The sequence below is a fragment of the Cyprinus carpio genome, chromosome A13, assembly GCF_018340385.1.
Source record: "Cyprinus carpio isolate SPL01 chromosome A13, ASM1834038v1, whole genome shotgun sequence".
NCBI classification, from domain to species: Eukaryota; Metazoa; Chordata; class Actinopteri; order Cypriniformes; family Cyprinidae; genus Cyprinus; species Cyprinus carpio.
This window is the reverse complement of record NC_056584.1, coordinates 6,858,940-6,916,588: the sequence shown is the minus strand read 5'-3', so window position 1 is coordinate 6,916,588 and position 57,649 is coordinate 6,858,940. Positions and strand designations below refer to the sequence as shown.

The following is a 57,649-nucleotide window of genomic DNA, read 5'->3' as shown; positions in this document are numbered from 1 at the left end:
GGTGGAGCAGCTGTTTGACATGAATTTCTCCAGTCTCACTACTAGCTGTTTGCCTATCTGTCAGAAAGCTGGTGATCCACTGACAGATAGAGCTAGGAACAGAGAGCTGGGTCAGTTTGGTCTGCAACCCACTTCACACTTTCATGTGTCCCTTCATTATATAAAATGTTACCACGCCCACACGCCGAGCGTGCTATTGATATTACAATTGTCTACGTGAAGTTCACGGCGGGTAACCACCCACTTCACAGCAAACAAAGCAGTGAGACTGTACTTCACGTTTTTTAAATGTTACCGTTTGCTTCGCGCTGAGAGGAATAAGACATAATTCACCTCAATAAGACCACTGAGAGGAATAAGATTTGGATTACCTCAGAAAGAAGAATGAAGTGGCTTGACCCAGCAGAGATCAAAAACATGAGTAAGTCTTTTTTATTATTAATCTACTTGTATAAGTTTTCATATAACTTGTACACATTTTACTAGTTAGACTTAGTCCTGACTAAGTGTATAATCAAGTGAAACATTATGAAGTTTCATTTACATCACCTCAATGTTTCACGATGCCAGGAAAGTTTTTATTTTTATTTTTTATTCATTTTTTTAATGTTCTAATGTATAACATAGACAGAAATATGATATAAAAGTAATATGAGGTATGTGCCAGGTATGTGATGTTCATTTATATATTTCAACATGACACAATACCAGTCAAAACTTTTAAACTTTTTAATGTTTTTGTAAAGATTACTCTTCTGCTAACCAAGCCTGCATTTATTTGATCCAAAATACATAAAGTTGCATTTGCTAAAGCAGTAATATTGTGAAATATTTTTTACTATTTTAATTAACTGCTTCCTATTTTAATATATTTTAAAATTTAATTTATTCCTGTGATCAAAGCTACATTTTCAGCATCATTACTCCAGTCTCACTCCAAGTGTAACAATATACACTGTACCATTCAAAAGCTGGGAGTCAGTATATATAGAAATTAAAACTTTTTAGCACAAAAGTGATGATAAATACAATAATCATGTTACAAACTATGCTGTTCTTTCAATTAATAAAATATATATAATAATAGTAATAATAATAAATGTTTTTTGAGTAGCAAATCAGAATATTATAATGATTTCTGAAGGATTATGTAACTGGAGTAATGATGCTAAAAATTCAGCTTTGATTGTTCCTAACAAACTGTTTAACTGCACTCGCAAGTGAATCTCAAGTTATTTTGTGGGATGATAAAATATATTCTAAATAAACTACAAACATAAAAATATAAAAATGTATTTTGTCCTCACATTCTTTATTTTGTCCTCACATTCTTTATTGTAACTCTTCCCTCTCAGTCACACACCTGGCTGAAAGGCATATTATGCAGCTCATTGTCCGGGCCTTTGTCTTCTCAGGTGTGAATCACAAATATTCACAGTCAATCACGCCTACGGCCCTTTCAAAACAAATAGGGTCTTAGAAAATTTAAATCAATCTATCGTTTTCTGTGAGTGAGTAAACAAGATGATTTTCACATAATTCTGAAGCAAAAATTCTAGGCTACAAGGTCCATGTTTGACGGTCTTGTGAACAAATGTTCTGTATGTGTTTTATGACCTTATTTCAGTGACTTCAAAATTATAGTTTTTCCACTAAAAAAAAAACACAATCATGTACATACATGCTATTTATATATTATTGTAGCCTAGTTTGTACTGATTACAGTGTTATTAGACTTTAGCCATGTATGTTTATAAGCAACTGAAAAAAAGCACAAAAGTCAGGGGATGTCAAAACATCTCCAGGCCTCCAAAACCCCTCAGACCCCAGAGGGTAAATGGAGGTGCCTGAAATTTCACCCGCCCACATCCTAACGGTTTTCCCTGAATCGTTTCCACTCGGAGCTCCTGGGCATGTCAACAGCACAGCAACTGGAAACAACTTAAGAGGCTGTGCGAGATGAAGTTGGCCGAGGAGCCCGAGTCAACCAGGGCTGAAAAAAAAACAGAGCAGTCTGGAGTGAGTAGTTGGACTGACATGGTGGAAAACGTAGAAATCACAGGGTTCCATTGATTAGTACTCACCGTAGGACATGGAGGCTTGACGGGGCAGGCATGGATGGCAAGATCAGGTGAGGCACAATAAAAGCAAAGTCCCGCCGTGAGCCTGCAATTACATTCCTCAGTGGATGGTTGGGTAGAATCCACTTACATGGGCTCTGTTACTGAAGGGCCTCTGGTGGGAGAGCCAGACTGGTGGGCGGCTTCGGCGTTTGGGCAGGCGGCTAGGTGTTGTGAAATGCGATTAGCTTTTATCATGAAGTTCTCTAATCTGATGGAATCCTCGTAGATCACCATTTGAGCACGGATCTGGGGATGAAGACCTTGGCAATAAGTGCTCAAGAGAGCTGCCTCGTTCCATCCACTAGCCGCAATCCAAAATTGGATGGTATATTCACTAGTCGATGTCTCTCCCTGACGCAACCACAGCAGTTAATCGGCGACGGAGATCTCATCCGCAGTGGAGCCGAATACTTCCTTGAAGTGATTGGTGAAAGCTTCATAAGAGTTATTCATGACACTGTTAGCATCCCATATGGCTTTTGCCCATTGCAGGGCGTGCCCAGACAGTAGAGAAATTAAGGCTACCTTTGTACGGTTGGTTGAGAATCTCTGCGGTTGCGCCTTGATGTACAATGAGACTTGTAATAGAAAGCCGCCACATCCAGCTGGTTCCCCCGCATATGAAGCAGGCAGCACCATAGGACTGGCAGATGCAGACTGGGGAGTGGATGTAGACGTGAGTGCTGCATGGAGAAGATTGCCCAGCTCCAGCAGAAGGTCTTTGATCCATAAAGTTGTCTTGATAGGTCCGGTCTTCTGTCACAAACCAGGATGGAGACGGAGGGTTAGTGAAGCAGATGGTTTATTTACAGAATGCAGTATGACAATGATATAGAAAGTCACTGAATGGATGAAGCCCAGAGGTCTGGTGAGTAAGACGGGGGGAGACAGCAATGGAGATTCATTGGAGGATGGCGATGGAGATCTGAGGGCAGAGAAAGAGCAAGTTAGAGAAGATAGGTCTGGCAACTGTTCGGCAACATGAACGGTAGACCAGACACCAGAGTACTGGCGTGATGATGGCTTTATCCAGGTGAGTGATTGCTGGGTGCAGGTGATCAGTACTCCGGCGATTGGGATTGGGAGTGATTAGGATCAGATGCTGGTGATGATTGGGGTGGCTGTGACTGTGAGTTCCTGACACCTGTTTTGTATCTAGTTCTTTACCATTTTTCCCCATCAGATTTTAACATAAATATTAAATAGTTTTACCAATAATGATTCTATTTCTCTGCTTGTTCTGGGGCTCAGAATATTTATAATTACATTATAGAAGTATATGTATATATATACAATTATAGTCTATATATTATTTAAATAATCAAGTTCACTTAAGGTTTGCTTGAATTATTTTTTACACAGACTGTATTTTCAGTGTTTTAATATTATACATTTATTTGTGAACAACGGGGATCACTCAGTGTTATTTACTTCCTAAAACTAAACTTAACTAACTAAAACCATTAAAAGTGTTGTTACTTGAAATAAAATCTTGAGGTCGATCGATTAATCGGCGCCGATAGTTGACTGCTGGAACAATAGGCAAAAATCCATGCTGATAGTTTTTCCAGGTTGCGTCCATTGCTGGAGTGGCTGAGAAGTTCCGCTGTCATTATACAATACAAAAGTGAGAGTGGCCTCTAGAGGCTGAATCACTGACACCACATGCTGTTTGTTTTGACACGTGACACGCTGCACAGAGCTGGACACTTGTGTACACATTATACTATAGTGCATGTTTTCATATTATTACTAGGTAACTAATTTGTTGATTAGATGCTGCATTCGTGGAGAAAATGAGAGCAGTATGTTTGCTATCAAGTCTGAGAGGATGTGAACATTAGCAACACCTCAAATGGTTAAAAAAAGTGACCAAAACATGCTGACTCAAAATGCTTAATGTCATGGTTGTTACCATCTATCTGCATTAGTTTATATCCAGCTGGTTCATTAATGGATTTGTTAGCAATGAAGTTGCAGATTTAAAGCTGTGACATGAGAAAGCAAACTGATATGTTCATACAGCTGAAAGAAATCCTGCTGCGCAGAGAGCCATTCACACAGTTTTACATTAAGGATCATGTGATGTGATTTCAAGTTTTCCTTTCTCTTTGGAGTGTTACAAGCTGTTTGTGAATAGATAAGATCCCTAAAGTTGCAAAGACTAAAGTTATATATATATATATATATATATATATATATATATATATAAATATATATATATATATATATATATATATTTTTTTTTTTTTTTTTTATTTTTTTTGAGCCCAACCGATATGGGTTTTTTATTGGGCTGATACCGATATCTGGGTGTAAAAACAGACCGATACCGGTATATCGGGCAATATTCTTTATTTGTAGGCTATATTATATTACAGTATGGTCAAAAGTTTGGACACTTCCTTAAAAGTGTTTAAAAAAAAAGAATGCATGAAGCTAGATTAAAATGTTTTTGTTTACAAGCAGATACCCTGTTCTTTCTTTGGATGTTTTGTATGTTCAGATATTCATATAACAAAATATATACAAACTAAAACCTAAATAGGGACATAGTAGTATACTTAAAGTTCACTTAAAGAAATCGTATGAGTATACTTGCAGTATAAAACTACTAAACTAGTAGTTTACTAACACTATACTTCAAAGTGTACAAAGTATTTAATTAGTAAACTATCAGTATACCTAAGTTCACTTTTAGTATAATTGCAGTACAAACTACAAACATAGAGGCAAACTAGTTGTGTACTCAAAGTTTGCTACTGTTATACTTAAAGTATACTTTTATATACTAGAAAGTGGGCCAATTTAGTCCCAAGGAGTATTGAAATAGTACACTTACAAGTATACCACTAGAACACTGATATTTGTATACTTCAAATTCCATGAAATTCCACGTTTAGTACAGTCAAAAGGGAATATTACTATTATTCTAAAATCTCTGAACACATAATGCTAACCTCTAACATCATTTGGTGAACATTTAAGTCTCTGTTTTACTTCACTAGACAAGACATTCTCTACCAAAGCTGTATGTGTGTGTTATCGATGATATTCTCTCACCTTTGGATAAATTTGGGTTGTTAAATCTAACTTTGGCTTGCATGATTTTCAGTCTATTGCAAAATGGAGAACACGTTCATCATCTCATGCAACAACACTCCAAGAGTCCAGACATTTTGGAGATGGCGTGAAATTTGTCATAGGTGGGAAGAAACCCCTTATTTCTGTAAGTAATGTATTTTCAGCATTTAGCTATTCTTAAGTGTCACATGATCAGTAATAAGTCACTACATGCTAGTTTCCACACTCCATTAAAAAAAACGCAACCAAACCCCAACAACTCCTAAGTCTATCAACTTGGGCTCCAAAGTGTGTTTTTTTCAACAGGATATTCTCTGGATGAATATTGTTATGAAAAACACTGTGCTCAATACAGTGCTGTACTGCATGTGCAGCCTGACGCATGTTGACCTGACCTGTTGTCTCATTCATTGGAGAATTATTGTTGATGAATTCCCACAAACTCTTGCAGGGATCCGGATACTCCATAATGAGAGTGAATTTTTGGGGGTGCTCAAACCACTTGTGCAGTTGGATGATGTGAGGGCTTATGGGTTCTTGCCTCATAATTAGCAGCAGTGCAACTTCTGTAATGAGAGTTTTGGGATGCCCAGCCTACAGAAAAGACATGACAAAAGGTTGGTTGGTTAAAACACACATCATTTTTAAAAGTGCCATAGAATGCAAAATCACTTTTATAAGGTGTTTGAACATAGTTGTGTGGACGCAGTGTGTGAAATCAACCTGCCTATAATGGTAAAAGTCCACCCACTCATTGTTTTATAATCCCAATAGATCATAAACAGTCTCTCCACACTAGCAGTTCCAGATTTCTCACTATTATGACGTCATAGTCGGGGAAAGTCCCACCCATTTGTGACAGAAAATAACAAAACAAAAATATTCAAACCAAAATAACATAAAAAAAAGCTAAAAAAAAAAAAAAAAAAAAATGTAGGCGCCAGATAGCGATCGCATCCAGAAACGCATGGGTGATAAGACATCTTTATAAAGACGCGATCACCTGTGTTTGCTCTTTTAGAGAATTGCTATGTGCTGAAGCACGCAGGGGAGCTAGCCACTGCACACTTCTGGTGTGGCTGTCTGTCCGGCGATGATATTGTACCTGCCGAATGACCGTGACCACCGCTGCTGTGCCGTAACACCCACACTCATTGGCTCTCTTTACCCACACTCATTGGCTCTCATTTGCTCGTTTAGTTACAACTCGAAGTGGATTGGTCTCTCTGGCAAGATCCCAATTTCATCTGTCATCCGATGTGACGTCGAGAGTGACCGACTGAAAGGGAACTTTGATTTATGTGATCTTTAGGCCCTGTTTACACTAATGTGTTTTTGTTTTAAAACACATAACTTTTGCTATGGTTACACCCATCGTTTATACTACCCCAGTGTTTTCGACCCTCGAAAATGCTGCAGACCCCATTTTGGTTTGAAAACTCTGTCGCATTTCAGTGTAAACAGACCAAAATGGAGACTTTTGAAAATGATGCCGTGGCTGCCCACTTTCACTCTGTGTATCCTTGACGACCGTGTAAACAATACAATCATGCACTATAGCTGTTGCTGCATCCCAATTCGCCTACTTATACTATGCCATAAAAGTATGTACTCTTTTTGTGAAGAAAAAGTACATGTTTTTGAGTATGTAGAAGAATAATAGGCAAGCTTTAGGACATACTACTTTGTCATAGCTGCTTCTTTAACGGATGCTCTGTTGCTTAGTTATGTGCATTCTGTCACTGTTTAAACTGCACTGTCAATCATCTTATCACAGTTAACATCATCCACATTTCGTTTAATTTGATTTTCTACCATATTGGAGAGAAATTAAGAGGTACGTCGATCTGCTAGTCAGGGGTCTATCATGCCGAGAACTCTGCTCATGTGTTTGCATAATGATGCATTTGATGACCAAACGTATCATTATAAAATTCACAGTGTTGCTGCAGATGAAATATAATGTGGATAACATTAAATAATTTTTTTTTAATCAGGTTAGACATTGATTATTTATCACTCAAATCCGGAAGTATCACGTTGCTATGCCAACACATTTATAGTGTTGTTGCGCTCTCATGCTAGTTAAATGTACAATACCAGAGGGTTAAACAAATTAATAATCTCTAGCCTTGCTAGCAAAGTACTATTCTCAGCATTTAAAAAACACTTGTAATCCTGTTTACCACATCTACCAACTGAGGTAATACAATTTAAAAATAACGTTACATCTGCTGGTGCCACCATTTTTTTTTTTTTTTTTTTCAAATAAATGATGGTTGTTTACGGTGACTTTTGAGAATTGTGGGTTATCTGTAGCAGCGAAGGATACACCTCATGCATCCTCCAAATTCTTGTGAAAGAAGGTCGCATTCAGGGTGCAGCTTTTGAAATGAGATACACAGCTATAGTTGTACCTGCATGAATGGTGAATGGTGATGTGACATGCTTTTTCGTATGTCTAGTGTGGACGGAAAATGTTTCTGAAATGCAATGAAAACGCCAGTGTAGATGGGGATCATTTTCATTTTAAAAATCCGTTTTAAAACAAAAATGCACTAGTGTAGGGCCTTAGTCTGCCTTCTAAAAATTGCCATATTTCATAACAAGGTACCTTTCAGTGATACTGTGCAATTTAGAGGAGTGTAGGTTGGTCAGTGGGGTAACAACTGTACCTGCATCAGTATTGTATGTGAATGAGCGAGTTACTCATTTACTGACTGAGCGATGTTATTTTATTTTAGAGATATACTCATGAGCTGGTTTTTAATTGTTATTTTTTTTTTTTTTTTTTTTAAATTAAAACTTTTGTTGAATGTTTTAGAGATTAACTGTTCCTAATTTGAACTCTTAATCTTAATTTTTCATTGATTTACTGATGGACAGTGGGCTATTAAAATCCTAGATGTGATATATAATAAAGAACAGGAATAAAAATAAAGAGCTGAAAGAAGAATGGCATCTTTCAAGACATTTTGCCATTCAAAATCATATATTTTGACTATTTTAGAGCATTACAGATGAGTGTTTCTACTGTACTTGACATGGGTACAATTGGAACAAAAACACTTGTCTTTATGAACTAACTGTGGGAAATATGAACTAGGGTACTACTGATCTATGAAAAGAAATAACACATAAAAAAATATAATAATAATAATGCACATTTTAACTAATTATTCATGTGTGGTACTGTAAAAAGTAAAAAGTCTTCCAACTGCACACGGTCTACCCAAATATAGCACTGAACAGTTTGTGTGATAATTTTATTCAAATAACTGAGAATTGTCAATTCTGATAAAAATCTCTAACAACATTATCCAAATTGAGTACCTTCAGTGTTCTGCTAATGCATTAGAAGACCAAAAGAGCAAAGCAGGATAAAACATTTGAGAGGATTGACTGCATGAGAAAAGATTGCTTGTATAATGCTTTGTACTCTTATGCAACTAAATCATCAGGGCATTTATCATTTTTAAAGTTCATTATTCTCTGAGAGGGCACACAAAGTGGACAGCGAAATAGAGTATAATCTCTCATCTCCTCTTTGCCCTGATATAATTGCTCATTTGGATGATAGTACAGCCAATCACTTGACCAAACACTCTGGCCCACCACATTATTGAAAATATTGAGCATATCTTAAATCTACACTGTAAAAAGATTACTGTGAAATTTACAATTAACAAGAAGTGAGTTGCTGTAATATTTTCCACAGTATGCTGACTGTAAGATAATCACAGTTACTATCAAATACTGTATTTTTTTTTATTACAGTAAAAATCACAGTACCATAATTACAATCAGAGTAATAGAATGCTGTATTTTTTAACACAGCAAATACCATCCTACTGTAATGAGCATTACTGCTTTAATTGTGTACTATAAAAGACACTCATTTTGCCACAAAAATAAAATGTCAACTTTAAAATGTGAAAATACATAAAAATGGCATAAAAATATATTTCAATTTAGTATTTTTCAGTCTGTAAACATTTTTTATTTTGCGTGTTTTACTAAAAAAAAAATATAATTTTTAACTATTAAATCTTTTGTGACCGACTCTGTTCCAGTATAGGGTATATGTCAAACATGACATGACAAACCAGAAAACAGTTCTTATTACTGCCGCTGTTCAGAGAATGTGTTAAAGGCATTAGAAAAACCGAGATAATTTATTTTGAGGTAAAAAGCTAACTTAGCTAAAAGTTAGATTGTTTTTAGTAAATTTCTAACTGCATCTGGCAGTGGTGGGTCCTTGCATGTGCAGCTGCCTAGTGCTGCTTTCTTCTCCTCTTTATACTTAATTTTTAAGCAGTTTCTATAGCATGATATATGACAAATATAGAGCACACATAATGTTACGTGATCCGTGTTATGAGCGAGGACGAATCTCTCCACTCGCAAGCGGATTTCTTTCACTCACACAAAACTGGATGTGTGCTTTTAAATATACATTGCTCTTCTATGAATTGGCTCTGCTCTCGCTCAGATATTGTGTGTACACGCTCAAACGTTGTCTTCATCACTGAAGACCAGAAGAGCTTTTTTTTAAATTCAAGTGAGGAGTAGGCTTATCTCACTAAATGGAAGCAAGCTGATTATAGTCAGCCTTCTCTAGTTATTTTATTAATAGCCTACTTATTTTAGTTACAGTAAGTGCTTAAATTGTAAATATATTTATTCGATTATTTTACTTAGTGCATTTTGTTGATTTTGTATATAGTTTTGCAACTAACAGAAATAATCACTGAGGGTGCTTCTGAAATTAGTGAGGGTGCTCTAGTCTTAATGCACATTTTCACATATTTTGTCCCGTCTATGGTTATCACTATGTAAATCATTGCTACTTTGAGAGTGAACCCTGCATAAATATGCAGACGTCATTCCCGAAACTTTGCAATGTGTGTGTGACCGAAAAACAAAGTTCTACATTTTAAATGGATTATAGACTAGAAAGCTTGCAAAGAGTGCTCATAATCACTAAAAAGCTGTCACTCTTTGTTTAGTGAGTGTATAAACAATATATTATAACATACATTGTGCCGCAAAACTGCAAACCATCACCCCCCATCCCCCTCTTATCTCTTCCTTGTTTTGTGTCCTACTTTAAGCTAAAATCACATTGTATCAGTCATACATTATGGATGTCTGGCCAAAATCTTAAGAGCATCCTGTTAAGATGTTAGTTGATACAAAGCCTTAAAGGCAGGGTGAGGAGTAGCTTCACAAACGATTTCACTTTTGAAAGTACACTTAAGTGTAGTGGCTCAAGGGAGAAATGAAAGGTTTAAGGTCTGTCTGAAAAAGGGGTTTCAGTCTCAGGTTATCTGAGGGCACGAGCCAGTTGTTTTCCATCGAGTCACAGTGGAATATTTCTATTCTTTGAGAACTGCAATGGATGAGCATGCAAGCATGTTTGTCATCATCATGTTGTCATGCTTCAGTTGTGCATTTGCAAATTTGTGTTTTAGACACATGACTGTGGAATATATACTGTTAAATGATCCCTAAGAGAACTACAGGTTTCTTTAGATTATGAGATAACCCCTTAACACTTAAAGGGACTTAATGGGAATGTGGCCCATTTTCCAGGGGCAGTTTTTGTTTTAGGTGTCTCTAGCTCAACCTAGTTTGAGCTTTCCTTAAAAATATCTGTATTTTTACTGCACATTCAAAACATCTCACAAAGAATAACATGCAATGTGTCAGATATGTCATGTGCTTGTTTAAAAAAAATAGTGTCCTTGTATACACAGTGTATAATTACGATTTTGAATCCAACAAGATCACACCTGCTTGGAATTTTCAAGTAATCCTGGAAACCTTGATTAGCTGAATCAGGTGTGTTTGATTAGGGTTGGAGCAAAACTGTGAAGAGCTGTGGACCTCCAGCAATTAAGATTGAGACCACTGGTTTATTTAGGGTGACCAAACTTGCCATTTTCCCAGGACACGTCCTGGCCAGGATTTCTATATTGCCTATAATATCCAGGTTTTGGCTTTGGTTTCCTGTTTTCATACTTAATGAAGGTAATGATCATTTGACCAATAACATGCAGACATCGTATGTAAACGACCAATCGTGGTGTGTGAGAAGGTGGGATCTACAGAGAATGGTCAAAAGCGATGCAAATACATGTACGTATTAGTGTTGGACTTGAAGCAGCACTGAGCAGACCGATCGGTGTATGACATCAAAGTACCGTGAGAGCGATTTAAAAGCACAAGAAGCCGACTGCTCTCTAGAGCTCTCACGGTACTTTGTCATACAACAATTGGTCTGCGCAGCACAAACAAAGCCAAAACGTGGATATATATAGAATATAGAAATCCTGGCCAGGACGTGTCCTGGGAAAATGGCACATTTGGTCACCCTAGTTTATTGTATTAGTAGACTGCAGCCTCTCCCCCAGACAACCAGAGCCATCAGAGGAGACCACCTCTGGTACAAAGCCCAAGAAGGACAGGACTTCTCATTGATCAAAATGAAGTTTTTGCCCTTCACCCACCAAGAGACTGATTCCTAAGATTTGGCCTGTGACCACCAAAAAAAAAAAAAATCCTTATGATTTTCTAATTTACATTAGATATTATATAGCTGATTGCAGTTGATAACAAATAATAGCTTGCGTATTTGTTTGATACATAAGGTTCTTCACCTTATTTGTTTCAGAGTAGCAACAGTTTATCTTACCATAAGATAACATAGCTCTGACATAGCAACACCCAACTGAATCACTTGCATTTTATGCATCTTTATTCCTTTTTCATTTATGGTATTCATTTAGTAGCTGTGATTACTCTTGTCTATCTTTTGTTATAAAACGTATTTTATTACACTTGTGTCTTCCTTGTGTTGATAATACAGTAAGAGGTTCTAAAAGTTAGATATCCCACCAGTCTCATAACCCACCTTAAGTGATACGTGCAGATCCAAAAATCATCACGCCACTGGGGATGTGAGTACCCACTATTTCGCCTCCCTAGGTTGGCGAAAGCAAATTCACTACAGAATTAAGTATGAACAAGAATCAAACAAAATAAAACAATACAAAAATAAAAAAAGAACTCAAAAAATACAAACAAAGCTAATAAAAAAAATATAAAACAAAACTTTATAAGGGAGACATTTCTTATAAAAATAAAAAAAAACACACCACGGAGCAGAAGGTGGTGATGATGCACCTATTACACTGCTTGCCAGCTGCCATTAAAAACCAAGAAGAATTTTTTTTTTTTTTTTTTTTTTGTGGTACAGTATGTAAGAGAATGCGGCTGAGTTAACGTTTTGTGACCATATGTACTTAACATTTTGGTTACGTTTTGGATTGCTTACCAGGTTTGATCTTTTTCAGGTGACTAGAATTCTCTTCAGGTTCATACATATAACTGTATTCTAGATTTTATGTCTAAAGTTGTTGAGAGTACTTCAGTGTGTTTATGTAATTCCACCATTGAAGCAGCACATTCTTGTGGGATGGAAGATGACTGAGTTAGTGGAAGCGCATCTATTTGTGTTCTGTGCAATCTGAGGACTTTTCAGAACATATTCAGCACTCTGCACTTTCAGTTGAGACAGCATCTTGCTCGTGGGCCTAAATGATGGAAGAGGCATTTAAACTAAAGAAGCAGTAGATAAAGGGAAGGGAATGGAAGTAGAGCCTTGTACCTGCAAACAAATAAAGATACTGAGGGGGGAAACTGGAAAACACATTTTCAATCAAAAGAAATGACAGAATGTAAAGAGAAGTAAACTAGGATTTAAGTGGTGTTATAATAGAGTTTGGTTGTATGTTAGTAATTCAGAGCTTTGGTTCTCTCTCCTCTTTCTCCAGCCATTGGTAATGAAAGACAACATTTCAATGTTGACAAGCATTATTTATCCCTCTAACGTCGCTTTAAAGCTGCTAGGGCTCAAATGCCAGCAACCGCCAGCAGTAAATCATATTCCTTGGATATGAAAAGCAGCTAATTCAGCAGTGACAGTTTGAACCAGTACTGAAATTTCACAGAGTTAATGTTGCTAGTCATATTACTGTGGAATACGGAAACCCCCTCACAAGGAACCAACTTATTCTTTTATTCATAAAAAAAGATTACCTCAATGAGGAACAGATTATCGATGATTAGTAGTTATTGTCATATTTATACAGTGTAAACATTAAACAGATCCAGTCATATTAAGCCTTACATTTAAAAGAGTGTCTAGTTTAAAGTCAGGTCATTGCAACTTATTTTGGCAAAGAACCGAAATTTAAAGTCAGTTCATTTAGATGCCATAACTACACCATTTGTTTTCTCCATTGACATCCATTTAAGAGTAGAATTTATTTATTTATTTTTTTTTTTTTTTTTTTTTTATTATTATTATTATTATTATTTTTTTTTTTTTTGGGGGGGGGGGTTTTATTTATTTATTTATTTACTTTTTTTTTTTTTTTTGGGGGGGGGGGGGGGGGGGGGGGGGGGGGGGGGGGGGTCTGTTTTATTTATTTATTTAATTATTTAAAAAAAGTCTATTATGCTAAGGCTGCATTTATTTGATCAAAAACAGTATTATTGTGAAATAATTGCAATTTAAAACATTGTTTTCCATTTGAATATAATTTAAGATGTAGTGTGTTTTCCTGGGACGCAAAGCTGACTTTTCAGCATCATTATTCCAGTGTTCAGTCTTACATGATACTTCAAAAATCATTCATTCATGCTTAAGCAACATTTCTTATTATGTTAAAAACCGTTGTGTTGCTTAATATTTTGTGAGAAATAAGATGCATTTTTGATTAATAGATTTTTTTTATTTTATCTATCTGAATAAAACTTTTTTTGTAAAAGCTTTTACTGCAACTTTTGATACATGTAATGCATCCTTGCTGAATAAAACCATTAATATAATTCCATTTAATGATATCAAACTTTTGAACGGTATATGTCATTAGATTACAAGTGAATGTTTTACCAGCGACAGATTCTTTTTAAAAGGACTCTTAAAACCACTAAATGGACATTTTTGTCACAACTCAGGATAGTTACTAGTGAAGTGTTTGGGACTGTCAGCATGTCATGATATATCTCCCTACAATTGTTAGTCACATAGTCTTTATGGTTTCTTACCTTAGTTCCTATGAACAAAGATGACAGATTTCAAATTTCATATTTGAGGGGTTCTGTGCCTGGGGTATAGGGCTTTCTTAAAATGGGAGTTTCATATTGTATTTTTAATGAACATAAACGGATTATTATTATTATTATAACTGATCTAAAATCAAGGCTAAGGAATCATCCATTTTTAAATTTCCTCCAGGCAGCACAGACATCTTTGACTCACTAAAGCAATGATGTGCACAGGGAGCCCCTGCCCCTTTAATCACCCCATCCTAACCCATCCCCCACCCCAGACCGTGACTGTGCCATCATAATGCCTCTGCTCCTTAAAGCGTTAAAAATAAAGCCAAAAGTATAAATAAAAATGAAGAATGGAGTGAACAAAAAAGAAGCAAAGGGCTATAAGCAGAGTTAATATTTTTGGCAGTCATTCAGGTCAGGTTCACATTTAACCACCTACACAACCTGGCTAGAGACAGGGCAGAGATGAGTAGACACAGCTATGTATAACACTGTCTAATTATTTCGATCTGGAATAAGCTCGTATTGAGATGTAGCTCATTAATGTGTGACATGACCGTGACAAGGATGCACCAGGCATGGTGAAGAGGTAATTAGTGGTATGACGAATCCTCATGGATTTCTGTTATGAGCATAATTAGCGTTCAGGGCACCAGTCTGACTGACCACACGCCACCACTCCAGCTGCCCCTCTCGAGACGGACCCATTGTTATCTAGCGAGGGCCAAACTCTTAACCCCACAGTAACAATCTGTGGAGGATACTGAGAGATGTGATCATGCATGCAAGCTGAGAACTAACAATTACCCAAAAAGTGCCAGAGTCAACTGCTATTTGTTTTGATATAAACCTTGCATAAACTCTTCATAAAAACTATAAAAAAACTATTTTAATATTTAACTTAATTCTTTTTTTTCTGAAGTCTTTTTTTATGCAAGAACAGGCTACTGATTGCTACAGTAAGATGAAGACAAGCTCTCGGCTTTTGAACACAGCGCAGACTTGTAGGAGGTTACACCCCTGTTGGACATGTCAGTGCAACCTGTGCTTTTCTCTCAGTCACAAACGGGATATGGAGAATGTGAGGAAAAAGTCCATTTCAAAAATCAGCATGAATAATTACAGAGTACTTTCATCATGAGAACCCCAGACATATGTGAATAAATGAGGCTGGAATATTAATTATGAAATAGTTTGAATGCTTGCCGAAAGTAATCTACAGGGCCAGTCTGAGCGTGCCAAACTGCTCAAATCTACAGTTACACATGATAATGGTAATTAAGTAATATCAGCATTATTGTAAGATGAAATCAACAAATATTTATGAATAGCATTGGGATGAAAATTATAACAATTTCTTCTGTCTGTGAAATTTGACAACACAGTCAGGTCTTATTTTGTTTTCTGTATTTTTATTTTTTATTAGTTTTATTTATTCATGAAGAACATCCTTGAACAACCTTTCTTTTAAGAACAAACCCTCTAAGCCCTTCTTAAATGCTTAACTAAGAAGGAAATTATAAAAATAAAGGAACAGATAAAAGGACAATTTAGCCAAAAATTTAAAATTCTGTCATCATTTATTCACCCTCTTATTTCTTTTTCCATGCAATTACAGTAAACAAGGATTGAGACACCAAAGCACCATAGAGAAGAGTGATTATTACACATTTATTCGTTTGTATTCCACATATTTGGAATGACATGAAATGAGTAAAAAAAAAAAAATGACAGATTTTTATTGAAATGTTTTTGCTCTCTATCATGACACACCAAGAACAGATCAATGTTCTCTACAGCAAAGATTATTTACCCTTACAGCTCAGTGAACAGTGAAATCATTAGTTCTGCTGTCCAGCTCTGTTTTCATTACATTTCATCTGCGAAAGAGACAAAAATGCAAGGGATTTTCATTAAGAAAGGCTAGTTGATCTTATTTTCTCATATTGTGCACAGTTGCTAAATGATTTTATTGCATACATCTGCGGTAGATCTCTTATAGATCTCTTCAGGACAGATTCAACATTATGAGAGCTTAAAGCATTCCCTCATGCCCTCATGCAGAGCTCCTCAACCCAAGTTGGAGGCATCTGCCAAGGGGCCACGGCTTTGATGCAGCAGTGGGTTACCCTGAGATGAAAATGTCCCAGGCGTCAAGCATGGGATGGGACATGGGCTTTCAGCCAGTAATGAAGGGGCCACATGTTGAGCATTCCAAGAGAATGACAGAGGAGAATGACATGAGGCCGAGCAACCTCTGGAAAGCCCTGAGGGGACATGAAGTCCCTAATTTGAATGATGCCACTAGTCGCTTAACAGTATGGGAGTGTAATCCATGCCTGCATTTGGGCAGAATCGATAACTGTCCCCAGAAAGACCACTCTCTGGCTGGGAGACAAGGAACTCTTGGTTAAATTGTTTCTCAACCCAAGGTGCAACAGGGGGCTGAGCAGCAGCGACCTGTGAGCAATAAGTTCCTGTTCTGATCTGTCTAAAACCTGTCTTAGAGTAGAAAGAGCCGCATATATGCACTTCATAAAAGTGTGTGGGGCCAGGGACAGTCCTGGAATGACTGTGTACTGATAGTAGGAAGTGACGCACTGCCTGTGATGACTTCTGTGCCGCTGTAAACCACTCGGCAAACCCATCCATGGCAGGGCCAAATAGTTCCTTAGGAGAGACTTGCTAGTCTAGGAAGGCAACCTTGTCAGCATCACTGATCACTGTCAAATTCAGCCAAAGGTGGGGTGCTCCAGCACCACCAAATTAGCCACAGCCTTGCCGATCGCCTGTGCATTGGCCTTAGTAGTGTCCAGAACCAAGTCAGTCGTGGTGTGCATCTCTCTAAAGGCATCAGAACTCTGGCCGGACTCGTCCATGGTGCAGAGAAGTTTGGCCTGGAGAACTTGAAGTACCGCCATCATGTGAAGCACTGAGCCAGCCTGGCCAGCCGCTGAATAAGCCCTGTTTGATAGGGGTGATGGTAGTCCTGCAGGGCTTAGATGGCTGTGCATGGGCTTTCAACCCCAGGGACGATGGAGGGCACAGATACGCAGCAACCATCTCTTCCAGAGGGGGGAGCTTGCTATAACCTCTTTCTTCAGTGCCATTAACAGTGGTGAGAGTGGTGGTAGTAGAATACATCCTACAGTACGTCCTGGTGAGTTCCTGGTGAACTGCTGGCAAGAATGGAGAACTATCCCTTCAGGTACCACTAGTTACAATAATAATATTACTTTTTGCAGTAACTAGTAGTGTAACTAATTACCAATAAGATTTCATTAATAATATTACAGTTACCATCCATAAAACAGCTCGTTACTTAGTTACTTTTGATGCCTCGAACCCTATAGTGATTTGAAATCCAATAATTCCTAGATTTTCATAGTTTTCACAACTTGCACAGGCACATGAAGTCATCAGTGTATAACCTGAATGCACTGTAAGCCACTTTCAGCGTCTGCTAAATGCATATTTGTAAATGTAATCTCTAAATTTGCTTGTTTGTTTGTATGTTATTAAAACCACCTATCTTGTTTTCGCCCCAGAGGAATTGTGGCCTTTCTCTTTCAATCTCACTTGCATATTTGGTCCATAAAAAGTTATATTTATCCCCTAGACATCTATATTTTCTTCATTACAGTTTGGCTGATTGAATGAATTTGAAATAACTTTTAAAAATGTATTGTATCTTCATTTTTGTGCCAGACTCTTTTTTATGTACTCAGGAATGAGCTTTTCATAATGTATAAGGTTATGAAAAATAAAAACAATGATATGTTTTGTTGTTGTTGTTGTTGTTTTTGTTTGTTTTTTCCCTGCCTGGGAGCAGCCATTGTTTAAATATTATTTTATTATGTTTGGATGAGGTCCTCATTTAGCACAAGACCATACTAAAACCTTTTTTTTTTTTTTTTTTAATGATCTCTCTACCATTAAATCGCTTTTTAATTAAAGCAGATTTATAATCAGGGCTTTCTATTTGCTATGGGTAATTAAAGCCCATGGCAGGAGCTGTAATTATCAGTCTTTAATCATTGCTTTGAAATTGAATACTGTTCAGCACATAGTTCATATCAAAATAGTGAACTGAATGAGGGATAATATCCCCTATATTCAAGTTCATGCACAGATCTGGGCCAGCAAGTGTAAATGTCACTCACAAATGTAAGCAGGGGACTAACTCAATGAATAAAGAAAAGAGGCGCCCTCTAGCTGTCATCTCTTTTCGTTTTATGTCTATACTTTTACTTTTACTCCAGACTGCATGCTCAAGGTTTGAAGGTCCACATTTTAAGTTACAACAAAACTGTGATCTATCTATCTATCTATCTATCTATCTATCTATCTATCTATCTATCTATCTATCTATCTGTTTGTCTGAGGTAAATCATTTTCTGCTTTTCCAGTGTAGCCTATGTCCCAACAATAGGCATACAAATATGTACAGTATACAACTCTTTAATAAAACAGTGTTACAGAAAAGGTGGCACTTTGGTGACATGTTATCATTGTAATATACCAAACTATCAAAGCTATAAAATCTGAGAGTGTGAAGTGATCTAATTTAAACAATTGCTGGCCACATGATGACTTCTGATTATCAAAATGTGCATCTCTTTAGCAACTGTGGCCATTATGAGAAAGCTAACTTTTAAATATACAAAACAAATGTGATTGTTCGCACAGGGAATTCATAAAGTATATACTAGGAGCTAGGACACTATGAAGTCGATTTTGCAAGATGAATATGTAAAATCTGTTTTTAAATGTAGACTCTCAACGAATGATAAGTGTCTCCTGAAATCTGTGGATAGACAACAGAACATCGAGAGAAGAGACATGAGAGTACTTCAGAAGCTATGTATGTGCGTGCTTGCGTGTGCGCGCACGCATAACATCACTGTTCGCGCCCGGTGCCTCACTCGCAGGTTGGATTCGGTGCATCGCGGAAATCCAAGTGCCCTCATGATGCCGCGTGTGTGGAGTACAGCACAGGTACAAGCGCACCGCGAGCGCGCAAGTTTTATCCAAACCGAGAATGCCCAGAGAGACGGCGTCTTATCCAGCTGCTTCCCTTTCGTGGTGGACACTTGAAGAAGGGTGAACTTTGAAGCTAAATCTGGGAGTATTTGACGCTACCAACTGAACATGACTTTCATCTGCACTCGAGGATTTAAAAGTTCGCGAAAATGAAGTTTGGCAAAAGCGTCTGTATCATTAACGTGGGTGGCACCAAGTACGCTTTTCCGAAGGACGTAATCAAGGATTTCCCTTTGAGGAGAGTGAGTCGTCTCCACAGTTGCGCCTCGGAGAGAGAAGTGCTAGAAGTGTGCGATGATTACGATAGAGAGAGGAACGAGTTCTTCTTTGATAGACATTCAGAAGCGTTCGGTTTCATTATGCTGTACGTGAAGTACGGCAAACTGCGCTTCGTCCCGCATATGTGCGAGCTGTCGTTTTACAACGAGATGATTTACTGGGGTTTGGAAAGCTCTCATTTGGAGTTCTGCTGCCAGCGGAGACTCGACGACCGCATGTCCGACTCCTACACTCACTTCACCGAGGAGCACCACGAAACGGTCAAGGAAATTAGGACTGATGAGTCGAACGGGAAGCGGGACTCGCAGTGGCTGGAGCGAATGCGCAGGACTTTCGAGGAGCCCACCTCCTCTCTGGCCGCGCAAATTTTGGCGTCCGTGTCGGTGATTTTTGTCATTGTGTCCATGGTAATACTTTGCGCAAGCACTCTTCCTGACTGGAAAACTGCCGAGAGCAACATAGTGGAAGAGCACAGGTACACAGACTCTTTAGAGCATCCATCCGGGTATTTATGTTTTCTTTCTTGTATAAACTTCCTAACTTTTTGGTGAGATTTCAGCTGTAAAAGTATCCTCACAGGGGGTCTTTGACACGGGATGCGTTCTTGTGTTAAAATAAATAAATAAAAACAGCTAGACGCCACGCAGCGGAAATGAAACGGCATGCAAAGATGTCTTGACTAGTTTTTAAATGTTGGATATCTTTTAAAGGTGCGCTTGATTTTAACACTTAATAAAATGCTAGACATGATAAAATAAGTTGTATTTTTGACTAAATATGTGATTTACAGTCACATGCAATAACCTACATGGAGAGAGTCTCCTCATGGGGCTGACATGTTGAAATCACATGACTAGCCAAATGCTACTTCAGTTATAAATAAATTTACTACTGAATATTTTCGCTCAATATATATATATATATATATCTATATATATATATCTAATATATATATATATAAAGCAGCTTTTCTGTTTTAATCATGAATGTTGTTCTTGAAATTTCTAAAATCACCTAATTAATTGCAGTTATTTTATTAATTTTATTTTAGGCCTGCACTATTTTTAATTGCCTTAGGCTAAAAAGAAGTTAGATTATGTCTTTGTCCGTTGCGCGGTGTCTCACGCCATTAGCAGTCAAAATCAATTCAAAAACACGTCTCATCAGTTTTAATGCAAGCTGTTTGTCCAGCTGTTTTAATACAAGAACACATTGTGTGTATGTGCCCAATTCCTCATAAAGCAATGCCTATAAATATTAAATACGCATCTGCAGCCACACTTGTCTACAGTCTTCTGTATCATGTGTATATTGTCATGTTGTCCTTTTTCCTAAATGTTTGTCTTTTATCTTTCAGCATGAAAAGAAGTCATAAAGTTTCATAGTCTAGTGAACAAATAGCCTACTCGAGCATCTCGAAGTTAAGAGCTCCACGATTTTCACTGATTGTGAGATTGGTAACATTGTGTGTAGCTAAAAGCCGAAGCGAAGTTGGAAAGCACACTATTTTGAGGAAGCGAGAGCTATCTCTCTCCAAGGTGCTGAATGAAGGTTGAGAGCCAGCTGTAGATCATGTGGAGGAATGATGGACCATTATCTTATAATAAAGTGCCAGATTCTAAACAGCAAAACATGTCAGTTTTTTGATATTATTTAAGCTTGAATGTTTTTCTCTGACCCAATTTAAGGGCATAAAAAAAAAAATAATAATTAAAGAAAAAATGACAATAATATGACAATATATAGTTAGAAACCCGCAAAAAACAATGTTAGAAACAACCACTGACCACTAGTTTATTAGCAATGTCCTTGTTTTTTAATATCCTTTTAACCTCTGTGTTTGTTTCATATTCATAACTGCCACACGGACTGTTCTGAAGGTACTGGTACCTGAGGAGCAAACTTTCATTCTATGTGTGTTTTTTAAAAAAAAAACAACATCTACTATGCTGAAAAAAAATCATTTTTGTTTTTTTAGTATGAGTGTCAGCTGTCATTAGTATGAGTGATTATGTCTTTGGGGACATCTCTCAATGTCTCCATTTTTCCTCTACTATGCTTCTATTCCAGCTCAAAGTTGACTTCTGTCAGAAAAGCACATCTGACACGAAAGCATCAGGCAATTTTTTTGCATATAAACTGGAGTTCCACTCCACTTGATGTAAAATGGGACATTTTACGCATCTATTTTGGGGTTATAAACACAGGTGCAGAAATAGGCCACACCAGTGATTTCGGTGTAACAGATGTTGGTAAAAGCCCAAATCCAAAATTGTTTAAAATGGAAAAACAGTATTTATGTCCAATTTGTCAAATGGTTGTGAACCAACAACTTGTTTCTCTTTTAGAGAACTAACTTTGCTATCAGTTGCCAGATCTCTGTTCCACCGATTCCACCGAGAAATTATAATCTCACCTTCAGAAACAAATTTGAAATTATATTGATTTTGTTTTTAAAATGAAGAGAAAATGGCAGGGCTTTGAACTGGAATGGTTTGCCTTTAATTATTTATTTATTTTAGTTATTTATACAACCCTTTAAGACCCAGCAACCCTTTTAACAAAATGCCAAAACAGATAAAGAAAATGAGCATTGACATTGACATATCACTCAGTCCCTAACAATGATTGACATTCTGTAAATATGCTTCAATCCATTTTCCTGTCTGGCTTTCATCAGACATCATTACTGTCATCATTAGACTCTGAGAGGAATACAAATACTGTGATCAATATTGGCATTACTCCATAAAAAGTGTTGCTAGGCCTTATGGGATTCCAAACAGTTGCATGGATTAAATAGCAGAGTGCATTTCAAAATGCTTCAAGACAGCAATAGTTCTATTTCATGTAAGATATAATGAAAATATACATTTACTGTGCATTTGTTCCAATTAGCAGTTGAATTTTAATTAGTTAATGGTCTGCTGTTCATTTATTTATTGCTAATGTAATTTCATCAGTTTATTAATTCTAAGCCATTATTAAAGCTGTAGGCACAATTTTGCATTCATGAATAGAAGCATAATTCTGAAGGAAGTCGGCCCATTCCTAAAGCCATTGCTAGCTTTTTGACCTTACTACTTTTTGCCTCAGAAAATTTCAGTGTGCTTTTCAAAGGATCTGTGAGCAAGCAGCAGTAGCAATAAGGAAAGCATTCAACAGCTTAGCAAACACGATGATGAGTCTCAGTGAAAGCTTTAAAATGGCTTTGAATTATCACAAAGTGATGTAAGCACTTAGGCACCTTGAACTTAAAATCTGATGTGGTTAATGAGACTACTTTCTATTTTTTTTTTATTATGGATCAACATGTTCCTTTTCCCATTCTTTCTCTCTCAAACTTTCTTTCTGTTCTTTCTCCATCACTGTGCACCTGTCCAGGATCATTGAGGCGGTGTGCATCGGATGGTTCACGGCAGAGTGCATTGTGCGCTTCATTGTGTCCCGAGACAAGTGTGAGTTTGTGCGACGTCCGCTGAACATCATAGACCTGCTGGCCATTACCCCCTATTACATCTCTGTCACCATGACGGTTCTCACTGGAGAAAACTCTCAGCTGCAGAGGGCTGGCGTGACGCTGCGCGTGCTGCGCATGATGCGAATCTTTTGGGTCATCAAGCTAGCACGTCACTTCCTAGGGCTCCAGACTTTGGGGTTAACGTTGAGGCGCTGCTACCGTGAGATGGTCATGCTCCTGGTCTTCATTTGCGTGGCCATGGCCATATTCGGGGCGCTGGCGCAACTACTAGAGCACGGCCTGGATCTGGAGTCCGGGAACGAGGAATACGCTAGCATTCCTGCCGCCTGCTGGTGGGTTATTATCTCCATGACGACTGTCGGCTATGGAGACATGTACCCCATCACTGTGCCAGGACGTGTGCTTGGTGGCCTGTGCGTCGTGAGCGGTATAGTGCTGCTTGCTCTTCCGATCACTTTCATCTACCACAGCTTTGTGCAGTGCTACCACGAACTCAAGTTCCGCTCGGCCCGCTACACCCGAAGCCTGTCTGCCGAGTTCCTCAATTGACTCTGAGTCAAAACCTTCCGGAAGGTTTAACTATCACAATTAACGGGACTCAAACCTCGTCTTTCTACTAGAGAAATCGATGGCTAGTGCAAAGATCTCCCTAGGCATTTCCATCTGCCACATTCATCTCCAGAACAGACTCTCTCAGCGCCGCTGAGCTTCAGTATGTGTTGTATCTGTTACTCAAGGGGCTGGAGGAGGCTACCATGGTGACGGTATCACAGAGGCCAGGTGTCCTTGACAAGGAAGGAAACTTTCAGAGGCCTTGAAAAGACTCGCTCTCGCAGAGATCTGCACTTTACCTTATACATGTGGCATTCCTCCAAAGGATTTAGCTTTTGAATGCCACTTAGGCAGCCCACAGTGTTGGCAAGCAGATATGAGAGAAATAATTTAATCATCTTGTCACCCAGGAACCTTTCTCTTTGATGATGCCTTCGTTTATAAGCAATGAAGTTTTAAAGCAGTACCACTTTTTCCAGTATTTAAAATATTTAGAGCCTCTTTTTACTGACAATGGGTTACAAAAACATGAATTTAAATCACTCTGAATATTCTTTCCAGGCTAAATTGTTGTGTAGACCCAATTCAGTGTGACAGCAAACCTCCAGAGGTAGTGGCATATAATGAGCGGAATAGACTGAGAATTACAAGGATAAAGCGAGAGCTGTGTGGCCAGCTATGCTGAGAGGAACATAACGGGCCATGGAGAGAGAGTGCTGTCATGGAGAGTTGGGTGCTTTGGATGACACCACGCAGAGCATGTAGAGTTCTCCCTGAATCCTCTACCTCTGAATGTCCTCTACTGCCTTGCCGGTTTTCATACGGGAGCGAGATGCCTTGAGGCTCGTACACCTTCTGGGGTTTCACAGAAAGCTCTCTGTAAATCCACGGAAGGTTCTGGAGATCTTTAGTGACACAGCTACCTCATGGCATCTCCTCTCATGGAGTCACCCATGCCACCCACTTCTCCCCGACTCATTGCTGTCTCTAATTTGTTGTGGCTCTTATGTTCCTTAATGCACTTAAAGGAACATTCAGAGAATGTGCTGTTATCTGTCTTTTTGTCTTTACACGTTTCTCCAAGTACATCATGGGAGGACTTCTACTTGAGGAAAAAAGGGCGTAAAATTGTACCAGAACTGTTATTTGATGTTAAATAACATGTAAATAATCATGACCTGTTTAAATTTTAAGAGAATTTTAAAATGGAAGTCAACATTTAAGAAAGTCAACATGAAAATTGACCCTGTGTGTTTTCTTGGTGCACATTCATCTGTGCACATTATTCCAGATTCAGAAAAGTTTGTTTTAGTTTTCTTTAGCTGATGCCACAAATCCCTGTTATGTTTTCAACCCCTTCCCTACAACCACCAGGTTCATTATGGCACATCATATCCACTTTTCAGCATTCAGTCAGTTTCAGATGATTCTGTTACATGTGTTAATATTCAGATCATAGAAGTAAAAAGAGTTTCATGTTCACTTTAAAAGAAAACATACTGCATATTAGAGATCTGCATTATATTTGCAATATACTTTTACAAACTATTTTTTTTTTTTTTACAGTATGGTAAACATATGAATAATTCCAATGTTCATGTATGCATCACATGATACATAACAAAATATGGTACAAGGTTTTTTTTTTAACAGTGCAATAATGATTATTCATGCATTTTTATTATTTTAATATTTCTCTTTTATTTATTTTTTTATTCATTCCCTCATTTATTTCCTTTATATATATATATATATATATATATATATATATATATATATATAATACTTTATTCATGTTTAAAACCACCAACAATAAAAAACCAACAATAATATTAAAATAATTCAGGACACGTATTTGGTTAAAATGTGTTATACTTTATTCATGTTTAAGGGGACCAGCAGGCAAGAACCATCAATAATATTATATTTAGTATGATTTTTAAAGATGTATTTTATATTGTGTACAAAATCTCCCGTCCCAAGGAATTTAGTTAAAACAAAACAAAAAATTGACATCAGATTGACAAAATGCAAACAAGATTGCCAGTTTAAATCTAGACAAACTACCTGTTTAAAGAAGTGAGTAAAAAAACTTTCACCTTTTCTAAGAATAATTCCTCTTGTGCAAGGTGCGGTTCCTCTCTTCTCTGTAATTACCAGATTCTCACTTATCATAGTCATCTCACAGTAGTTTATGGATGGAAACCAGCAGTCACTGACTGCAGCACAGGCCTTTGTGAATTAATAATCAGAAGTCTGTGTGATTGGAAATAGATGCATTCTGTTTTTGGGTTACAGGAAGCATAATGTGTCAGACCAAAATTTGCTAAGATTTCCCTCCTCATTAATTAAACCTCCTGAAGAGATCATGCTGATCTGCTCTCCAGTGTGCCTTCAGATCACTTCAGACACAGACTCCCTTGGCTCACATGTACACACAACACCCAGAAATTAATGTGAAAGTGAAAATAAGTGAAATCCCTGAAATTAGTTGCAGACCACAGGTGTCAGCTGCCACTCATTGGTTCTTAATACACTTTCATCCCACTGCTTCTCTCTATTGTCTGCTTCATTAATAATGGTAGACATAAGGGATCTTTATGTAGCCTACAATGTTGGCCCACTTTTCTGACTCACAGCCTGTAAGTACTTTAACATATTTAAAGAATTTGCCACTGATGATTCAAACGCGAGTTTTGAGCAGTGTAGAGTGGCGCTTGTTGTTTGTCGTTTCTCCGATAACAAATGAAGACATGGTTTTATGTTTACGCAGTGGAATGCAACACAACGCGTAAAAACACAATATAAGTCATTATAATCAGTTATTATGTCCCCACTGGATGCAATAAATGCCTCGTTTATAATGGGTTTTATTGGTTCTGTCTCTGCGCTCCAGGAGACCCCATCACAGTATAGTAAGGGGCGTAACATTTCCGTCGCACACTTGAGGTATTCAGCCAATCACAATGCACTGGACAGCTAGCCAATCAGAGCACACCTCGCTTTTCAGAATGATGAGTTTTGTAAAGATCGATGTGTTTCAGAAAGGCGGGGAATAGAGGAGAAACAATAATGTACAGTATGTGAAAAAAAAAGTTTTTTGAACCTTTAAGCACATAAAAAGTTATTTTTTAGCAACGGCATATGACCCCTTAGCCACGAACATGTGGATAATAACATCTCTTAAACCAGCTGATCTCTCAGTTTGTCAGTAGGATGTGATCTGTTTTCCTGCTAATTCTCACAACAGCAGCAAGACATTTCGTCAAGGAACATGTAACAGTTTTATTTTATCAATTTCATGTTGCACACAGAGAATTCTCATCTGACACTTGCAAAACAGTGTTGCCAAAAGTAGTCTAAATGGACATAAATATGCTTACTGTAATACTTTTTTATGTCATTCTCTGTTGTATTATATTTAACTTAGCAGAAATTAAGCTTCTGATATGCAGCGTTCTGACACAACTTATATATATATATATATATATATATATATATATATATATATATATATATATATATATATATATAATTTTTTTTTTTTTTCATTAATCTTATTTTACTCTATGTACAACAGTTTTGAATTATGATCATATGTTGTGTTGTCACTGATATGATAGCTTGGGCTTATCACACATGGCTTGAGCTTTTTGTAGGGATTTTTATACCCACAATAATGTTTAGTTATAGACTAGTGTTTGAAATCCACCTGTAAAGTCTTAATATACAGTTAGGGTATTTTTTCCCCTCTTTTTTTCTGCATTCACTTGTACTGTAAGCTTTCAATGTCTTTTTTAAATAGAAAGTCTATTTTGAATAAACTAGAATTTGCCTCGGTGTTAGCTAAAGCAGGTCTTGACAAAATTCTTGACAACTTGATTTTAATAAATAGTACAAAATAAATTACTGTTTTGTGTTTTTATTTTTTATTTATTTATTGTAGCGCTTCCAAATAAACACAAAATAATAAGCGTCATATGCTATATTAATCATAATAAGCTCCATATGTTACGTAAACTTTACATTTTTTTATATTTCATTTTTTTTAACAGTATTAAGAGGAGACAAAAAAAATTCTAAATCTAAAATCATATTAAAAAGTCTTATTTGTGTTTCTGAATAATGTTAATCAGACCTTATTATAGTCATAAATCCCAAACAAGAGGAGAAAAAAAAAAAAACAACCTTAAAAACGTTTACATTTCTGAAGAAAGCAAAAATTGATAATTCCTTTTTTTAGTAATAAGTATTAAACTGAACACTTTTTTTGTACAGTAAAACAGTATTATTGCTGGGAAATATTACGATTAACAATTTACTGGCCACAAACGTTTGAGCAGTAGTATAAATGATCGTATTCACAATTTAATAACAGTTTTTGTCTGAACAGAGGCAGGTAGGGTTGAGACTTTTTTAATCGGGCAAGAATCGGGCTGCTAAGTGACGTAATTTCCGACGGGGTCCTCTCACTCTCGGGCACAGAGAGCAGGTGGTGGGACGCGATCCTGTCTGCAGTGTGACACTCAGCATTATCAACGAAAATGTACTATAAGGTCAGCGGAGTCACTGGGAAATTAACGGGAACCACGGCGGCGTCCGCTTACAGCCCGCAGGTACTCAAACCTTCCGATGCTGTTCTGTGAGAAGCGAGAATCTGGAGTGACCTTCACAGACACTCAGTCACTGCGCGAGTCTGTGCTGATATTATAAACACTCACAACTACCCCTGGTTTATTGTTAGTGTTGTCTTAGATTAAAAGTAATGTAGTCAGCGTCTGTCATTAACGTGAATGAATCCGAGTGATTAAAGACCGAGCTGCAATGTCCTCAGCAGGATTTTATAGTTCCTTAAAACACAGTTTCTCTGAGGTCCTGGAAGCCAGCTGCTGAGAGGAAACATAACCGTTTCAGCATGAACAGAAATTATACCAAATAATTATAAAGTTAAGGCGTTTAATGTCAAGAACAGCTGTAGAGTTCAAAAAACATCTTTTGGATCAAAGAACAGCTGCCCTTTCTTTGTTTTCTTATATGCTCTAATTCTTCTATCAAACAGACTTTTTGAACAATCCTCATGCAGCTCTTTTCCCTGCTACAGTTCTTATTCAGTGTATCCATAAAGGTCCAAAGAGGATAAAACCCTTTTATGAGTGTCAGTCATGATGGATGATTAATTGACTAGTTTTTGTATGTGATGTAAGTGTATCCCGGTTTGTAGACTATATGTGACCCTGGACCACAAAACCAGTCATAAGAGTCAATTTCTCGAAACTGAGATGTATACATCACCTGGAAGCTGAATAAACATGCTTTACTTTAATTGTTAGGACAATATTTGGCAGAGATACAACTATTTGACTATCTGGAATCTGAGGGTGCAAAACAAAGTCAAAATACTGAGAAAATCACCTTTAAAGTTGTCCAAATGAAGTTCTTAGCAATGCATATTACTAATCAAAACATAGGTTTTGATATATTTACAGTAGGACATTTACAAAATGTCTTCATGGGACATGATCTTTATTTAATATCCTAATGATTTTTGGCATAAAAGAAAAATCGATAATTTTGACGCATGTAATGTGTTTTATTTATTTATTTATTTATTTTTTTGCCTATGGCTAAAAATATACCCTAGCAACTTAAGACTGGTTTTGTGGTCCAGGGTCACATATACGGTGATTTTTGTGTCCTTTTCAGACCTTGAGATATGGTTCACTGTGAGCGACCTTTGTGGGGTGTAGAGCTGTGTAAATTTGTCCTTTTGTGTTTAGTGGAAGAAAATGCCAGCATAGGGGTTTGGACTGATGTCAAGATGAGAAAATAATGGGAATAGTCGTTTTTTGGTGCCATAATGTCTCTGCAGCTCATCCGTCATTGTGTTTGTCCTGACAGGGGCTGAAGGCCACAGTTCCCTCTCAAGCTCCGCCCATGATCTTTGCAGTACCAACCAAGGTTGTTTCAGAGACCGGCTCAGTGGCACACTACATGGGAATCAACAAAGTTCCTGAGCTGCAGAAGATTTTCCAGGTGTTGCACTGTAATTGTTGATATGTGAATTGTTCATGACCCAGTGATTTAGATATTTCATAACAGAAAAGGTATTCCATCCCCTTCGACTATTTTCTTTTTTATTTGAAACTTGGACATGAGCCAAAAAAGCATCACATTTTGCAACACCCGAGTTAAAAACAGAAGACTCAAAACCGTACAACTAATATTATAAATTCAAACTCTAAACTGTAATTGGAAAAGCCACATTCAAGTTCATAGTAAAAGGGCACATGTGTCATTGGACACTCAATAATGCAAAAAGTTGCATTGTTGTTAAAAATGATACGTTTTTGCTCCCATATGTAGCTGATAGCTGCACAAATATATTGTTTATCCCACTGTCGTTATACAGGATAACTAAATTTCTGCCATCACAAATTATACAGTTGCTCTTAGTCATTAACTTATTCGCTAGAATACATAAAAGTGTTCTAAATTAAACTATATATATTGATAATGCTAAATGTTTGTATTAGGGCTGGGTATTAAAACGGATTTCACAATTTGATTCTGATTCACAAACACTTGATTTGATTCCGATATTGATTTGTTGGAAAGGTTAAAATTAACATTCAAATTCAACTGATATTTATTTTTAGATATAATAATCAACACTTAAAAATTGAGTTGTATGAAAACATTAAATTGTACAGTTTTTATATAATTTTTTTATGATAATTATATAAACTTTTTCTCTCAGAACTTGTTTTCATGATAGATTTATTCAAACATTCAGTAAATGAGATGTCACTAACAGGTTAATTAAAAATATAATGTAAAATAGTGCATATGTTTAGCAAAATGCTCGTCTCGATTTGTAACGAGATTATGGATATTGAATGTATTTCCTGAGGTAAATGTAACGTTACAAGACATTGTGTTATATCAGAATTAACAAAACACAAAGCTTAGTGCGATTATTGAATGGGAGGCACACTACAAGTGATGTTTAGGGAGGTTTTGTTCATGCAATCATTATTGGTTCATCCAAATGAAGAGTGAGTGAAAACGATTAATCGTTATTGTCAGCCCAGCCCTAGAGTGAATCAGTTGCCAACACCTCAATCTGGATCTGGGTTTCTGCTGGTCTCATTCTTGCCAAAGCTTACCAACCCACAAAGCTTAACCTATTGCGATTTATTGGATGGGTGTGCACTACATGTACAGTTCATTCATCAACTGAAAACAGAATTGATTGAGATTTAAGAATCGATATTGGTTCATAAAAAGAGAATCTATTAAAACTGAGTTTTTTTTTTTGTTTTGTGTTTTTAAAACCCAGCCCTAGCATATTTCATTGTTTTTAGTAGAATTTTTACGACCCTGTCCGTCAAATTGACAGACAATGTTAAAGTCTTACGCAACCTCTGATATATGTATATATGTATGTGTAATGTATGTATGTATGTATACAGGTCCTTCTCAAAAAATTAGCATATTGTGAAAAAGTTCAATATTTTCCATAATGTAATGATAAAAATTAAACTTCATATATTTTAGATTCATTGCACACCAACTGAAATATTTCAGGTCTTTTATTGTTTTAAAACACTGATGATTTTGGCATACAGCTCATGATCATTTAAGATTTTAAAGGGAAAAAATGTAAGGGAAACAGGTCAATTTAGCTCAAAGGGAATCATTTAAGATTTTAAAGGGAATTCGAACAGAATCACTGTTTCATGGCTGATCACTGAAACGGCCAGCGATTCACTGAACGAGCCGTATAACATCAAATCTGCACTGGATATTAATATCCAAAGTATAGTGAAAACACTATTAATTAGCACAGTAACAAGATCGGCAGTTTAAGACATTAACTTGTGAGCACAAAACACAAGATACTTCTCTTTTCAATATAAATAAGGCTTTATTAGATAAATCTAAGACATATAAACTAATCTAACACATAAGCACACGCACTCACACATTCACACAAGTTGCAGGAGGATAGAACGTTAGGAAAGAGTGATTTTAAGAGAATGAAAATGTGAAATCCCAAGTTTACAGCAATACGTGAAATTGCATAGACATGAACAACCATTTAATCACTTAATTAACCCTCGCACTGAGTTCCTCAATGAGGTTAAAATTATAGTAGATAACACCAGTACAGATGTGAGTCTGGAGGTTACTTGCGTTGCCTGTTTAACGGGGTTCCCTTTGTTGTCGCTGAAAAGGGGGTTTCCCGAAGTTGCTGATTGGCTGGAAGTTCAGTAGTCGTTGAAGTGACGTCTTGGGAAACCCGTGGTTGGGCGTTGGCTGAAGATGCGGAGTTGTGGGCTAGTTGTAGTTTCAGACGGGCACGCGAGGTCAGATCGGAGACACGGCGTTACAAAACTTAACTCAGAACACGAAACTCTCAAACGGAAAAAGAAAAGAAGAAAAGTTTGACGAGACTAGGTGGTGTTTCTTCTCATCGTGGCTAAGTAGCAGCAGGCGTGCAGGCCGAAGCACGCTGGAATGGCGCTCGAAGAACGCTAAAAGTGATGACAAAGCATGACTAAAAGCTAAAGCTAAAAGCCGGCATGACTGATAGCAAAAGCTAAACGCAAGCTCAAAGCTAAAAGCATGACTAAAAGCTTAAACTACAAGCAAAGCTAAAAGCCGGCATGACTGATAGCAAAAGCTTGACAAAAGCTAAAAGCTAAAAGCATGACTAGATGGTGTCCTGAGTATTTAAACTGGCCTTCTGGCCACACCTCAAATGTTGTCTTGACCAATTAGATATTGTCTTTTCTCGTGTGTGTGCATTGTTTGTCCCACCCATTCATAAATCATATGTTATCTTATCAAGCACGAGGTCCGAATTTTCCGCGCTCTTGCAGGGTATAATTTTGGACATGATTCCTATAACAAGTATATGATACATTTGACAAATAACTAATGGTCAGAAATGTTTCAAGCAAGAATATTCGAACACACACACATACTAAACATGAATATGATCCCTTAAGCTATTCAAGAGTTATTTTAAAAAAGACATACACAATAAGTGATTAGAAACATTAAAAATCAAATGAGTGGGTTACATAAAATGATATGGAGTTAAGCAATGGACTGATATCCATTTAGAAGTCTTTTTTTGAGTTCATTTTGGGTGCATATATGCATTGGAAGGCATTCTCTGTGCCATTCTGGGGAGTAAGGATATGTCCTGTGGAGACCAGAGTGGTTAACAGGTCTCCTTAGGAATTTCAGTCTGGTTTTGCTAGGTGGGGGGAAGTCAATCCAACGATCTTGTTTTCTCTGTCATGGCTTTACATGTGAGGCTCAGACTGTCCATCTCTTCGATTACTTGCCCCAAATTAGACCATCTCTTCTTCAATTATTGAAATTGTCAATAATTGTTCTAATTGTTTTTAATGTTGAAAGCTGTTCTGTGAAAGAGTCGGTTATCAGACTGTGGTGCTGGGAGTTGATTTACAACATCCTGCCTTTCTGTGGAATTCGGCTCATGTTTCGACCAGGCTCCCGATCGAATCTTTAATTTGTCTGGTAATACTTGGAAAAAAAATAGCATATTTCATCCGACCAATGAAAGAAAAGTGTTTTTAATACAAAAAAAGTCAACCTTCAAATAATTATGTTCAGTTATGCACTCAATACTTGGTCGGGAATCCTTTTGCAGAAATGACTGCCTTCAATGCGGCGTGGCATGGAGGCAATCAGCCTGTGGCACTGCTGAGGTGTTATGGAGGCCCAGGATGCTTCGATAGCGGCCTTAAGCTCATCCAGAGTGTTGGGTCTTGCGTCTCTCAACTTTCTCTTCACAAGATTCTCTATCAACTATCCCACAGATTCTCTATGGGGTTCAGGTCAGGAGAGTTGGCAGGCCAATTGAGCACAGTAATACCATGGTCAGTAAACCATTTACCAGTGGTTTTGGCACTGTGAGCAGGTGCCAGGTCGTGCTGAAAAACGAAATCTTCATCTCCATAAAGCTTTTCAGCAGATGTAAGCATGAAGTGCTCCAAAATCTCCTGATAGCTAGCTGCATTGACCCTGCCCTTGATAAAAACACAGTGGACCAAACACCAGCAGCTGACATGGCACCCCAGACCATCACTGACTGTGGGTACTTGACACTGGACTTCAGGCATTTTGGCATTTCCTTCTCCCCAGTCTTCCTCCAGACTCTGGCACCTTGATTTCCGAATGACATGCAAAATTTGCTTTCATCTGAAAAAAGTACTTTGGACCACTGAGCGCTTCTGCCGCTGTTTCTGGTTCAAAAGCACACGCCTGTGCACGGTGGCTCTGGATGTTTCTACTCCAGACTCAGTCCACTGCTTCCGCAGGTCCCCCAAGGTCTGGAATCGGTCCTTCTCCACAATCTTCCTCAGGGTCCGGTCACCTCTTCTCGTTGTGCAGCGTTTTTTTTGCCACACTTTTTCCTTCCCACAGACTTCCCACTGAGGTGCCTTGATACAGCACTCTGGGAACAGCCTATTCGTTCAGAAATTTCTTTCTGTGTCTTACCCCCTCTCGCTTGAGGGTGTCAATGATGGCCTTCTGGGTTAACCTCTTACCCATGATTGCGGATTTGTGTAATGAACCAGGCTGGGAGTTTTTAAAAGCCTCAGGAATCTTTTGCAAGGGTTTAGAGTTAATTAGTGGATTCAGACTGATTAGGTTAATAGCTCGTTTAGAGAACCTTTTCGTGATATGCTCATTTTTTTGAGATTTTGAGAATTGTGGGTTTTCATGAGCTGTATGCCAAAATCATCAGTATTAAAACAATAAAAGACCTGAAATATTTCAGTTGGAGTGCAATGAATCTAAAATATATGAAAGTTTAATTTTTACCATTACATTATGGAAAATAATGAACTTTTATCACAATATGCTAATTTTTTGAGAAGGACCTGTACAGTTTCTGTGTGTGTGTGTGTGTGTGTGTGTGTGTGTATACATACGTACTTATATATTATATATATTATATATATATATATATATATATATATATATATATATATATATATATATATAAACTGATTGTACTCTGTTGTGTTTCTGAATTGAACAAGCAGCAAAAATCTGTTTTTTTGTGTGTGTTAAACAATATGACCTGTTACAGAAAACTGATGGAGCACCGGTTCACCTGAAGCGTGGAGTCATGGACAAGATGCTGTATAGGACCACAATGGGCTTGACAATTGGCGGCACCCTCTACTGTTTAATGGCTCTCTATATTGCTGCCCAGCCCCGAAAACCACAGTGACCCACCCTGCCTCTGCCCTTGTAATTGTTAAATATATTGCAATTATTATGGTTGGAGTGATGACAGATTTTTGTCATTTTGCTCTAAAAGACTGTGACAGAATTTTTTTATTTACACCAGTATTTTGATTTCACTCACTGGTTATACAAGTACATCTAGATCAATCTGAGAAGCATCTGATTTCATTTCATATGTACATTTATTACATAAGAGTTTATTGTATCTGGTTTGGTCGATCACTATGTTCTCATGGGGCCATCTGATGAGAACCTCTTTCTAGACAGTAGAACCTTTACCTTGACAGTCTGTTTTTTTACAATCAGGGATATTGAAATAATGCACACACTGATGTACTGACCTATTCGCGTCACCTCATATCTTTTGAGTAAATGACAGAAAGCTTGTCAACCTGTAAATGAAGTCCTTGCAATTTGTGTCTAGCAGAATAAATATATTTTGTTTGTAAAAAGTGAACAATGAAAGCTTTTTGTGTGTCATCTTTGTTGAGCTGGAACGGTCTGGATGGCTAAGATTATTAGCAGCAACATCCTGTGGTCTTCAGCTCCATCTCATCATACAGGATATGAGTCTGATGTGTAAGTGTTATTAGTGTTAATCGAAACATAAAAGCATTTCAGAACCTATAATTCACTGAGGTTAGATAAGTTCCTTGGGGTACAAAGTTATCAGTCACATTTAGATCTATTTTGTGTTAGGCAACCAGAGAATTAACATTTCTATTGATTCTTAACATTAGATTGCAGTATAGTGCAAAACTTACAGCTCTGCATAATGGCTACTATTGATTTTTTTTTTTTTTTTTTTTTTTTTTCTCGAAATGAGCATCTGTCTTGGATTCATCCTTTACTGTAGTGATGCTGTATTGATTTTCGATAAACAATGTGCTTTAGGTTTGGTTAAAACCCAAAACCCTTAATATTCCATTTAAATTGAGGCCAAACTATTTAACATCGATAATTTCAGCCTCAAGCCTGTTGTGAAAAATTCTTACCAACAGTGAGGCCATCTTAAAATTTCTGTACTGAATTGTTATTAGTCTGGCCCTTTATATATATATATATATATATATATATATATATATATATATATATATATATATATATATATATATATATATATATATATATACATTTTCAATTTGTTTTTGGCATACTGCCATGCAAACATGTGGGTCAGTGAGATTTTTATTTTACATTTTTATATATATATATAATTTTTTTTTTTTTCAAAGTTCATATTTAAAGGTCAGAATTAAGATGTTTACATTTTTCCACAATATGTTTATAGTATATTTTAAATTACTTTTCATTGAAGGTTGTCAAGATGCAAAAAAAACAAACAAAAAACAAAAAAAACAAAGGCAGCACAAGTCTTTATGTATATGTATGTATATGTATATGTGTGTGTGTGTTGTGAAGAAATGCAGCTTTGGTGGCTAAAAGAGACAACTGGAAATTATAAATTGCATACAATACATTTGTCCTAAAAGAACAAATGTATTGCATGTCTAAGTCATTTTCAATATATCCATTGTCCTAACACGCATGTCAGCTGGTCGTCTCTATCTCTGTTAGAATCATGCTGCGATGCACAGAGAGCTGGTGCTCAACATTGCCGCTGCCTGCAGCTATTGAAGGCCGCAGGGTAATCATACAGCTAAGACTGCAGTGATGGACCCATCTCTCCAGATAGTGATTACAGCAGGACAGAACACAGTGCCCTGGTCACACAGGTCTTTGCTGCCATTAGACCGACAGTCTGGAACTTCCAGACAACAGTGTCATTAATGTTATTTATGCCATCTTATCTCTGTTTGCTATCGACCCATACAGCATAATTGCATATCTGTTAATGCCTATGAGACATGATCATTTATTTGCTGAAGGATTACTGCTACAACAGTTCTCATAGCAACTGACTGGGTGTGATAACTAGCCTGGTAAAACCAAAGCCTCTACAAACAACTACCCTGACCTCACCTACACAATGGAAAGCTAATGCAGGTGAAACTGGCACACACTAATTGAGAAGCACATCTGCTGTCTTATTTTAGTTCTAACGACATACTGTTTTTCTGCTCCCCAGTGTATTTACTAAATAGCATCCTTTGTGATGCACTGTGTGAAAATAATTTACAGTTTTTAATAAAATGTGTCCTTGGAATTGATTCATTAAAGGCATGTGCTTTCAGGAAGCTGTGAGTGTTTCAAAGTTTGAGAGTATGACGAAAAAGCACACTGAACCTTTTGAACATTTTCAATGAAAATTAAATTAAAACAGATAGTTCACCCAAAATTAATAATCGTGCAATCATTTCCTCACTCTCATGTTGTTCCGAACCTATGACTTTTTTCTTCTGTGAATCTCTAAAGATACGTCTCATGTGTTTTTTTTTTTCTCCATACAATGAAAGTCAGAGGAGTCCAATATTGTTTAAACACCATCGATTCCAAAGTATATTATTTTTTAATGTTCCAAAGAAGAAAAAGTCAAACAGGTTTGGTCTATCATTTGAAGCACTCTGTGAACAGGACTAGAACTTGATCTTGAGGAAACAACATTTCATATGACAAGATCACGAGAAAAGTTGTTTATGTCAGGATTACGAGAAAATCAAGCCGTGGTTAAAACAAAACAAGAGTATGGTATTTCAGAGCTTCTGTAATCACTTTAGTGGCTAAAGCTGCCAATAAGTGTTTATAGCACCAGCTATATGCCACTGAAAAATTCTGAGTTTCTTGTAGCTCAACCTTTTTTTTGAGCTGTTTTACTGGCCTGTCATTAATAAATCCATATCTCCTGTCTTGAACCAATAGCCTTATAGCCAGTGTTCTGACATCTAGCATGGGTGCCCACTTTGCCTTCTTTCTGTTCTTTGTACTAAAGGCAAAAAATGGCAAAAACAGGTCTATACCTCATGTTAAACACAGACTATCTGTTCCAATCGATTCAAGATCTTCTCAGTTGTTCGCTCACAGAAATGACTGGCTCCTGATGGACACCCAGGGGGAATATTGTTATGATAATTTGTCACCTGTGTGTAGTTTTTAGAAAAGCTCTCAGCCAGTGCGAGTGGAGAAGTGCTAGGCAGAGAAAGTCCCTGCGGAGTCTCTTATGCGACAGTCCTCAGTGGTTAAACTGTGTTGTTAATTTTGAATAATAACCTCCAAGAATAAAATAATAAATGTGTAAATTAACATAATATGGGTACTTTCAGTATCAGCATATAGGGTCGGTTGGATTAATATTTTTAAAATTTCTCATTTGTGATTTTTCTGTTTTTTAGGAAAGGATAACTCAAAGCCTGAATGACCGAAAGACCCCCTGCACATAAACTGAGAAGCCTATCAACATTTTGTATCTTAAGTAAAAAATTGCTGAACATTTCCTCCCCCTCAGAGCATACAAGGTTTATTGGAACAGATTTGGCATTACAAAAATACTTCAAGAAATTCAGCATTACAACACTTGCTCACCAATGGATCCTCTGCAGTGAATGGGTGCTGTCAGAATGAGAGTCCAAACAGCTGATAAAAACAAAGTATAATCCACAAGTAATCCATATGACTCCAGTCCATCAATTAACATTGTGTGAAGTGAAAAGCTCAGTGTTTGTATGAAACAAATCCAACATTAAGACATTTGCAACTTCAAACTGTTGCTTGCAAAAAATATGAGCATTCTATTCATAATATCACTTTCCTCAGTGAAAAAGTAATCTCGTCTGAATCAGGAGAGAAATATGCACATATCCAGCAAAGCCAAAACAGATATTGTAAACAAATATGTTGATAGAGATTGATGTGAGAAGACAACAGGAGATAGGCTTTTTCACTAGAGAAAGTGTCGTTATGGATTATGGACTCATATTTTTGGCCAGAAGCAACTGAAAAAAAAATGCATTAACGATGGGGGTTGTTTCTTACAAACACTGCTATTTTTTGTTGTTAAATTACTGAAATATTAACTTAGGTCAAATGAGTTAAACTGACAAGTTCTAAGCCAATAAGCAACAAGATGTGTGACATGAACTAGGAAGCTTTTCCGCATTTTTTTTATTTTATGGTACACATTTATCTAACATCATTATTTTTTAATACACATTTTTGCATACCAAGGCACTATGACTTCCACCTGTACCTTCTTTCCCCCTGCCATTCTGCTGTCAACGCCTCTGCTCTCCCTCTGTGAAAATTAGGGTCACTAAACCCTCTGATAAGAGAGTTTGACATAGCGATGCCTCGTTAATTTCAATTTTGTGGTGTGTCTGCATAAATCCTTATTTGCATAAAATAAAATAAACAGCAGATGTTGTGACAGGCCAACTCATGAAAGGCTGATTAGAGATCTAAACCGGGATGTGAGGGGGAGGAGGAGACTTCTGAGACCGTGAGAGGAGACAGACAGTTCAGAGACAGTCAGTAAAAAAAATTCAGAGCACTCCTGGCTCTGTGAAATCATATGTGAGATGTTAAGCACTGCACCTTGCATGTTTACCACAGCTTTGAAAAGAAAAAAAGCGAAGACGAAGCAAAGCGTGGATAGCTGCAGAGTAAAGGGAGAAACAGGCCTGAGAGCATAACAGCTGAATGAGTGATCCAGTCATTTTTATTTAGCTTTATTATTAAGCTAACAGTATCAAAGGATCTCACAAATACCCTGCAATTCACAAATACATGCAACAAAAATACAAAAATATATTATACCACAAACCCATATATGATGATCTTGTAATCCAAAATCTATTTAATCACCCGACATTGAATTGTACCATAATATTCTAACAATCTGATCACCAGCTATTGAAAAAAAAAGGTTCTGGTAATACTAGTTTAGTACGGAGCAATGCTGGTGGAAAAAATCCTATGGAGTGGGAGGAAAAAATAGTTTTCAAATCTTTTGTGTTCTCTCACACAACTTTTGTGGTCCCTCAAGTAACGTTGCATTCGCTCACAAAACCAGTTGAGTTTGGACAAACACTTCCTGTTTATTATGTTCCTGTGGCTCAGTGGTCCTGGGTTCGATTCCCAGGGAACACACATGCAAAATATGCATAGCCTGAAAGCACTGTAAATCGCTCTGGGTCTGACAAATGCATTAATGTAAATGTTTACTTTACAGCTTGCAATGGTTCACACAGATCCGTACATTCACAATGGAACGGTTCATAGACTTTTATTTTGAATTTGGACTCAAGTATAAAGAAATACAAACAATGCTTAGTTCAAGGCATGGTTTTGGGACATTCTAAAGCACTTAATGTGGCTTATTGTACTAAACAGTGACATTTGAGGAGAGAAAAAAAACAGTAATAATAAGTACTATTAATACTAATAACACTATTAATGTTAATAAGCTTATTAATAATTTTACTATTAATAAAATATTATTTACAGACAAGCAGAACAGTCCAAAATACGAACCCAACGCGCTAATGCACATTAAAGCGATAGTTCACCCAAAAATGAAAATTTGATGTTTATCTGCTTACCCCCGGGGCATCCAGGATGTAGGTGACTTTGTTTTTTTTTTCAGTAGAACTCAAATTATGATTTTTTAACTTCAGGCTTTGCAGTCTCTCAGCTGTACAATGCTTGTCAATGGTCACAGAATCTATGAGAGAGAAAAAAACATGCACAGAAAAGACCAAATTAAACCCTGCGGTTTGTGACGATACATTGATGTGTAAAGACACAAAACGATCGGTCTGTGCAAGAAACTGAACAGTATTTATATTGTCTATTTTTTTTTTTTACCTCTGATTCACGCAATGTCCGAACTGTTAGAACTCTTGTGAATGCGCTTCACAGCAGCCTGCATCATCTTCTTCATTGGATTTTTACGGCAGTTGGCATCCATAATGTTGCATTACTGCCATCTGTTGTCTCACTCTAGCTTACTCAATTTTTTTTTTTTTTTTTATTTATTTTTTTTTTTTAACTCTTCTTTCCAGTCCAGTTCTCCTTAGAAAATTAAACAAATATCTCAATCCTTGGTCATTATTTCCATACGTTACTATATTTTTAACATTATATTCTAATATACCTATTTCCCATAGCTGATTCATGAACTCTTGCCTTTCTAGTATATATTTCTTACATGATATAAAGATGTGATTAATTGTTTCCTCCTCCTGACATTCATCACATAATCCTGTTGGGTGACAGCCTGCATCATCTTCTTCTTGCTTTATGGCGGATCGCAGACTTGTAACTGCATTACCGCCACCTATCTCTCAAATGGTCCATTAACAGTCTATCTATAATCTTAATCGGGAGTGTCAATGGTACACTTGAGAGATAGGTGGCAGTAATGCACTTACAAGTCAGCGATTTATAAGGAGCCAAGAATATTATGTAGTATCAGAGCCCGTCTACGGAGAGCCTTCCCACTCCCTATTAAGTCCTATTGTCGATCGCCATGAGTGCAAAATGAATGGGAGTCTATGGGGCTAGACGGCTAATTTGTCCCTTTCATCCGATTGCCGTTGAGAAATCTCAGATCTGATTGTAGGTTTTGCAAGTTCAACATGGGTCATAGGTCGAAAGTTGAATGAACGAGTACTTATGTCCTTTTGATTTCTTACAGGTTGAGTTGTTGTTGCCCATAACACGCTAGCATTCTGCCAATGAACGTATAACGTATGACGTCATTGACATTTTAAAAGACTTTTTAAAGCAAATAAGTGACTCTAAAAAATCTAACACCCAGCAATGTGTAATTTCTTTGCATCTCCTTTCGAATACAACATTCAAATTACTAGACAAAAAATTATATCCTGAGAAAAGTGGATTTTGAGGGGTATACCGCCATTGACCTCCATTCATTCTGCACTCGTCCTGTGAGCGCCCTCATATGGAATCAGAGTGGAACTGCAACCAGTTCAGAAGCCGTAAGTGTAGTGAGAGTGAAACTTCTCACCATATTAGACATTCTCTGGTAGTATACAATGTCAGGTTTATTAGAAATAAATAAACTAGAGCAGAGGTGAAATGTAGAAAAGAGAAAATAACATACAGAACATACAAAAATAAATAAATAAATAAAAAAGCTACCAGAATTTACATTTTTGGGTTTTACAGATCCATGGTGATATAAGCAAAAGATATTGTGAATTGTGAAAAAAATGCATATAAAGTTATTTAAAAGTTTTGCAAGCGAACGCAACATTTTTCAGGGCAACGCAAATGTTTTGCGAGAGAACGCAAAATATTTTAATATCATTGTTTCCTCCCGCCAATTCTCACTATTAACTACTTGCTTATTAGCACGCATTTTACTAGCATATTGGCTGTTTATTAGTACTCCAGATCCCTTAATCCTACCTCATACTTAAACTTAACAACTGTCTTACTATTAATAAGCAGCAAATTAGGAGTTTATTGAAGCAAAAAAATAAATAAATAAATAAATAAATAAAACAACAAAAAAACATAGTTAATAGTTAGTTCATAGTGAAAACTAAAGTGTGACCAAATTTCTTGTTTGGCATTTATGATTCCATAAAGAATCTTTAACATGGAATTACACTAGATTCTTTATAGTGGAAAGTTTTGTCTGATTGTTAAAATGTTCTTAACACTATGAAAAATAAAAATCATTCAGAAACCCAAAATAATTCTTCACTGTCAAACCCATTTTGAAAACATTTATATGGTGAATTCTACTCTAATTCTAGTCTAATTTCAGTGTCAAATACTGAATGTTTCCTCTTGCATTTCAATTTCACTGCTACTTTCAGAACTGCCTTCATTTGACCAAAGCCCCTGGGCCGGACAAAGTTAAAAGTAGTGATAGTTTCGTTCATTTTCTTTTAATCCAAAAATAATTGATTGATTTAATTTAAGCTTCACCTCACTGAACCATGAGCAATCTATTAAAAAAGTACACCCTGTTTTGGGTCTTCATGCTTGTTTCCGTTGCTCTGTGGGAGTGTGTGCTGAGGACATGAGGTGTCCAGATCATTATAATTTAATTCTCTCTGTGTGCTTCCTGACTGTCTTTCTGTATGTGGGTTAAGTTCCTGGCGTATAGGGTTATTGGTGTTCCTATGGATTCCCATACCAAGCTGTGTATGCTAGTTTTATGAGACAAATGTAAAAAAAAAAAAAAAAAAAAAAAAATCAATCTCATGATTTTAGCATCCCACACCGGAATTTTTTTTTTTTTTTTTTTTTTTTTTTTTTTTTTGGTGTTGGTGGCGGATTCATTACCAACGAAGATTTAAGTCAAGGTATATCAACATTTAAAGGGGTCATGTCAAGAGAAATCAAAATTTCCTCTATCTTTTTACATTTAAGAGATCTTTGTACCATTAAAACCTGCATCTTTTATATCTTAAAATATCTCGACTGGATATTATGGTTTGTGTAACATTACACTGGTGAATATATTTGTACATGACTGCCTCTACAGCAAGACTAGGCTAGAATAGTTATACGTCATCACACAATAGGCCCCGCCCACTGGCATTCAGTCGCTTGATGGCTGACATCTGTCTACACTGAATGCATGTTTCACATCAAAAGCAACTAAAACCCATTATAATTACACTGTATACATTATACATATGCTTGCACACTTTCTGACATTCTCCACATGATTGAGCTGCTCCTGACAACAGGACAAATGGAAGAGTGGAAGAATAACACTTGACACAATGACACTTCCTGTTTAAACAGCTTGTTTGCATTTCAGTACAAACTGCAAAAGGACACAGCATCAGGAACAAGTGAATATTTTTAATGGCATGTCCAAATCTCATTGGAGGATTACATGTTTATTCTGAGAATTTGACTGCAGATTGTTTTGTAAACAAGGCACAATGTGAAGGAGAGTTCGCAATCGGATCTGACAGCAGCTGCATCAGAAACCGCAAGTAAACAATTAAATAATGCTTTAAATCACAAACCCGATTCCAAAAAAGTTGGGACACTGTACAAATTGTGAGTAAAAAAGGAATGGAATAATTTACAAATCTCATAAACTTATATTTTATTCACAATAGAATATAGATAACATATCAAATGTTGAAAGTGAGACATTTTAAAATGTCATGCCAAATATAGGCTCATTTTGGATTTCATGAGAGCTACACATTCCAAAAAAGTTGGGACAGATAGCAATAAGAGGCCGGAAAAGTTAAATTTACATATAAGGAACAACTGGAGGACCAATTTGCAACTTATTAGGTCAATTGGCAACATGATTGGGTATAAAAAGAGCCTCTCAGAGTGGCAGTGTCTCTCAGAAGTCAAGATGGGCAGAGGATCACCAATTCCCCCAATCCTGCGGCGAAAAATAGTAGAGCAATATCAGAAAGGAGTTTCTCAGAGAAAAATTTCAAAGAGTTTGAAGTTATCATCATCTACAGTGCATAATATCATCCAAAGATTCAGAGAATCCGGAACAATCTCTGTGCCTAAGGATCAAGGCGGGAAAACCCAACTGGATGCCAGTGATCTTCGGGCCCTTAGACAGCACTGCATCACATACAGGAATGCCACTGTAATGGAAATCACAACATAGGCTCAGGAATACTTCCAGAAAACATTGTCTGTGAACACAATCCACCGTGCCATTCGCCGTTGCTGGCTAAAACTCAATAGGTCAAAAAATAAGCCATATCTAAACATGATCCAGAAGCGCAGGCATTTTCTCTGGGCCAAGGCTCATTTAAAATGGACTGTGGCAAAGTGGAAAACTGTTCTGTGGTCAGACAAATCAAAATTTGAAGTTCTTTTAGGGAAACTTGGACGCCATGTCATCCGGACTAAAAAGGACAACCCAAGTTGTTATCAGCGCTCAGTTCAGAAGCCTGCATCTCTGATGGTATGGGGTTGCATGAGTGCGTGTGGCATGGGCAGCTTACACATCTGGAAAGGCATCATCAATGCTGAAAGATATATTCAAGTTCTAGAACAACATATGCTCCCATCCAGATGTCTTCTCTTTCAGGGAAGACCTTGCATTTTCCAACATGACAATGCCAGACCACATACTGCATCAATTACAACATCATGGCTGCGTAGAATAAGGATCCGGGTACTGAAATGGTCAGCCTGCAGTCCAGATCTTTCACCCATAGAAAACAATTGGTGCATCATAAAGAGGAAGATGTGACAAAGAAGACCTAAGACAGTTGCGCAACTAGAAGCCTGTATTAGACAAGAATGGGACAACATTCCTATTCCTAAACTTGAGCAACTTGTCTCCTCAGTCCCCAGATATTTGCAGACTGTTATAAAAAGAAAAGGGATGCCACACAGTGGTAAACATGGCCTTGTCCCAACTTTTTCGAGATGTGTTGATGCCATGAAATTTAAAATCAACTTATTTTTCCATTAAAATGATACATTTTCTCAGTTTAAACATTTGATATGTCATCTATGTTGTATTCTGAATAAAATATTGAAATTTGAAACTTCCACATCATTGCATTCTGTTTTTATTCACAATTTGTACAGTGTCCCAACTTTTTTGGAATCAGATTTGTATGGTTGTATAGATAAAATTTTCAAAATACTCATGTGCAAAAGTGAGGGGGCACTGATACATTTTTCCTATTTAATGATGTTAGCCAATCAACAACAGTGGGTCTTTACTGACAACTTAAATGAGCCGCCCACTGAAAGCAGATCATTTCAGACAAAGGGACAGAATAAGGGTTGAATTTTTCTTTCTTTCTTTCTTTTTTTTTGGAGAATATATGAATGTTTATTTTTGTGCACCTTAAAGAACATATTAAAGCAATTTAAGAAAATCCATTTCATGACCCCTTAAAATTTTTTTTTTTTTTTTTCATCAGTGCGTGTTAAAATGTCTTCGTAATCTGTCATCAAAATGTCATAAACTTGCTCCATCTCTGAAATGACTATTTCACTGACAACCATCACATGAGACTATAGCATAACAAATGCAAAAGTGATGATGAGGAGTTGTTTTTCAATTCTTTCCCATATAAAAATATGGCACAAATAGAAAAAACAAAAGAAAGCAATACATAATTAAATCAAAACCAAACATACATTTTCTCTTATTGAAAATCCTGTTTCAGGATATTTGTCAGAATATGTATAATAGGTTGCAAACACCATTTCACATTGATTATACATTATTAAATATAGAAGACCCACTTACACCCCATATGATATAGTCAGTATGCAAAGTCATGCTTTGACCTAAATATGAACTTAGAAATACATCTGAATGTAATGCAAAATGTTCCAAATTGTGTCCATAAGTGTCCGGGTTCAGAACACCAGATATTGAACTAAGCAAGCAATACAAATGTACATGGTGTGAAATAGATTTAGATGGAAATCAGAGCTGGTGGATTGTAAATAAGCCCAGAGCTCTAAAGGGATTTTCCTGCTGGCAGAGCCAGGAATCACCTCACAACCCACTCCATCCTTTCCTTCTCTGACCCCCAGAGCTTTCTCAACTTCACAACACTCACACTGACTGAGACATCCCTGAAAACTCATCTCCCTGCAGCTCTGTGTATTTTAAAGAGCTCAGATGAGGGCTTTGATGCCTGGCTGTGGAATGAGGTTGAGATAAGTGGGAATAAAGGAAAGGGGGAAGGATTTGTGAAAAGCAATAATAAAAAAATAAAATAAAATAAAAATGTCTGATGAGAGACTAATAATCCAGCTGGGTTGCAACTGCCTAAATAACCTTGTTTTGCTTTGTGAACATGCACAATGACTTCACAAACCCTCTTGGTTTCAAGTCCCTATAGAGCATCTCTCTGATTGCCATGGATACTGGTACAGTGTTTGAAATTTTATGATCAGTAAGGACAAAAAACTAAGCCAAAGTCGTAGCATGCTAGACAGCTTTATTTTTGAGTGCACTTATTTCTGAGTGCATTAGATTTGTGTTGCTTGTTGTGTTTGTCACGTTTAAAAAAAAATCATGAATGTATTAGCTTTAATAAATAAATAAAAATGTGATCAAATTGAAATCTCACTGTAAAAGTCAGTTTGCATGAGATAGTTTAGCCTGTTCTTTGTTCTTAAAAAAAAAAAAAAAAAAAAAAAACTAGGTCAGTGTGAACTGGTCTGTCCTCTGTTGCTGTAAACATCATTTATTCTTAATAAGAGGCCTTGTTGTCCTTGATAAATCTGATTTGTAACTCTGAATGTGTCCTTAAAAATGTGAATGTGGAATTGAGGATTTGAGTTTGATGTTAGATAATATGCATAAAAAAGGCATAATCTGATGCATGTGTTTGCTTGTACTGGTAAATGTGTGTGTGTTATTGTATAGATGGGAATCTGAGTGTCTTCAAGCTTATTAACACTTTTCAGTGCAGCGTGTCCTGAGGTGGTGATATATGACACATTTCAGAGAAGTGATTTCACAATGAAACCATAGGGACCGATTTTAATTCTCTTTACATGTAAGTAGGACAGCATATGGGCCATGTCATGACTGCCATTGGACTTTTCTTGTGCTCAGTTGGACCCAGTTAAAAGAACTCTGCAAAGTAGAAAAAAAAAAAAACTATTTCTCAAAATGTTTTTTAAAAATATGCTGTTTTAAAAGTAGGTTAACAACAACTGAAAGTTTGCTGTCATGCCAAAGAATGTAGTAGAAGCCTATGACTACTAATATATATTATAGGTTAGTTTTTTCCTGGTATTTTTAGTAATTATGGGAGGTAAAAGTGACAACAGTAATAACAGTGGTAGTAGCTTACTAATCATATCTGAACATTGCATTCAGCTATTATTAGGCTGTACAGTGGCTCATGCAGTCATGGTGTGATTTATACCTTTTATTATTATTCCATTACTGTTCTAAGTACTGCGTAGGCCTTCCATCACAGTACAAACCATAGAACCGCCCACTATTAATACCATCACACTATTATATAGTCCATTATAAGCTATTATATGGCTTGTAGTAACAATCACAAGCACTTGGTGTATGATTTGTTGCTTTGAAACTTTAGCCAAAGCCACAATTTACAAGAGGTTAAACCAAAAGTGCAATAATTTCCTGAAAGAATGTAAGAATCATCACATATGCTCAACACTTGATACCATATACTGTGTGTTTGATGAGATGTTACTTTGATACTGTTTTACTGCTGGAAGCCAGGTGAGTAAAAGTTGGTTGAGGTGTACAACATTGTGATTAAATATGGAACAGCATATGACTATACCACTCCAACTACAGACATAAGCTGTTTCTCAATATGCGTTCTTGTCTGCACTTCTACTTGAGAAACTCCATCAATCATTGCCCTGTTCCAATTCAAAGTTCACATCTAGCCAAGTACAGGTTAAATCCCAGGATGTGTTCTTACTCCGCCCCTTTTATTGAAGATGCATCAAGAGGTGGCTTGTGCGAACTTGAGACAGCCAGGTATCCCAGAATGCATCTTTAATTAATGGCGGAGGAGAAACCCCCCCATAATTATATCGTTTTGGATGAGCACAAAGTTAACTCATGTAACTTATGTAATTTTACCGTTGTAGTAGAGCACTGACTTTGTATGCTTGACTGAATTGTTTGCTTGTCTTTATTTCCTGTTGTATCAGCTTCTTAAACTTTATACTTATACTGTTATAATGGATATTATTGTTCATTAAAACTGACACTTAACAAAAAGAGACTATGGCCTGGTTTCACAGACTAAACCAGGATTATGCCATAGTCCAATTAGGACATTTAAGTAATTTTTATAAACGTGCCTTATAAAAAAAAAAAAAAAAAAAAAAAATTACTGGTGTGCATTTTGAGACAAAATAAAGGCACTGATATATTTTAAGATCCGTCAGAGCAAGTTTCTTTAAGCTGAAACAGCGCAGACTTAGATTTTAGTCTGGCATTAGTCTTAAGCCTTGTCTGTGGATAGTGAATGTCATATTTTATTTTCGGCCGCGGCTATTTACACTAAGTGAAAACAGCAGTATTTTCTTAGTGATATGCTAGGTACACGAAGAACAAATAATGATAAATTCTGTATACACTAGCATATTCTATTTACACTTACACCATTCTCTTTGCAATAAGTGATCTATACTTGGTTCAAATCTGCATCATCTGGTGCAGTTCCAAGTCAATTATTCAGTCAATTGGTCTGTAATTTCTTGTAGCAGACTTTTGGCATAAATGAATGGACTGTGGGTGGATGGTGGGTGTGCTGCCTGAGGCTGATACTGAATGATCAGTTACTCAATCAATCAGAGAGTCAAGAGAGAGGGAGAGAGAGAGAGAGAAAAAAAACTCTACAACATCTTTCCTGTGAATATAAAAGGGAAATTTACTTGATCAACACCATCTGAATATGACACATGATTGCTTGTGGACATGAAGTTAGTCCATCTGCGCTCTTCGTTTCCTACTAAACGTCCTTTAATGTATGCAATCTTATAAAACAGACCTATTCTCTGTCATGCTCATAGCATGTTTGACCTTTAATAAGAGCGAGTCCGCCTATCTTCAGCCTGGCACAGCTGCTGCACACAGCTTAGAGACTAAGTGAGAAAAAGAGCCAATGTTCCCTGGTCTCTCTCAGTATACCAACACTCTAGGAATTAATAACGCATGCTGCTGAACCAGGAGGACCCAGTGAACTGTGCTGCTGGCTGCTTGAGTTATTTGTGAGGGAAGCTTTAGAAATGTGATCAAGGAGCATGTTTGTGTAATAACGAGAGAGAGTGAGAGTGAGAGAGAAAGCTGAGAATGAGAATAGGTGGTCTGGATGTGGACATGATCAATCATACAACCTTTTTCTGCATTCATGTTTCTCATGACAGTTATTTTGGTGACTAGTCCTTGCATGAGATGGTTAACTGCTCCTCTTATTAACAGTCAGTGGATTGGCTGCCATGTTTGACATTTAAACATCTGCTGGTCGGACCCCGAGAGAATCATGCTGATTCAGGGGTTGTTTTCAGTTTTTATGCAATTCATGATTGAGACACATTATGTAGACAACAATTAAGTATGTATATAAGTAAGAAAATTAATGAATTAATGAATTAATGTTTGCATGCTTTGACCTCTTGTTTTCTTTTAGGCAATAGAATAATTTTAATTGATTGAAAGCAACAAAGCATTTATATTGTTAAAAAAATGTTTATTTAATTAAATGCTGTTCTTTTAAATGTTCTATTCTATTCAACTGTTTTCAACATTCATAATAATAAGAAACATTTCTTGAGCAGCAAATCAGCATATTAGAATGATTTCTGAAGGATGTGACGCTGAAAATTGGAGTAATGATGCTGAAAATTCAAAACCATAACAGCCTGCTGTTATATTGTATTTTTGATCAAATAAATTGGTCTCGGTGATATAAAAAAATCCTTCCAAAACAATAAAAGTTGTTTTTTTACTGTATTTTTGATCAAATAAATACAGAGTTATTTTAAAAATCTTACAAACCCTAAACTTTTGATATATATATAAACTTTGATTGTTTTTTATTTATTTAAATGTATATTTGTTTTCTAGTCAGAAAATCCTAGAGAAATTTCTGTCATAATTTAGAATACATTATAAATCAGATAAGCTCAGATAAGAATACTCTAAAAATAAAAAATATACTATCCTTACTATACTGTGATGCTATGTCCCGGTCAGCACACCTGCGCAACAAGACAAAAACAATAAAACCCACTACAAACGAGGCATTTGTTTCATCCAATGGGGACATAATTACGGATTATAATGATTTATACTGTCTTCTTACGTGTTGCATTGAAATCTGTTGAAGTTTACCTCACCTCAACAGATTCATTCACGGATTTGCGCTGCTGCGCAACATCTTCACACACGGTCAAGTGTGACATCATATACATCGGTCAATAAATACAATTTAAACACATACTTTACACAACTCAAAACACAACAAATGGAACATATACTGTATGTTTGCTTCAAACTGGAATCATGGCAGAATATCCTGTGATGTCCACTTCACAGGGCACTTATATTCGAATAGAACAAACGTCTCAAGCCATAAGAGAAACATACAAAATGTGCAGAGCAGGGGGCACGAGGACTGGAATTGAGAACTGCTGCTCTACGCTGCTCAATACTCATGTTTGAATCATCAGTGGAAAATCCTTTACATATGTATACGTACTTACAGACTGTGAGTCAGAACAGCCTACATTGTAGTCTTCTCTCCCAGGATCATGAAACAGTCCTCCATAAAATGTGCTGCACACATCTGAATATTTGGGTTGAACTGTTCTGGAACAGTGTTGTAAATACAACTTAACCACTGATTTCTAGTTGTGTCCTCTTTTGGAAGGCCAAACTAAGTATATTCGCTTTCACAACGAAACAGCGTCTCCACAACATGGCGGCAAAAGTGAGAATCAAAAGTTACGCCTTCTTTCTTTGCATTTACATTTGGATGGTGTTATGCAAATCTTCCCACATAATGACGTAGACATGTGGGGGCGTGTTTAAACGAGGCGTTTTAGGAGGGCTCTTTGGGTTTGAGACTTTAGTCTTTGCAACTTTACAGATCTTCTTTATGAACCAAGAGCTTGTAACACTCCAAAGAGAAAGGAAAACTTGAAATCGCATCATATGACCCCTTAAATTTTAACTCAAAATGAATTGTTCATGTCAAGGCTTCTTCTGTGACAAGGCTTCTTTGTTTGCAATACATTGTCATCACTCTCCATCTTCTGTTCCCACATCAGCTAGTAATGACATTTGAGCTGTAGACACCTAAACGAGTGCTGCTTCTCTTTTCCTATCTTCTTGATTCATGGTTCTTTCAATCCTTTAATTTCCTCATTTATCTTCTCTTGTTCTTTCCTCTGGTCTGGTAAATGACCTTTTCCCTTTGGGCTTTTAAAGACAGTTATCCACAGGCTGACCACACAAAGGAGAACAGGAGGACAGAAAGAGATGAACAGAGACAGAAAGCCATGGATGAACGAATGAGAAAAAAAAATGGCTATAGCTATATGGAGTACGTGGGAGGAAATTTTCACCACTCGGACCTGTCAATCAATCCACTATTGCCAAGACAGACCTGGTTCTTAAATTCCTGTGACTCGCATAAGAACAAAATGCAGACAGTTTGTGATCCATCAGCTTTAGATGTCTGTGCTCAGTGTGTGACCCTGCTCCACGCAGCTATCATGTGTTCAGTCAAGCAGCATTAACATTTAAACGCTGGATCACAGGAGAGGATGCTCCAGGAAAGAGAAGAGAATCAAACAGTACTGGTGCTCTAGATACTCACAAAAACACACACACAGCCTGTACTGATGCATGAAGCCCTGGGGAGAAACACAGCCTGGGCACATCTCTCCAGCTTGTGCTTTCATTCTATTTGAAGCCCCATGGGATTTAAAAGCTACTAGGTGCCCGGTGCCACTCCTGGCGGTTCTCTTAGTGAGCACTGAGTAAGTGAAAGAATGAAAGCAGCATGTGTTCAGTGAACTGTTACATGTAGTCAAGAGCTGAAGGCAATGATTTCTTAATGATGACTGAAGCAATTGTGAGGTTATCTGAAGAGGTGGAGGTCAGTGAAAGTGAAGAGTGTAATTTACAGGTAGTCCCACCTCAAACGCACAGCATTGGTTGAGTTTGTAAGTGCCACGTTGGACTTTTTAAAGCACTTCAAAACTATGAATGTGCTAATGTAGATATATTAACCCTGTGGTGCATATATTCACTGCTATGATCTATAGAGGGCATTTTTACCCATTCAGTGATGTTACCCCTAGTGAAAAATAAATATACTGAATTTTATTAAAATATATTTACTTCATGATAAATATACTAAACATAGATTGGCATAGCTATGTACTAACTGAAAATACACTGTAAATGTAGTTATATCATGCTTTCATCAAGCACAAACTTAATTTAATTAATTTGTAAAATAGTATGTCTTTTACAAATTCAGTTGGAGAAGGTTCAAATATATATTAATCTTCAAGAAAGTTCCCTGGCTATGTTCTTACAGTAATTCCATCTTCAACATGTTTGAAACTTGTTAAAAGTGATTTTCATATAGGTGTTCTCTGAGAGCAAAAAAAAAAAAAAAAAAAAAGAAAAAGAAAAGAAAGAAAGAAAATGAGAGGAATGAATTGCAACATCTAGAATGTTTCTGCTAACAGGTGCTGTAAGGGCAGAATTTCCACACACGACTTTTGCCAACAGCGCAAATGTAACAATAAGCAATTTGCAAATAAAACTATTTAATTGTTAAATATTGAAGTAATACTAATGCATGTTTTTTTTATCCTCTGTTTACCTGTTATGATTAAATGATTAAGTAAATACAATGAACTGTATTTGATTTCTATTTGTTGAGTGTAAAAATAGTATAAATAAAAGGAAATGTTTTGTTGCAAAAATTTAAATAAATAATAATAATAATTCATAATCATGAAGTCAGTTTTATAATTATGACCCTTACCTTTTCAATAATTTAACCACACTTCAAATTTATGTCTATAGTGCTTTTCACAGTTTTGCATGGTTGCAAAGCAGCTTTACATACATATTGAAAATAGCTACAAAAGGAAAGATATGTAATTACAAAAAAAAAAAAGTAAAAAAAAACACAATACCCCACATACAATCAGTTTGAAATGGTGAAAGAAATGCACTTATTGATCAGAAGTTTTATTACTTTAGTGTATTCCTAATACACTCCAGTCCACCTGTACCGATACACTTTTTTCCATTAATGGCCCATTGGAATTTGAAATGTGGACTGCAGCCCTAAGTAAAATGTAAAATGTATTAAAATAATTCCAATTCATGCATCATGTTTAAATCTACACTGCACCTTGAGACCATCAAACCACCAAATCATTTCATTCTGTTTTACATCAGGAGCTGTTGGGCAGTACATTGAGAGTTGGAGCACGCAGAGACAATGGGCAGAGAAATGTTACAGACAGGGCCGGTTCTAGACATTTGGAGGCCCTAACCTTTTTATTTATACAACATTTCATTTTATATTTTGTATATTTTTACCTATACAGTACCGTTCAAATGTTTGGACTCTTAAATGCTTATCAAACCTGTATTTATACACCAAATATACACCAACATTATTTGATATATAGATAGATAGATACATTATTGTATCTCCTCTTAAAGGTGTCATATGATGTTGTTAAAAAGAACATTATTTGGTGTATTTGGTGTAATGAAATGTGTTTATGCGGTTTAAGGTTAAAAAAACCACATTATTTTCCACATACTGTACATTATTGTTTCTCCTCTATGCCCCGCCTTCTGAAACGTGTCGATTTTCACAAGGCTCATCTCTCTGAAAAGCGAGGTGTGTTGTGATTGGCCAGCTATCTCGCATGTTGTGATTGGCCGAATGCCTCAAGCGCATGACGGAATGTTTTCGAAATGTTACGCCTCTTAACATACCGTGATGCCCTGTCCGGCCGGAGCGACGAGACATAAACATAAAACCCATTATAAACGTGATATAAACATGATTTCTAGTCGTGTTTTCTTTTAGAAGGCAAAAACGAAGTAGTTTCGCTTTCTCAATGAAACAGCGTCACACACCGCAGCCTTAAATGAGCAGAGGCCGGAGGCCTAGAGTGAGCTGCGGCCGGCTTGAGTGAGCAGAGGCGTGGCTGGACTCTGCTTCGTCCACGGTGAAAGCCGATTTGGCGATCCACAGTGCAAAGTTGATGGATTTCCTCAGCGACCAGCACGGATCAGCTCTAGGCATAACGAAGCGGATATCATCCTCTTTTGGAAGGCCAAACAAAGTAGTTTCGCTTTCACAGTGAAACACACAGCGTCTATACGCCTTGATTTTGACTTCTTATAAAGCACAACCCCATGTTGGCATATGATGATAATGTAATGCATAACAGGATTGCAATACTGGTGTTAAGTCTAGTTAATTCTGGGTATAATGACATTTTATTAGTATTCATATTGCTTTAATTCACTCATGTTTCAAGACATCTTCTGCTGCCTAATAATCTTAGTGCTCATTGCTGGCATTTTACTAATCAAACAAGCGTTAATGGGAACAGATGAATATATGCTTGCAAACATGAAGGTTTTCTGTGTGAGAGAAAGAGAGCAATAGAGCGATGGAAGAGAAATTCAAAGGTGAAAAGTTCAGAGCACAGTTGGATTTCACCTCTGTAATATCAAAGGCTGATGCTGCAAGAAACTATAGAGCAGGTAATGAGGGCCCAAGAGGGCCGATCCTCATAAAAGAGCCATTCACTGTGACTAAAGGGCATAAAATTTACAAAGCTCTGATGTGCACATTTTGCAAGGACATGGATTGTTAACTCAGGTCCCTCAAATGTATGAGGAGCACCAACCTGAAAATGTGAATCCCAAAAGTAATAAACAGCAGTCAAGAAGAAAATTGCAAGCATCTGAGCAGCTAGAATCTATAATATATATCTTGCATCACCCGTTCTGTCACAATGCAATGTTTATAAAGTATTTAATACTTTTGCATCTTGGCAGGCACTTTATAGGCACCAGTATATTCCAAAAGAAATAAAAAAAGTTATTTAATCAGAATAAATGCAGGTTTCTTGCCTTGGGAATCGAACCAATAACCCTGTAATGCTAGCACCAGTAGCATATACTCTACTTAACTCTTACTTAACTAGCTTAACCATCAAGAAATTATTGGTCAAACAGAAGGAAAATGCCTATGATGGACAACCACTTTAGAAGATTTACTGTTGACCATTTTAACTATGTGGGCTTTGCAGCACCAAACCAGAGCTAACCAGCAAAATCTTTCTTAGACCAATAGAATAAACTGGTAATTTCAGCCGGGATCATGCCATAAAAACTGTCAAAGCCCTCATCTTCTCTCCAAAATTTCATCATTATCAATGAAATGTCACATCAGCATGATCTGACACTTTCTTCGAGATTAAAGTCATTCGTAACAGTATCTTGAAGAAGAGAAAATCCCGAAAAGGTCAGTCTTCAGCGTTCCCACTGTGCAGTTGTGTTTCTCTGCTCGGACATCACCACATTAGGTCACGTCTGACTTGAAATGAACCAATGAAATGAACAGAGATGGTTTTTAATGACCACTCAGGTCAACTCAGTTGCCTGCTAATTTCATGCACTGTTAACTAAAGATTTGTTGAGAAATGGCCTAAAAAGAATGTGAATATAAATAATAGTTGAACATCAGTCTGTGGTAACAAAATTAAGGGTATACAAACAAATATTTAATAAATACATAAATAAAAAAATAAGATGTCACTTTGTGATAAGACCAATTAATTAATAATATATTAATATAAATTATAAATATAAAACATTTAAAAATAAATATTATAGTATTGTTTACTTGTAGAGTAACTTTAAATGCTATTACTGTAAAATAATAATAATAATCATAATAATATCATTGTTCAAAACAGTTGTGCTGCTTATTTTTTATGGAAACCATTTGAAACTTTTGACAAACAGAAAGCTCAAAAGAAAATAAATGTTTTGTAACATTATAAATGTCTTTAATGTCACTTTTGATTGATTTATTGCATTCTTGCTGGATAAAAGTAATAATTTCTTTAAAAAAAGTCATGCTGACCCCAAAACTTTTGAGCAATAGTGTAAGTCTTGAAAACTAGAGCTGGATTTAGATGCTTGTGAAATGCATTAACAAATGCATGGACATTTTATCTGTAATATCCCCAAGTGAATCGATATAAAGTTAAATCAGAATTGAATATACAGTAACAGACGTACACAGTGACAAATACTTGTTCCACAACACACACACTCACACATACAAGCCATACTACCCACCACCTCTCACGCCTCGTGTGGTGTAAATTATTCACCAAAGCAACGCAAACGAGGGCTGTGCGACTTTAGCACAGGAACAAACAGAGAGTGAGAAACACTGTGTGTTGAGGAGAGGTGTAGGAAAGACAGATGGATGTGATCGGGCGCACCTGTTGTTCTGCCTTTCTATCTCTCCTCTCCTCCTCCCACCTCCTCTCTTTTTCTTCCTCAGTAACACATCAAAGTGTGCAAGGTCGCAAAGGGCAGCACCAAAGAGAACTGACAGGATTGTGATGAGCATGGACTGAGGTTTAACCTTATGGGACATCCTCTCTTTCTGCTCTGCACTGCCTGCCCTTCTTTCAGGGCTTTTTATGGACTTATTTCTCCCAGTAAGCGTTCCAATAAAAGCTGGTGACTAGAAGCATCTGAACACAGCTCTAGGCTACCAGACTTTTTGGCATGGTGCCATTACCTCCTGCTGGTAGATGTCACAACTACACAATCTGCCAGCGAAAAAAAAAAAAAATCATTCAGAAATACCGATCAAGATGTGGTAGTTAAGAAGCACATTAGCATCCCATGCTAAGTATCCAAAACATTCTGTTCAATAGAAATCAAAACACGCACATTATTTTTATTTAGATGTTTGCACTGCTTTCAGTACGAAGGAAACAGAAAAGAGTATTTATTGTTTCTGCATTGAAATCATTAAAAAAAATAATAATAATAAAAAAAAATAATAATAATAATAAAAACATGGACAAAGTAAAAATACAGAAGCAGTTGTTACTGGTTGGTTCAAACTGTAAAACTGGACACTGAGTATAGTTGGAGAGGTGCGATGATGTGAATACTGAAGAATGACTCAAGTATGATCATCTATAATGAATGTAAAAG

The 57,649-nt window shown here is 36.8% G+C and overlaps 2 protein-coding genes across 4 annotated transcripts; both read left to right on the top strand.

The window, feature by feature from the left end:
* Positions 1-19,219: 19,219 nt before the first annotated feature.
* LOC109112530 (potassium voltage-gated channel subfamily G member 3-like) lies at positions 19,220-25,364 on the top strand. 2 transcript variants are annotated; one of them, XM_042768499.1, is made up of 2 exons: positions 19,220-20,133; positions 23,043-25,364. In XM_042768499.1, the coding sequence occupies exons 1-2, from the start codon at positions 19,529-19,531 to the stop codon at positions 23,686-23,688; spliced, it is 1,251 nt and encodes a 416-aa protein (XP_042624433.1). In that variant the 5' UTR covers positions 19,220-19,528; the 3' UTR covers positions 23,689-25,364. The 2 variants fall into 2 exon arrangements, with proteins under 2 accessions (XP_042624433.1, XP_042624432.1); XM_042768498.1 differs by having other exon boundaries at positions 19,220-20,163.
* A 2,777-nt stretch (positions 25,365-28,141) lies between these two features.
* LOC109112062 (cytochrome c oxidase subunit 7A-related protein, mitochondrial-like) lies at positions 28,142-35,446 on the top strand. 2 transcript variants are annotated; one of them, XR_006161465.1, is made up of 3 exons: positions 28,142-28,307; positions 29,590-29,795; positions 34,829-34,966. XR_006161465.1 is itself a non-coding variant. In XM_042768496.1 (3 exons), the coding sequence occupies exons 1-3, from the start codon at positions 28,236-28,238 to the stop codon at positions 34,970-34,972; spliced, it is 351 nt and encodes a 116-aa protein (XP_042624430.1). In that variant the 5' UTR covers positions 28,149-28,235; the 3' UTR covers positions 34,973-35,446. The 2 variants fall into 2 exon arrangements, 1 of the variants encoding a protein (XP_042624430.1); XM_042768496.1 differs by having other exon boundaries at positions 28,149-28,307; positions 29,590-29,724; positions 34,829-35,446.
* Positions 35,447-57,649: the final 22,203 nt, after the last annotated feature.

Excerpts from the sequence above, each read along its gene's own strand:
- LOC109112530 (XM_042768498.1), top strand. The coding sequence starts at position 19,529 with ATGAAGTTTGGCAAAAGCGTCTGTATCATTAACGTGGGTGGCACCAAG. Across the intron at positions 20,164-23,042 it reads TCTTTAGAGCATCCATCCGG|GATCATTGAGGCGGTGTGCA; the intron begins GTATTTATGTTT and ends GCACCTGTCCAG.
- LOC109112062 (XM_042768496.1), top strand. The coding sequence starts at position 28,236 with ATGTACTATAAGGTCAGCGGAGTCACTGGGAAATTAACGGGAACCACG. Across the intron at positions 28,308-29,589 it reads CGTCCGCTTACAGCCCGCAG|GGGCTGAAGGCCACAGTTCC; the intron begins GTACTCAAACCT and ends TTGTCCTGACAG. Across the intron at positions 29,725-34,828 it reads AGCTGCAGAAGATTTTCCAG|AAAACTGATGGAGCACCGGT; the intron begins GTGTTGCACTGT and ends GACCTGTTACAG.